Below are 72089 nucleotides of genomic sequence, written 5' to 3' on the forward strand. Positions count from 1 at the left end.
TTCGCAAGAGAACAGATGTCTCAGTTTTGGCCCAACATGTATTGGATGGATATCATTACACTATGATGTGGTAATACTGATAGTACTATGCCTCATGAATTAGTCTTTTGATCTCCGCAACAAACGGGAGCGGGGGGGGGGAATCAAGAGTCAATATCATGCTGAAGTTATTAAACCACACTCATTCATTTAAACATTGTAGTAAATGTGTTAAGTTCTACCTCATTTATGATTCCGGGAACATCTTCAATCAGTTCTAATATCAAATACATCTTTCATAAACACATCATCCCCACTTGAACCCTCCTGAGCACAAACTGATGTTACAACACCATGTTACCCCCTCGACTGCCCTCAGGTATGCAGCAGCATTTTCAACAGCTGGGAGCAGTTCAAGAACCACCTGGTGAGCCACACGGGGGTGAAACCCAACCACTGCACCATGTGCGACCTGTGGTTCACGCACCCCAAGGAGCTGCAGGCGCACCTCCAAGACATCCACGGCATCGCCGACAGCAAGCTGCTGGCCGCCGACGCAGCCGCTGACCTCGCAGCGGCGACGCAGTCCCTGGAGGGCGAGGAGGAGACGGTGCTGCTGGACGACGACATCCAGGTGGAGCACGTGACAGTGGAGCCCGTGGACGTGATGGAGATGGGCGAGACGACGACGACCACGGTGGTGGTGGACGAGGAGATGTGTGAGGAGGACATGGAGAGACTGAAGCAGGCTGGCGTGGAGATCCAGGTGGTGCACGTGACCACGTCAGACGCCGTGGAGAGCCATCAGGAGGTGGAGGTGGAGATAGACGAGGGGGAGGTGGTGAGAATTGAGGAAGCGGAGCAAGCCGTGGAAGTATGAGACGAGCAACTGGCTTAAACAAATGAAAAAGACTCGTGCTGTCGTAGAGACAGCCAGCCAGGGATGGCAGCTCGCACATAGTGAAGCATTTCAACAACTGGGTAATGTTAAGTATGACACGCATATAAAAAGGATGCTACTGTGCAATTGTCCAAACTCTCAGTCTTAAGTGGTTTGCGGTGATGCTGATGTTTTATTCTCCTCTCGGAACACTGCATGTGGAATACATTATTTCACTTCAGAATGTCTTGCTGTCGACCATCACACTGAAAGGCTTACATGTACGCCCAGTTTGTGCTTCGTCTTGCGACGTCACTTCCTGTAAATAATAGATTTTCAATGCAGATTGTGTGAATATCTGTTATTCATACCATGGTGTATAAGTTAGGCTTTATTGCGCAACCCATCTCCCACTATGGAGTCTGGGTTAAATTATATATTTTTTGCACACGGTTTCCTCAGTTCGTTTTTAGATTTATTTCTGGCATTTTTGAGCTTTACTTCCTAAACATGGTTCAGTTTAGATTAGATTTGGCTTCATCTATCTGTGAAAGAGATGTTGAGTTCATTCTAATGACTTGCTCATATTTTTCCCCCTGAAACAAAAGTGTCTTCCTGTGTTAATTATTATAATGAATTTATTACAATGTATAATGTTTGTTTTCACTAAATAGGCTTCGGAAGAACTGGACTCGGTTTTGTTTTTATAGGTTTATGTAACGTTCAAGATGCTGATCTTGTATTTGTACAGAACAATGAATAAAATACTATTATAATAATTGTGTGTGCATTAAGCGTCTCCATTCTCTTTTCCATATAGCCTACAGTATGCAACTGCGGGGGGTTTGTTATTTGGTACTGTCATATGGATTGTATTAATATTACAGGTCTACTTTACAGCTTTGTATAAAACTTTTAAGATATTATTGGGGGCTTTTTGCCTTTTATTGATATATTAACAGTAGTGTAATATAAAACTAAACCTTAAGGTACATACGTTTATTGAACATATGCCTAGGCTACATTGACTGTTTAATGTGGACATGCTACCAGGGGAGCGAAATCACCGCCTAGCAACTTGGATAGCTCCTGTGGTGCTGAAAATAATGATTTTATTAGACCTCACCCTTCGATCTTTAATCCCTTCCGCTCATTGGATAATCAAAGACGGTTCACACCGCCGGTCGATGCCTATTGGTCGCTGCGTCTGCTGATCAAGAGATTTGCTTTCACAGGCTTTATCACGGCAGCAACACTGTTCAATGTCACCGTGCAACAGTGAGGCAGCGACGATCAACGCAGTAAAGGTAAGATTAATCAATTTGTATAGACTTTGTTCTGTTGTGGGGAAATAGTTGGGACTCTTCGGAGCAAATGGGATTAATTTAGAAATAAACGCTGCCCAGTGAAGAAATGGCCTGCTATTGAGATATCGGAACTGATAACTGTCAATTAATTATTTAATTTAATTCATCAACATAAAGCTACATAATGGAAGGTCTAGGTTACTGTTTAGGCACCGAGTCCCCGTCGTGTGTCAAACTGCCTTCCGCAAGCAATGGCCAATTGGACTTGGTAAACTGCCAAATATCTAATAGCCCGTGAATTCAATTCAGTTCTAAAGATTAAACATTTGCCGGCTAGGAGTCGGTATATCTATTACTATCTATTTCCTGTCAATCCATATTAAAGTATTTTGATTCGGTGATGATCCACTAACTTGGCTGCAATGCATTCGGCTATTCTGGATTAGAAAGCCAAATCCCTGGCAGTCTGGGCACAGGGGAGGGATGTAAAGATGAGCAATGCGAAGTCATTTTTATTGAGGGTTGTCTTTTTCTATGTAGGTGGAGAACTGTTAAAACATTGGAATGTAGCTTTGTTTCAGTTTTGATATTTTGTACGGACATGGTAGGCTACATGATAAGAATAGCCTAAGTGGCACCTGCATTCTCTAATGTCTACTTTAGTTGACCCTGGTCCAGTCCAGGGATGGCATACGTGTGTCATTAATCTCGTTTTCGACTATTTAGCTGTCATCCCACCATCAGAACCAAGGCAGAGCTGTTCATTAATACAATTATCATCCAGGCAATCAGAGTTTGCACTATACAGTGAGTAATTGACAAAAGTGCAGTTAAGAAAGTTTTAGGCTATACTAATTAACCACTGTCTTAAACCCTCTATTCATAGTGAACGAACTGAGTTGCAACTGCTTTTGTTTCCTTCCACTGAAATAAACAGATGTTGTGAGCTTATACATGTAGATCTATCTATTCTTGACAAATGTTCTCCCCAGAATAGTGGGTGTTGCTGTTGGGGTCAAGTGAGGGGTCAATAAGTAAATTCTAGCAAGGCATAAATGTCCTGCAAGGTTAGCAAATCCCAAACTACAAAAAAACATTATGTCATTATGGTGTAGCAGTGGCAGGCTATGGAGAGACATCTTTGAACAGTGAACACATTGAAACCAAATAGTGTGGCTTTACATGGTAGGCCTATAACAGTTCAATACATAGTATTAGTTCAGACAGCATGCACAATGGAAACAAAAGCCTCAGAATGTAAAGACAGCAGGCGGCCCTCATATTTGTCATTTAAGTTTCCACTATAATTCCAGAACATTGCTGGGTAAAAACAGAACAAAAAACAAATTGAATTGCAGCATAGGCGGTGGGAGAGTCTAAAATGTACCTACTGAATGGATAGATAGACCCTTAAAAAGCTTTTGATAATTTTTCAAGATTATATAACAATGGAAAGGCACCCAGATTTTTATGAACAGAGCCTTGCCAGTATATTCATGGGTCGGTCAATGGTTAAACACAGTATTATATTCTCCCCACATAGTTGTTCAAAGATTAAATCACCTTTTATGGTCAACAGATGATCTGATAGAAACTTTCTAAGGTACTGAGCAAGGACAATTATCATTTTGTTGAATGTACAGCATGATATTAAACTATTACCACCAGTAAGACGCCCTGAGGGCGAGAAGCAACCTCGTCCTAAAGGGTGAGATTGCGTGCATGCATCCGCCTGGGTGACGGCAGACTACTGGGCGAGTGCTGGCGCTTTGGGATGGGGTGTCAGATCAACATATGGAATGAATTCTGTACTGGCCATATATGGAGTGTACAGGGTTTGATGAGGTTAGATCAACATATGGAATGTCAGAACAGGTCAGATCCATATATGAAGATCGAAGGGTGGCAGCGGGGGCAGTGTCTTGAGTGTACAGGGTTTGATCAGGTCTGGCCATATATGGAGCGTGTCTTGAGTGTACAGGGTTTGAATGATGAGGTCAGATCAACATATAGAATGTCAGAACAGGTCAGCTCCATATGGAGCAGTGGTGGCAGTGTCTTGAGTGTACAGGGTTTGATGAGGGTCCAGGTAGGGCCGGGCCTTAATTTTCGTGCCTGTTGAGAACTCTACTACTAACTTTGGGGTGGGCCCGTCTAGAGTTTGAATGGACAGGTATCAGTCAAAAGGGAGACATCGAAGAGGAAGAACGGGTGGGGATGGATCAACATTGGATTGTCAGAACAGGTCAGCTCCATATATGGAAATCTAAGGGTTTGAGTTCAGATGTAGAGTTGCTGGCTGGTTCCATACAGTATATGCAGATCTAGGTGATGATCCAGTCTTCTCCATGTAGGGTTTGATGAGGTCAGTGTCGTGAACTTCATATATGGAGACGGTCATATATGGCGTGACGTTTCACGAGGCGTGATGTCATGAGGCGTGACCATATATGGAGGCATGACACGAGGTGTGACACTGACTGACTGACAGACGAGAAATGCTGATTTTCATAGTAAACTGCGACCTAACTAATATATTAAAGATATATTTTGGACCTATACGCCATAATGAAACACAATCATGAAGTAGTATGGTACTTTTGCTAGCAAACTGAGATGCAGAAACACATCGGCAAAATAGCTTTCATCCTCCAACATTTAAAAATAACATTCCGTACAGAAAATGTATCCTAAATATATTCTTATTGCGACGGTAGGTCACATTTACTATGAAAACCTACATCTGCCGTCCGGCATCCGGACAATTATTTGGTCAAAATGTTGTTATATTTTTTTATTTTGTCATAGATACATTACATGTTTATACAAAATGTTTATCACTTAGTTGTGAATGATACTGTTTTTCTGAATTTGAAGACAATAGACTTCACAATAGACAATAGAATAAATGTTTCGTAGTCTTCCCACTGCTTGTTATTGTCTTTGATTCTCATTCAGCGGTACACATGAAACATTTTCTTTCACTTCATCCTTCTTTGATGAAGGCCTGTTTGAAATGCTGAAACTGATTACGAGGAAAACGGAAATGGGTCTTTAAATTTGCAGTGTCGCAAATTTGAGACAAAAACAGTAGATCTCACTTTTATTAGCTATGCAAAATGATCCCCAGCATTGCACTGCCATGTTTGTGCATGTGGTTGAAGATGTATCATAAATGTATCAGAGCAGATAGCAAAGATAAATCAGAGACAAAAAGGTTATTTAATTGTAATACATGTTCATTATACAGTATAGGTGCAAAGTAGGGGTGGAACAGTTAAGTGAACTAATTGATTTAATCGATGATTAAAAACTAAACAAAAATTAATGAGATAAACTTTTGGGAGAAAACAATGACATTTATGATGATAAAACGAGCTTCAAGATAAATCAAATAAGTTATCAATAGAATAATAACTAGAAAATAATTGATAGTTTCACCCCTAATGCAAAGTCAATATTAATGCTAAAAAGGCAATTGTCTACTATGAGCTCAATTGCATGACCCAAGAAATCATTATGAAATTAATGAATCTCATTTAGCTAATGTGAAACTCTATTTGCCTATTTCAGTTGAGACTTTATCAAATTCAATTTCTGTAACTGTCCATTCACAGTAATTATATTAGTCATCATAGCCTTGTAGGGGAGATAAGTGGCGACATAACCTGTTTTTTTTCCTGTTTTCTTTAGATCTTTTAAGATCTTAATGGATCTAGACTTTGGAAGACACCAGATATTGTTCCTTTCTGTTGCAATTAAAAATGGCAAAACAAATCCACCCAAAGTATTTAGTACCGGTAGCTATAAAGGGAACTATAGACATGACATGCACATTTTCCTGCAGTTTTTGTCCCGAAACAGAGCCGAGATGTGCTTGAATCTGAATAATAACCATTTAAATTACTTCCTTGGGTCAAAATGATTAAATGAAAAATGTGTTCATTTGTGTCTGTATGTTTTAAAATGTTACTGTTTTTTTAACATTCTCTTCAACAACATTGTAGTATAGAACAGTCAGCGCATGAACAAGTAAACGTGTTACGCAGTGAGACAATGTCTGTGTGTGTGTGTGTGTGTGTGTGTGTGTGTGTGTGTGTGTGTGTGTGTGTGTGTGCGTGTGCGTGTGCGTGTGTGTGTGCGCAAACAGAATTGTAAACACAGCTCTCGCTCTCCACTTCCTGCAATCAGTGTTGTGGTAACTTTGTCGAGGCCTCAGAGACATCTCATTGATCTCAAGCTCTCTCTCTCTCTCTCTCTCTCTCTCTCTCTCTCTCTCTTCTAATAATTTAGAAGATGATGTGACATTAAATAAAGCAATCTATACCAAGATCATATGCTTGAACATACACTACTGTTTTCTCTCTTTTAGTTTTTTCTTTCTTTTGTCTCCACCCGGCCGAAGGCCTGTCTGTCCCTCCGTCCATCCATCCGTCCGTCCATGTGTCCGTCTGTAGGGATCGCAGCAAAACTGTGCACACTTCCTGAATGCCAGAGCAGAACCTCTGCCCTGAATATTTCATACCGGCCTCTTATAGCACCACCAGAAGGCAGTGTCCAAACATCACGCAAATCGGTACACTACTTCTATAGTCATTAAATCAAACAAGTCTTTGGAATTTGAACATTGCTGGCCCACAATAATCTACCTGATCCTGGCAGAGACCTGTGCTCCCTGTCTGAAGGAAGCCGAACAAATAAGTTTTACTCTTATGTACCTGTAGGCTACACAAGATGTAATATAAAGTACAACAGTAACATCATAAAATACAAATGTATTCTAACAAGTTACAATATAAATAATGGCAAGGCATGCATGTGTGATGTGCATGCACACACATACATTTTGCAATTGGTGATGGCAGCAAAGGGTTTGGGGGGCCAGTCATTTTACGCAGAAATGTGAAATATTTGCTCCATAGATTCCAGAGGAGTCTGTCCCTCTGTTCCTATATGTTCTACATTCTCCATTGTCCTGCCGCCCTTTCACTGGTCCGCTCTTTAGTTTAGACCACTCAACCCTGTGTCTCAATTAACACACTGGGAGGCTTCGCATGGGGTGTGTGTGTGTGTGTGTGTGTGTGTGTGTGTGTGTGTGTGTGTGTGTGTGTGTGTGTGTGTGTGTGTGTGTGTGTGTGTGTGTGTGTGTGTGTGTGTGTGTGTGTGTGTGTGTGTGTGTGTGTGTGTGTGTGTGTCTGTGTGTGTGTGTGTGCGTGTGCATGACTGAACACAACAGTGTGAGAGGAAGAGAATGAGAAGCACAGGCAGAATGCCAATGGCAGTGTAGTGAGGAGGAAAATGGGAGAGAATGTTTGAGAATTGGGGACTCTGGGGTTCCGGTAAAAAAGGGGGAAAAAAGACAGAAAGAGGAGTGGCTACAGGCAGTCAGACACATAAACATTTTACAGACAGGCTGGATGTCTGCAGCTGGTGATGTACCATGTCCGAACCTCAGGCAAACGGACAGCCAGTATCTGGACGGAGTGACTTGTAAAGACGTGGACAGTGGGAGGAATTGTTGACCGTAGCTATGGATAAGCTCTCATGTGTTTGCTGTCTTTTCAGTGAGTGAAGAAGTTGCTGACGCTATAGCAGTGTGATCCATGGCACAGGCTGCACCAGGCAGACCTTCCTTCCTCCTCAGTGACATGACTGTCTGCTCGTCTACCTGTCTGTCTGCCTTCAGCCTCGGCGGCTGGTAAGTAAGGCGTGATTTATACTCCGTCCTCTGATGTGAGCATGTGGCATGTGACACCGTCGTACGACAAAATAGGTTTAAAGACCCTAAAACAGATAGTATGTACTGACGTATTGATGCTTGCTTACAAATTCACGGTGCCTTTGGAATTGAAAATCAAAATCAGTGTGTGTGCGCGCGAGTGTGTGTGTGTGTGTGTGTGTGTGTGTGTGTGTGTGTACTCAAATACTCCAAATAGTTTTGTTAAAATGTATATGATTGTATATTGTGCAGTCAGGGTAAAGTTTACAAAGATAATAAAAAAATAAAAAAAGTTTAACAGAATAAACTGAACTTAGGTATAGGTGACTGAGCATGCTCTCTACTGGGTAATCATTTCAGGCCTATCATATGCATTAATGAAACCGTAGGAACCCAATGCTACTGGCAAAGATGCTCTGGGACACATCATCAGTGATGATGCTGAGAACATATATATATATTTTTAAGATATTTCTTTGCGGCTTACGCCTTTTATTGGTTTTTTGAAGGGACAGACAGTAGGCTGACAGGAAACGGGAGAGAGATGGGGGGATGACATGCAGTAAAGGCCGTGTCGGGCTCGGGAGTCGAACCCGCGGCACACTGCGACTGGATTACCAGTCGGGTGCCCAGACAGTTACGCTACCGCCTGTGAGTCCCAGCAGCGTCGGCCCACTGGTCAGTGGTCACTCCTTCTCACATTTAGAGGGGCAGGTGCTCAAGTTGCCTTAATAGTGTGAGAGTTATAGATTTTGGGGCATTAATAATATATTAGAAGCTTTTTTTAATCAAGAATTGATCAATGTCACCATGGTGCACATACTGTAGGCTACACTGTACGAGAAAAGGGCACATTGCTGTCCAGAGGGCAAGGGCAGGTGGTGCTCTAGCACCGCCTAGTGTCTATCTGAGCACGCCACTGCGCTGCAGCCTCCGTGATGCCAAGTAGCATGTAGACCTTGTCACCTTGCGCAGTGAGCTGCCAGCTCCTCCATATGATCCTGCTAGGGAACTGTCAATTCTTTGAGTAGCTCAACATCTGGCCTCAAGTAAGATGTTGTGACGTGATCCGGAAACTTGCGTTGCATTCCCACGTCGCAGCTCCCAGTCCGACACTGAGGTGAGAAGGCCGGCTGCTAGCTTTGGCTGTGACTGCGGCTGCTCTCCTGCCCTGACAACGGCTATGTTGCTCTTAACACATTCACAGTTGCTTATTGTCTCCACCAGGCCGAAGGCATGGGGGGAGAGTATGTTTTGCACTCCGTCCGTCCTTGTGTCCGTCCGTCCGTGTGTGTGTGTGTCCGTGAGCAGCTAATCTCCGGCACCGTTAACCCGGTCGATGCCAAATTTTGCACACACACTCCCTGGATGCCAACGATGAACCTCTGCCCCAAAATGTCCAGAACGGCCTGTTATAGCGCGACCAGGAGGCCGCTTTGTGCAAAACAAGTTTTTGCACAGTACACCTACAGATTTTGTCCAAACATCGTGCAAATTGGTACAAAGTCTCTCTAGAGCCATTCAACGAAACGGGTCTTTCAGATTTCTCACACTCCATCCTGATTGGTTAACATTGGCTTCCAACGTTCACAGGAGTGCTCAGTTTCAAACAAAATGCTGCAAATCATGAACACATCGCGTGATTTCCGTGAAATTGTGCATGCACATTCCCACTAGGCCGAGGAAGAACAATTTCAACTCAGCCTCAAGGTGGCGCTATAACTGGCCCAAAAGTGTTTTTATCTCTAACTGCACGGATCTGTGGATAACTTTGTATGCCAACTCCCTAGAGGCCAAGGAAGAACCTTTGCCTGGAATTGTTTACTTTTGTTGCCCTTTTATCCAACCACCAGATGAAGGCAAGCTACATTCCTATCCTGGTGGAGACCTGTGCCCAGAAGGGCACTTTTTCTAGTTGTTGCTGTTCTTGGCCACTGCTTTGGAGAAGGCTTTGTTTACTGCCTGTCAATTGATCACCTATTCATTCTGCCAACAGCAGTGGGCCTCCCGCAGGGTTACCAGGCAGCTTCTTTGGATATGTTCTACTAGAGAGAACTTTTTCTGGGGCACAGATAACATGTTGGAGAGTCACTCTTGGGATATAAAGGACATCAAACAACTTGAACCATGACCATGATTTGCTGGTGTTCTGCCTGCCACATGTCAGACCAGGACATCTTCCTGCTCAGCACACCCTCCCACCTTGTCCATGCTCCCTACTGGTCTGTTACTCCTCAATACCTGCCCGCACCTCCATCATGACTAGCTGATTTTTGTCCTTCCATGTGCCTGCGATGTACCCTGCTCGCCCTGTTGCCACCGTGCCCACCAAATTAAGCCATATGTCTCAGCCGAGGATGCTGGGGTTTGTTGGTCTTCACATCGTGTTGCATTGCATGGGCTGATCTTCCTTTACGGATTGTTGTCTCCACCAGGCCGAAGGCATGGGGGGAGAGTATGTTTTGCACTCCGTCCGTCCGTGTGTCCGTGTGTCCGTCCGTCCGTGTGTGTGTCCGTGTGTGTGTCCGTGAGCAGCTAATCTCGGCCACCGTTAACCCGGTCGATGCCAAATTTTGCACACACACTCCCTGGATGCCAACGATGAACCTCTGCCCCAAAGTTCACAGGAGTGCTCAGTTTCAAACAAAATGCTGCAAATCATGAACACATCGCGTGATTTCCGTGAAATTGTGCACCCACATTCCCACTAGGCCGAGGACGAAATGCCACATGAACAATTTCAACTCAGCCTCAAGGTGGCGCTATAACTGGCCGAAAAGTGTTTTTACCTCTAACTGCACGGATCTGTGGATAACTTTGTATGCCAACTCCCTAGAGGCCAAGGAAAAACCTTTGCCTGGAATTTTTCACATCTGCTCATCCAGGTGGAGACCTGTGCCCAGAAGGGCACTTTTTCTTTGTTGCATTTTCACAAATTAATGAATGAATGGTTTCACAACTTTACAAAGCATTTTTCCACATCCATATGCAGATGTTTAAGAGACAAGAGGACGTTTGGATGTCAAACTTTTTTTCCCTCATTACATTGACAACAAAGGAATCCCAAGGTTCTTATGGGTTTTTAATGACACCAACTTATGATAATCTAAAATTATTTGTACTCGCTTTTCATTTATGATTCAATAGTATGTGAAGGGATATGAAAAAATACTGTGTCTGATAGCATCTGATAATACATCTGGTGGAATTTGTTAGTTCGTATGAATCGTATCCATTGATGCATTTTCAAACATTTTTACAAAGATATTCATAAATGAGAGCCATTGAGAGCGTCGGGGGCCTGCCGGGCTGTATCAAAGTCGTTTGTTTTTGTGAGTCCTCTGCTGTTCCAACATCCTTCAAACACCTTCATAGCTTCCTGTTCCTTTCTGCCATGAATATCTAAGCATTGATCACAGGGGAAAGGATTTGCTAGAGACCTCCACTATAGCACAAAGATACACAGCTCTGCGCATTAGTCTTTTATGTGAGTGCATGAAAAGAGTAAAGGACAGTATATGTGATGATGAGTGCATAGGTTATGAGACACAGGCTTTGACTTTAAGTGGTATTATATTAAGTTATATACTTGGTAACCTACTCAATATAAATGAAACCTTTCTTTGATGTAACCATTAGCAGCGGGTTTTGGTTTGTTGGGTAGCTGTTTAGTGTTTTTTTTTTTAGCTTTTTGCAAATTCATGCTATGTCAATGTTTTTGTGTTTTTCTACTGATCAAAATGCATACAACCTGCATTTTGTTTCCATAACATTGGTCACACGATTTAGAGACACTCTCAGCTTGGACTTTGCATTCATTTGTATTTTTAGCCTTGTATTTTCTCATCCTCCACAGACGACAGTGATACGTGCTGGCATATATTACAACCTCGTACAGGAACTCTGTCAGTCTGGATGAAGCTTAAAAAGCTTTCTTCAGACTTCAGGTCTTTTTGAAGACCTGGAGGGCTGGGAACACACAATGTGTCATCATTTGTCGGCTGATAAAAAGTGACCATGCACATTTCTTTAAAAAGTTCTGTTCGTACAGTACAAAAGTACAAAAATATATATTAATGAAAAGAACACACTGACCTGTGCCTTTTAAAAGTGGACACATTTTGTACTATGCATTCACCCTTGTAAAATGGCATTTTTTTTTAAAAGAGGGCAGTCAGTGTGAACTGTGTGACTGTGAATAAACACTACAGGGCTATATCTTGCGCCACCACTAATTACCACTAATTTGCCATGTTTTACTATTTTAAAAAACCTTTTAAAATAGATCAAATAGTCGATCTACAAGGTCACAATGTCTCGATGTAGATCGGCTATAGTTTAACTATTATAATGTGTTTTTCAAAATAGTAAAAAATGGCAAATACGTTTAGGGATAAGGGATAAGGGTAGTGCAAGAAGGAGCCCTAAATGTATTTCAAATATTATTATACTGTAGCCTACCCACCCTATTAAATAGTGTGATCAGCAAAGCTAGACATTGATCACTGGATAAACAGGGGCTTAGCGTATCTCTAGGGTGGGCCTATAGAATTGTCAATTCTCCTGATAGGTTTATGTTTAGGATCCGCTGGCTTAACATTCCACCTGGTTGCTTGGTGATGGACACTGAACAAGCATGTTTGTGTGCCTTTATTCTAGTTGAGGATTACGTATTAACAATGACAATGAGTGTAGCGAGAGAGCACAGTGGTATTATGCTCAGTTAGTGCTTTATCAATCTGGGAACCCAATTGGTTAAAAATAAATCACACCTGTGTGAAATGAGGGGTGCTCTTGTCATCGTACATCATCATGCATCATGATGGAGAATGGAGAAATTACGTCATGTGTCTGAGCAAATCGGTATTGTCCCACACAAATTAACAATGAAGCAATAGACAATTAGAGAAAATAGACATGTCACGTCATGATGATAAGAGCGCCCCTCACTTCACACAGGTGTGATTTTATATGTAGAAACAGGAACTCAGTTTGGCTCCTCCCCTTTCTTAGTCCACTTCCTCCTGGGTGCTTCTGTGTTTATTCCTACTAACAATAACACTACATATTTAGGGCAGTGGTGCTGACAGTTTCTGCTGATCTTTCTTGAGAGATTAGTGTTTTTACTGCTTACTTATACCTGTACCTGTCAATTTATGCGCCTGAATTCAATATGCTGTAACATCTTCCAAAAAATCCATAAATCCCTTAGAAAAGTTTATGAATGTTTGCAATGATTACAGTATCGTCAGTGAAGCCAATACATATTTCAGTGAAATGCGGATTGACCTCACACTACAGTGCTGCTGAGTTATACATTGCAATAAGGTTAAAGCCTTTGTTCCTTGCTGAGGACATTGTTAGAAGAACTCTGTTCCTTGGCAGCATTCAATTGTCATAATTGCGAATGCAATGAGCACTAACTATGAGACCTTGCAGATCATGTCTGTGTGTCTGTCTGTCTGTCCCGCTGTGACACCACCCGCCCGCCACCAGAGGGCGCAGCTGTAGCACACACACACACACACACACACACACACACACACACACACACACACACACACACACACACACACACACACACAACCACACACACACACACACACACAAACACACACACACACACACACATACACACACACACACACACACACACACACACACAGTAGAAAAAAAAGTACGTAATTTATTCTAATTGTTGTTATTGCAATTTACGAGCTGCGTTCGCTTCCCACGTTTGCGCGTCTTACTTGTTATAGGTGTTAGCACCAGCATACACATGTACGCAGAGTACGCACGCACGCAAGCATCCGCAAACGCAATACTGTACACTTTTTTGAAAAACATCTTCCTCCTTATACAATAATAATACCTGATGATCATGCTAGAGCAGAAAATAGCATGGCACTCCATCTTTAAAGTGTAATTCAAGTATATTGCTGTGCAGGGTAGTGTGTGTGTTGTGTTGCATATGCCAGTGAATATTTGGAACTGATCTGATTTATGTAATATCAGATCTGAAACTTATAGGTCTGCTTCTTTGTGCTACTGCTACTTCAGTTTCTCACGCTTGATTAAATAACACATTTCATCTTGTGCTTTACCGTGTGCTTTTTTTCAGGCTGTCCCACTAAACGCCCCGTGGCTGCACCATAGCCACACTCCATCCGACCTCTTCCTCCTCCTGTCCCCACCCCCACCCCTTCCCTCTCAACCTGTGGCCTATTAATACCCCAGAGTCTCAAAGAGCCTATCAAAGCCCTGCAGAGCTCTGATGTGAGGGCTCAACAGATGACGCTGAGCCTCTCAGCATAGTAGCATACGTTTCCATCTCCTGGCTGTTCCCCTTTATGATGGTGGAAAGAATGACGTTGAAGCTGGCCGCGTTGCTTCCCAGGCATCAACGCTTCTGCTTCAATCATCAGACAACAAACTGCCCTTGACTTATATGGCAAGAAGGACACTGGGTAGTTTGGTTGGAGGTTCTCCCTCTTTGAAGTTTCCCTCTGTCTCTGTTTGGATTGGATCTATCAGTTGCTCATTCATTGACCTAAAGAGATATACAACTCGGAGGAGGAAAATGAATATTACAACTGACGGTAAGTCTGGCTGTCCATGTTGTACTTGTAAAAAGTTATAATAGTCGATGAGTACATTTGGGGAGATTAATAATCTCACAAGTGACACCTATGTGTTAAAGTTCTGTACATACATGCACAACATAATGTCTATATGAACAGAAACCCTAATGCTTCCATAATATTTTGTCACAGTTGAGTTGAGTACAATTGTAGTGCTAAAGCATGTATTAGCTTTGTTCATTTGTTATTTGCTTTGCCTTCGCTGTCAAGTAAACCTGTTCAAGGAAGCAGACTTGAAAGACCATGTCTAGAGCACATTCAGGCACATGCCAATCACTGTACACCAGAGAAGTCTGCGCAGTTCCAAAGATGATGAAATAAAATTCAAATAAACTTAATTTTTTTCCCTTCTTCTTTTTTTTCAATCCACTATTTGCAACATTTATATTCTTTCTATTTAAATAAATGCTTGGTATGTTGCTTACTTGTTACTTTTTAGAATATTACTTGTTGTCCTAGCACTGTAATTCCTCTGCAACGTGCCCTGCTGTTGTTGGCCAAGCTAGCCTACACCAGGCAATTTTGCCCGCGTGCGTATGCGTTTAATGCGCGCGTTTAATGCGCGCGTACAGTGCGTTTGGATAGGACCAATATATGTCAATGATACCAGCTACACCAGACGCACGGATACCGCGGGCCATCCTACGCGTGCTCTAAAAATAGGATTGGTCCTAAAAAATTTTACGTGCGTATGCCCCATACGTGCATATCTATATATCCTCTAGGTCCCGCACAAATCTGCCGCGCGCCACAGATCTGGTGTAGCCAGGGCATTTCGCACGCATACTTTGTGCGCGCAGTGTGCTTACGTCAAATGCACACATGCCCGGTGTAGCTTGGCCGTCATGTACACGGCACTTATTCCTTCCTAGAACACTCTGTATAGGGAGCCTTAAATTATAGCTGTTTCTGCAAATCCACAGGCGTTCCAGGGATCCCAGCCATGAGATAAGCCCTGTTCCACGCTGGGCATCCTGCGCAGGATGACTGCTGTCTGCCCCTCTGGAAGTATCCCTGCTGGGGTGGGGACAGCAGGCTCCAGGGGGTTAGTGGCAGCAGCAGCAGCAACAGCAGCAGGCATGACCGGTTCACAGTCAGTTTCAGGAGTGGGAACTGTGGATTCTGTCCGGTGTTCACTCGGAGGCACGGACGGGGGAACCGGTGGCCAGAGGTACAGCCGCTGGAGTCGCCACACACAAGAAAATGGCTGGGTCAAAATAACCCATCTTGGGTTATTTTTAACCCCCCTCCTGGGTTACAAAGGGACCTATTCCCCATGGGTTATTTTGACGCAACAAAATGGGTTATTCATTTTGGCCCATAACTTGGGTTATAACTTGGGTTATAAAAATAACCCATTCAGAGGGTCAACATAACCCAACTTCCAAGTTATTTTGACCCATAATGTTGGTTATGAATGAAGCATTATTGGTTCAATCAGTCAGTCAGTCAATCAATCAATCAATCAATTCCAACTCTCTGAGCCAACAATAAGGTTACTCTCAGAAAAATAACCCAGAAATCTTAACCCACTTTAAAAACCCATGAATTGGGTCCATATAACCCAGGAAATGGTTATGGCTCTGGAAAATAACCCAGAAATATAACTCAACGCAAGTAACCCAGGAATTGAGTTATAGAAATAACCCACATGCTTTTAGTGTGCAGGACAGTTCAGATATCAACTCAGACGATGAAGGAGCGTCGACCCGCCGCCTCACTCCACTGGAGAGGCTAAACCTGGACATGTGCCAGGACGAGAGGTGGGTGGAGCTACATCTTTGATCCATGTTTCACTCTGGGATTCCGACCTGTGTCTCCCACATGAGAGACGAAATTTCGCAAGTGCCCTTGTAATTGGGCATGCTTACTTCAGGGGAGATATTGTTCTATGAGCTTCAGGCAGCACTTGTTGTCCACCAGTAGGTGTCCTATAGCCTTCACTAGGGTCTACATTTCTCAATGGAAGAGTAGGGAGACCACCTCCAACCACTGCAGATGTGCTAGTTTTATGGTATTAACATACTCTACCATACAGCAACGAATCAATTAAAAGAAAATCTAATGATTGTTTCCCCTTATTGACTCGATTAGTCTGACTTATTACTTAACAGCTTAAATCCTCTATAGGCCTACTTAGTTCAGGGGTTCTCAACGTTTTTGGCCGGGGACCCTTTTCCTTTTAAAACAATGTGGGGACCCCCCCAAAATATTTTTTGGGGGTTGCGACCCACTGGTTGAGAACCCCTGACTTAGTTGATTGAGATCCCCCAGGACTACACCACGTTTCTTCGCTGACAATAGCTCATCGACAAGCTGTGGTCTTGCAGATCTACTATTTTCGGTGAATGGTTGCCCCCAGAACAGGAACACTAGTGTTCATGGGGTTAAGCTCTCTATTTTATACTTTGTCATCTACAAAGTGCAAAGTGCAAAATAGCAAAAAATATATATAATAGGCTATATATATATATATCAACTGTTTAGTTTGGTTGATATAAATGGGATATAATCAGAAATAGTGAACAAGAAGGGAATGTCCGCACACAACATACTGCCCGCCTGTGTTTTTATTTAACCAACCAATTATCATAACAATGCCTAACAATTACATTACAATTAAGAAAATGTCATGATTCATATTATTAAATGTATCTATTGAAATTAGCTTTACTGGCTTTCTACACATGGTATTTGTTTTATGCCGTTGACAGGGTGGTCCGTGAGCTAACGGTGGGCAGAAGAATCGGCTTCTACAAGGTGCGAGGGGAGATCGGCTGTGGCAACTTCTCCCATGTCAAACTGGGAATTCATGCACTCACCAAAGGCAAGAAACGACATGACATTACATTGATGAAATGTGTTTAACATCAGGACCACATGCTCAACTAAAAATTAAATATAATAAAATCTCTTTATATTTGCATGGGGATATTTAATATTGTTTTCCTGTTACAGTATGTGACTTTTTCCTTTGCTCCTTCTCTATTCTTTTGACTATATTTTGTAACTGCGAATCGGTGCACCTTGTAATGAAAATCATTTCACTTGTTTGTTCTATTCTTCATTTATGCAATTGGGAGACGTACGTTCTCAGTCTCTCCCAAAATCCCTGCTAATGTTTGGAATATGTAAAATATCCTGAACCGAGTTTGGCTTTGATTGCAGCCACTTTATCTGCAAGTGTCAACATACACAGTTGCCATTCTACCCTGACAAATTGAGTTAATTGAGCTGGTTGAATATGTTGCACAGTTGAGCTAGTAACTGCATATATACCATTCCTCGTTGTCGTCACTGAAATGTGCTGCGAGCTGTAACCTTTTTCTTATGAAATAAATCTGTACTGGTTCACGTAACTCAAATGATGGCGAGCAGTCTATCCATCTGATCTAACTTCAGTGTGTAAGGGAAGGCACAAAACATTTTTGAATAGTTAAAATGGCCAGTCTACAAGCTCACAACGTGTCAATGTAGATTGGCTAGTTGAACTATTCAAAAATGTTTTTCTAAATAGTAAAAAAGGCAAAGAAGTTTAGGGATAAGGGGTTTAGCGGTGACGGTCTTGTATCCTTCTCAAATAGACGAATGTTCGCCTGATTCTGGTTTACAATCATTGTGTAACTGACACTAGAGAAAAGGTGTCAATATGTGTGAGTTGGCATGACGATTATGCACGGCTATGAATATTTATAGCTCCCATTTCTCTGAGCGAAGACTTTATTATTATGAATCTCACAATGCACAAACATACACACCCATGTCCCACTGAGACGCATTGTTAGCTTGTAGATTTTTGCCAAATGTATGTATTAAAGTAATTTAATTTAATTTGAGTTTGACCGATGCACTCTTTTCATCAATGGGCAGTGCAAACAATTACTGTATGTCCTGACATAGCAGTGAGTGTAGTGTGGGCCTGGGCCAGGGGGCTCAAAGAGACAGATTGTCTACTGCCCTTGAACAGATGGATTGATTAGAGATCTCCGGTTTCCGTAGCGACGGCTAAAATTGCTGCATGCCTCATCAAAGGAGGAGAGCGAACGATATAGAATGAGAGAGAGAGAGTGAGAGAGGTGAGAGAGAGCTGTGTGTGTGTGTGTGTGTGTGTGTGTGTGTGTGTGTGTGTGTGTGTGTGTGTGTGTGCGTGCGTGCGTGTGTGCGCGCGCGCGCTTGCGTGCGTGTTATCCACATGCATCGATGCATGCATGCATATGTGTCCCCCTTCCCAGTATATGTCTGCGTTTACATGCATGCACACATCTTCGTGTATAGACACAGATCTACGGGCCTGTGCGCATGTGTGTTGTCTCGCTTGGCCTTCCATAAACAATATGAGCTCTGATGCATTTTGAATGCTGCCACTGAAAGCTGTGGTGGAGCTGAAAGGGAGCCTAATGCCCATGTTAATAATGCATGCAAGAGCACAATTAGATATCTCAACAGCTTTTACCTCTCAAGATCTTTTCTCTTTTATTCCTCTGTAGCAATCATTTAAAGCGATACGTTTTGAAACCAGTTTCATTGAATTGACATTCATAAGGTGTTTTGATCTACAAAGACTTTAAAGCATCTCGCTACCTGTCCTTTAAACTTTAAAGCAGTCACATCAAGGTCAGTCATGCATTTTAAAGTGGATGGGTTTACATTAATTCCAGGTGCCAAGCAACCCTTTTGTGTTCAGTCTTGATTCTCAATTTACCTACAATTTATTGTGCTCAGCCTTGAAATGATTACAATTTAACAACTTTACGCGAAAGCAATGTTCCAATTGAAATGCGAATAATACTGAGAATGGACCCTTTGAAAGAACATAATCAAGAAATTAGTTTCTGAGGACAGCTTATCCTCAATCAAATTATCCAGGCCGCAGTGTCAGGTCTGGTCGCCTCAGGGGCAATGATGTGTTTACTCCAGAGAACTGGATGAAGAAATTATTTTGAAGTGCTGAATAAATGAAAATGCTGCATGCCTCATGTCCTCAGTCCTGTTAAAGTTGTATAATGAAATATATGCAGCGAATAAAATTAATAAAAAACTAAATCAAACAAACTAAAGTATCAATTTACAATTTACAATTTAGGCATTTAGCAGATGCTCTTAATCCAGAGCGACTTACATTAAAGGAGAATTCCATGCTAGAATGCTTTCTTATCTTTTTTACCTTTCTTTGTAGTTGTTACGTCCCCACCAAAGAGGTCCAGGTGTTTTTTTGTGCAAAAACGTATTGGCTATTTTCCCTACCATAAGCGCACAATGAATTGCATTGCATTGAATGGGAATTGAATGGGGCTATGGGGTGTTGTGCTAATTAGCTTATTTCCATCAAAATAAGTAGTAAAGTGTGCCACTTGGGATATTATTTACATTATGAAGAGAGGATATATACAAAGAAATTATAATTTTGAGCGATGGAAATAAGCGAATTAGCACAACACCCCATAGCCCCATTTAATTCCCATTCAATTCAATGCAATTCATTTAGGGCTTATGGTAGGGAAATAGCCAATATGGAGCTTTTTCACAAAATAACACCTGGACCTCTTTGGTGGGGACGTAACAACTACAAAGAAAGGTAAGAAAGCCTTTTAGTATGGAATTCTCCTTTAAGCAAGAACAAAAAAGCATGGGAATACATCACATAAAAACATTTATCAAGAAACATGCGTAAGCTAAGAAAGTAACAGTGGAATATCTATATAATGAAGCTATACATATAAACTATACATCTATACTACTATGCTATACATATGTACTATGACGTGCTATGACTACATACAATGCAATTATAGTGCTGTCTACATAACATGCTATAAGTCTGTATCAAATGCTATCTAAGTCTACAGAAATGCTATCTAAGGGGGTGGGGTAAGTGCTATGGGCCATGATGGAGTCTGAAAAGGTGGGTTTTCAGACTTCGGCGGAAGATTGGGAGTGATGCTGCAGTTCTGACTGCAATGGGAAGTGCATTCCACAGTTTTGGAGCCAGAAGGGAGAAGAGTTTGGGACGTGTGGAGCGTTGTCCCGGCGTACATACAATCTGTGCATACAATCTGAATTTATTAATAATATTAAAACCCTTGCATTACTATTTTGGGGCAAATATTTCTAAATTGTTATTTATTCTGGGTGCCTGCCATGCAATGGCAGAAACACAGGTTGAAATCAGCAACACATACTTACTCATTATTATTTGTATTATTCAGTTGGGGTTTTTTTAAGCGAAACTTGCATCACAATCTTGTACACGAGCTTGTACACATTTTTCTAAATGTTCCTAAATTGTTTTGTTTTATTCTCCTAAAATAGCGAAAACAGGAGCTCAAGAAGCTCACAAAGCTTCTATATCTATTTCCATGTGCGGTACAACAAAAGGGCTTAAAGCTACACTATGTAACTTTCATGTCCCATCCAGATCCCGGATTAAAACCCTGGTCCCCTCTGCTAGGGGACCCGGGTTGAATTTTGACCTTCTGACCCTCAGTGAGTACCACCTGTCAACCAGTAATGGTTAAACCAGACCAAATGATATACAGATTGGTCAAAATAACATTAATTCACAAACAAAAGGCTTCAAGTGGGTACATTTTACCTGACAACGCTGTCTTGACTTTCGAGTCAACCTTGTGACTCAGTCCTATGGTAATTTGACGTTGCTATGTGTCCATGACCATTGACCTGTGTGTGTCCTCTCTCTCCGTCCCCAGATAAAGTGGCCATAAAGATCCTGGACAAGACCAAGCTGGATCAGAAGACCCAGAGGCTGCTGTCCAGAGAGATCTCCAGCATGGAGACACTGCACCATCCCAACATTATACGCCTCTATGAGGTTACACACACACACACACACACACACACACACACACACACACACACACACACACACACACACACACACACACACACACACACACACACACACACACACACACACACACACACACATTATTTGCATTCACATTTTACAAGACATTTCTTGAACACAAACAATAGTGGATGTGCAAACTTGAAAAAACTGCTTCAGGATACAGATCACGGGTACAGAAAGCATCGCCTTCTCCATATATGGCGACTGCCAATTATTGTAGACACTGAACAGAATTTTGCCGATGCCTTAGCTCTCGGCTTGGGCAGGCCCCTCACGACTGATTTGTGGACATTACCGAGGCTTCCAAATATGAACACAAGTAGTTTACATTTGTAGCCAAGCTGTATAATAGCATCCTTAAGACGCTGGTACTTAAGCACCTTGGTAACGAATGTCAAATGTACATGCCACTTCCAAAATGGTCACTTCTCTACTGTCCTCATCAACAACAACAATATCTGGTGTATTAGCTGTGACATCTGAAAAGGCATCATTTTCATTATTGTGCATGAACATGGCAGTTGAAACACGTGAGTGCTTATACATTTTGGCAGATGATGAAACATATGAACTTATGTCCTTAGCTAATAGGTCAACAATTCTGTCGTGCCTAGCAATGTACATTCCCTTATATACATAGCAGCCATTAAGAATATGTGACAGTGTTTCTGTAACTGGAGTGTGGTCATGGTGCAGACAATGTGGAGGAAACGTGTTAGGGTACCACAGAGAGAGATTGAGTCTGGTTGGAAGGACCTGTAATCTGGCTTTGACTGTAAAGGTGACTATATCCTCATCAACTGCATACTTCTTGAATATTGTATGAGATACGGTGTGGTCTGCATCGGGAAGGCAAGCTAGCTTCCCCTGTAGTTTTAAACCAGTCCAGTGTTGTTGTTGTTTTTGCTGTTGTAACATTATAAGGTACCTCTGTGCATTGACTGGTGATACAAGGTGTTCCGTATCCAATTACAGTACTCCTTACTGAGATCAAACAGTTGGTAATAATGTCCTGCTACAGATTCAGAGTCAGGTCAAACCCAGCACAGAGATACTCCAGTTCTCACACAGAGGTCATTGAGGTCAGGCCAATCTGATGACACCCCAAACCCAGTAGCATGTGAGTCCATTTTAAGGTTGGGCTTTCTTCTAAACCCCAGGAAACTTGGCTCGCCCTCTGCTGCCAGTGGCACTTTACGCCGTTTCATATCTAGAAACAGAGAAGATCTAGCAAGTTTCCTGACAGTCGTGTCATCACTGTTTAGCTGCATGTTTATCAAGTGAGCCAGCCTTGTGGCGTTATATATCCACTCCACGTTCGGCACGCCAAACCCACCGTCCTGTTTGACTGGAAAATAATGTCTCTGGTGGTGTGGGTGTTAAGCCCGAACCACTTCCTCACAAAGTGAACTACATTATCATTTAGATCACTAAGTGTTTTACATGCTAGATGAACGTTGGAGAAGAGGTGTTGTACTCAACCTGCCTAATAGCCTCCAACTTCATCAGCAGTGGTAGTGGTGAAGCGTCAATCAGGTTCAGCCTATAGCTGTAAACTCAGATGTACTCAACCTGTTCTTTCCAATCCCCTGCAATAATAAATCCATGCCCTAGGTAGTTGTATGACTCATGTAGGTCATACACACGTATGGGCTGTGAGTTGATGGTGAACTCAGGGCTTTTGTCAGCCTTAGACTTATCACACAGACACACACACACACACACACACACACACACACACACACACACACACACACACACACACACACACACACACACACACACACACACACACACACACACACACATTAATAGGCACAGAGAAAAACATACACAGGTTACACACACACAGCCCAAATTCAGCTGATGTTATGTTATGTGTGAAGTTTATGTGTTGTCAGGGCTTTCATAATGATCTTGTATCACTTAATGGTTGATTCTGATATTCCGATCATTAAACATGTTCCCTTGCTTCCTTCACAGGTGGTGGAAACACTGTCACGTTTACACCTGGTAATGGAATATGCAGGCGGTGGTGAGCTCTACACCAAGATCACTACAGAGGGGAAACTCTCTGACATTGACTGCAAGATCGTCTTCTCTCAGATCCTCTCTGCTGTCAAGCACATGGTCAGCTGCTGCGCCACATTTTGTTTCATCCATGTGTACTTTAAATCCCTAGAAAAAACGTATAATGTACAATGTACAAAAAAAACATCTATAAAGCAGCTAGATAAACCTAGTCCCCATATATGGGGAACACGGGGAGAGCAACGGACTTGAACTCATGCTTCCCACAGCTTCCTGACCTGAGCTTTGATATATTATTGCTCTACCTTTGTTTATTTATTATCCCAGGATCTATGAATAATGTATTATGTTTTATCCTCCAGAATGTAGGTGGTCTAATGCACATCCACAATTAACATCTGAATAGAAACACCAAACACACCATGCCGAAAACATGAAAAGCTATACACTTCCTCATTGACGTGACCCACATGAAGTGTCCAGCCTTCCCCTTGTTGCCAGGGTTATTGCATTGCGAGTGCCAGTCTTATATGTGGACAAATTTGACTTGGAATCTTCGTTTTCATTTCGGGAATCATAGCTTCAAATTGACATATTGGTCGTTCAGTTTGACCCACCCGTTTTGGAGATGTGGCTTATAGAGTAATTAATGTCTTGCCGAAAACAGTTGAGAAAACAGGCTTGAAAGGTTCACACTCTAACATTACACCTAGCTACATGTTTAAGCATTTATTTCATATTTACATCGTCGATTTCAGCTCTGATATTTATTTCAGGCATGCTCTAGTATTTATTTTTGGATCAAATATAAAGCCTGAGGAAGGTTGCAAGACCGAAACGTTGCTCTCTGCTCTTTAAAATAAATGCTCTTGAAGTGGTGGTGTGCGGGTGTCCCTCCTTTCTCCTACGTTGTATGCCTCGTCACCATCGCACCTGCTCCAAATTGTCTACCGGGTGTGTGGAAGTCATCTCTCTATATGGATAAAATATAAATAAATGCAGTTTTTCTCCTCTGGTGAAAAGCTGGAGGTTGCACGATGACAGGCTCTCAGTTAAATCTGGTCACATACTATATACAGGGGAATATCTCTGTGCCCCCCAGATGTGCAACTTGACTTTAAAATAGAAGATATCTATAGAATAAAAAAGCAAACAAGGAATGCATACAGTTAAGCTCCTTGACATGTTCATAACCTAGACCTCAATGTATACTGCCATTCATTCTGAATATCTGTTTCATCTGTTTCATGCCAGTTGTCTGATTGACCTGATAGTCACAAGAGGCTAAAGCTAAGACTGAAACCTGGATGTTTCTTATATTGCTCTTCCCCAGCATGACAACAACATCATCCACCGTGACCTGAAGGCAGAGAACGTCTTCTACACCTGCAGCACCTGCGTTAAGGTGGGAGACTTTGGCTTCAGCACACTCAGTCAGCGCGATGAGACGCTCAACACTTTCTGTGGCTCCCCGCCGTATGCAGCCCCAGAGCTCTTCCGAGACGAGCATTACCTGGGTATCTTTGTGGACATCTGGGCTCTGGGGGTGATGCTGTTCTTCATGGTGACCGGCACCATGCCCTTCCGGGCGGACACCGTGGCCAAGCTGAAGCGATGCATCCTGGAGGGGGCCTTCTTTCTGCCCTCCTGGGTGCCAGAGCCCTGCCAGCGGCTGATAAGGGGCATCCTCCAGCCGCAGCCATCAGAACGCTGCAGCGTGGAGCAGATGATGGGCTGCGATTGGCTGCTTCCCGTGGACTTTCCCAAAGCCATGGAGCCCTTTAAACTGGACCCTTCCTACCTGGCGGAGAGCTCTCTGGCCGAGTTGGAGGAGGACGAAATGGAGGTCAACTCAGCATTGCAGACGCTGGGCATCACGTCAGAACACATCCTCAACAACCAAGGTAAAGACTGTCGGAGCTCAATCACCGGAGTGTACAGGATCCTGATGCACCGCGCTCACAAGAGAAGGGCAGTAGAGAGCATGCCTGTGGTCACGCATGTGGTAGGGACAACTGTGACCACTAAAAAGGAACGTCTTTTATACCGTAGTTTGCGGCACACCTCGAAGCTCTGCGTCATTCTGTGACAAATGGCTAAAGCTGTCCCCTTTAGTTGAAAATATGTTTTGCAGTCCAAATGGCGGTTTCGCAGAAAGACCCATATTCCATTAATGACTAAATGCTTTTTAAATCTTTTGTGGTATGTGCAGTGTACAATGTATTTTACTATTAAATGAAAGCAGTCTCTGTGAGAATGCCGCTGCCCACAGTTAACTGTAGAATTGTCTCTGCGTTTGACATGGAGATGCACTTGCAATCCTTTTGATAGTCATGAAGTGTATACATTGAGCTGTTGTGTCCATTAGATGACTCAGGCAAAGCATGTAAACCATAACTTGTGTTATACTCTAACACCAAGAGATCCTAAGAAGCAACAATGTAGCTTTTTAAAAGCATTACAAGTCGAAGGAGTGGCTATAACTGGAGGTGTGACAAGTGCAACATGAAGTCAAGGCATGGCCTGACCTGTCCTTAATATGTTTAATTGCACTTTTCTGGGCTGCCTTAGTTTTCTTTTCTAATTCTAAAAGAAACACTGAATTCATCTCATGCTGAATGCATGTCATGATATTTATAGATGTGCCACAGTGGTCTTATATCATCTTATATCACATGTCTCTATGAGATGTTCCTTCTGTTAGACTGGTTGACCCTGTAAAAGCCAAGTACATCAAGACCAGCCACCAAAGTTACGTGTTGTGGATGTGGAGTATAGGTGTGGTTTTGTTATGAGCACTTACTGTAGCTCATACGACTCAGGAGATACTGTAATTGGGCTTATATTGTCATTTTATGCCAAATTCATGTTTGTGTAAAATACAAATTAAAATAAAGTCAAATGAAATTTATGTGTGTGTGCGTGCGTGCGTGCGTGCGTGCGTGAGTGTGTGTTTCTCAAGTGTCATCAAGACTCACACCAATGTAGGTTTCTCTCATGATTAGCTGTTCAGTCTCACGGCTGGTTGATTTGGCCCATGAACACAATTGGTCTTGTCGGATGAGGAAGAGGAAAGAACTGTCCGCAATAACCCATGGTTGAGTGGACCTTGTCTGCAAACTGGAAACTGGCTGACCAATATACACGTAATGTGTTGTCTGTGTTTGTTTGTCTAGGGATAATCTTGCAAACCGCTAGATCAGACCATGCCAAATTTCTTGTGCATGCTTAGCCGAGTGCACACTGTACCTCCATGCATTGTTTTCCTCACGTTTCATATATATTTTTCAATATTTAACTGTGTCTATTAATTTCACGGAAGCTGTGTGTGTGTGTGTGTGTGTGTGTGTGTGTGTGTGGTGCATTTATAGATAGATTTGGCCAATCAAATCAAACCACTTAATTGTGGAGTCAAATGTGGAAGTGAACATGTCAGCATTTTATTGTATGCAGATTACATTATTTTAATGGCAGAGACAGAATCTGACCTACAAAGAATGCTGACATACAAGCAACTGGTGTAAAAAATTGAGACTTTCAATGAATGAAAAGAAAACTGAAATCATGCATTTAAAAAACGCACGGCACAAGTGACTTTCAATTTCATTTTGGAGGCTCAAAGTTAAATTATACAAAGTGCTATAAATATCTGGGCTTCTATTTGGATGAGCATACAGTATGCATTTCATAATATGAAATAAGCACTAGGGGGCGTCATAGCTAAAACAAAGAACCTGATGGATATTGGTTTCTCTACCTACTCCAAACTATACCAGGCTTGTGTGTCACCAGTGTTAGATTATGTAGCAGGAGTGTGTGGATTTAAACAATACCCTAAAAGTGAGACTGTGCTTGACCATTTGCAGAGTTGCAGACCATCTTGCCATCAGTTTGGAAGCACTCGTTTTCAGTAAAGCAACGTCCTCCTGCCTCCTGCATTATGTGCAAATTCAAAACAGGTGCTACCAGTTGAGTGATATCTATCACTTGATAATATCAAGATATCAAGTTGATATCTAGCACTTCCAAACTGCACCTGCAAGGAAGGAAAGTAGCTCATAACATGTCTACAGTGGATTTTTATGAAACAAACACTTTGCAGATAGAATGAATGAATGCCTTTATTGCAGACTCAGGGTCCATAGAGAAACATACAAAACACAAAATACAGTATACATCCAATAAAAAAGTCCAAATGTACATGTTAGACAGGCATTTGTGACAGTTATAAATAAAGGCTTTTAAGCCAATGTCTTCTAAGGCTAGAGGAGTACTATCTAGTGCAACTTTTGACAGGGTTATTTATACTGACAATGATGCTAGTCACAGACTCATCCAAGCAACACATGAATGTATGCATTAAGTTCCGGAGAACACCTTGAAAAGTATTGACTCTTGCAGCCACAAACATTTCACTTGCACTGCACCATCTAGGCTTCTCATGGCATAATTATACGCTACTTGAAGTTTCTGAATACTTGCTTTTTTGTAGCTTGACCACAAGTGGGCAGTGTAGAGTGGTGTACAGTAAGCTCTAAATAGAGTAATCATAACTGCTTCTGAACACATACTGAACTTGCGACTTGCGTGTGAGGGTGTTCGCCTGTGCATACATCCTACGACACTGTCTGTGTATATCATCATCATCATCATCTGTTCTGTTCTGTAATACTGTAATACTGTTCTGTAATACAATGTCCAATATATTTGACTTTATTACAGACACCGAGTGTTAAAAGATAGTTTAAAATCAGGAAATGTTTAACTTTTGTCCTCCTTTTGTTTTACAAATAAGAACAACACTCTTACTGGCATTATATTTGATATCATTTTGAATGCCATACTCAGTACATAATTATGTCGAGCAGCTGCTGTAGTCCAGCGCTACTTGGGCTCAGTATGACTAAATCATCTGCATACATCAAATGATTGACAAGATCATTACTCAGCATACAACCAGTGTTACAAGCATTCAACTGTTTCGACAGATCATCCATATATAAATTAAAAAGAATAGGCAACAAAATTCCTCCCTGTCTGACCCCATTGGTGACCCCAAATGGGCCTGATTCACTATTGCCCCACTTGACTCTCATGGTTTGGTTGGCATACCAAGATCCTAACTATGCCCCCAGGCACCCCTCTTTTTTTTAATATATATATTTTTTTTATCCCACGATTTTGTAACCCATTTTTCACCCCTGTGTCAATCATCTAATGTGATCCTGGGCTCTACACACCCTCCACCAACCTAGTCCCCATATATGGGGGACAAGGGGAGAGCAACGGACTTGCACTCATGCTTCCTTCATGCCTGAGTGTCCAAGTTGCTCCTTTACACCTGACAGGGGGGAGTTTCCCTGGGTGGAAGGAACACGTTATTCCAACCAGTTCCTTTCCCCTCCATCAGGCGCCCCGGCTGGCCAGGGGGAGGCAGTTTAGTGACCAGGATTACTGCATGTTTTTTGTGAGGGTACCTACCCTAGGGGACACGGGGAGAACATGCAAACTCCACACAGAAAGGCCCTTTCGCCAACCCCGCCTTCGGGTATGGGCACTGATGACGCAGAGGAGGAAACACGCCGCCAGCACCCCTCTTAGGCTTAGTTTAATGAAAAGCTTTCTATGATTAATATAATCAAAGGCTCTCGACGCATCAATAAAAGACATAAGGACTGTTGATATTTGTTTACAATTTCCTTCAAAGCATATATACACAGATCAGTGCCATGCTTGGGTTTGAATCCAAACTGGTTGTCTGTGGAGTCAATGTACTAATTTATCTTGTCCAACAGAATCCTTTCCAATACTTTAGACAGTATGCTGGCTAAAGCTATAGGCCTGTCAACGCTACTAACTTTACCAGCCTTGTCCTTTGAGCATGGAATCACCATGAATCATAAAACCAGTCAAACACAATCCAAGGAGAGGAGATAATTTTACACTGGCATATTTAAGATGCTCAGCAGCAATGCCATCTAGGCCACTAGCCTTAGAGAGATTATTCATTGCTTTATAATAAACCTGTCCCAGGTTTTATAAGCTGCCCTTGTCTAGGCCTACCGGCCCTGTCCCAGGTTTTATAAGCTTCCCGGGCTTCTGCATGATGATTAGCCACGACCTCATTCCAACCAGGTCTGATGTTATATACACTATTTTTTTAATGCTTGTGATATGGTCTACTGCTTTCATGCAGAGCACCCACTATACATTCATACATAAGACACAGGGTTCACCTATGCTCCTCCTCTTTACAATTAGCATCCTTGCACAGCATAGCGTCTTTGCATATTTCTACATTATTTCAATTTTGTAATAGCATACAACTTTATAAAAACCACCTCTGTTGTGCCCATCATCACATGATAAACCAGGTAGCTGTTCAACATTAATTGACATACAAAATGGAATATGATCAGTTGTTGCTGTTCCATACATAATATCCATACATGATAGTGAAGCATGTGCATCGGCAGTGCTAATGCAGTGGTCCAGCCATGATGTGCTATGCCAGGCCTCACTGATGTATAACTATCTGAGGGCAGACACTCTTTGCTTGACAATATAAGATTATTATCCTTACAAAATTGGTTCATATATCCTGCAAACAACGACCTGCTGTCTGAAATATCTGCATTCAGATCCCCAATTACATAAATGTTAGAGGAAGAATTATCTTGAATGAAGGAATTAATAAATGCAAGCCTATGCAAATACTCATCCTCATTTTCTCGACACTATAGGGTGTATACACATTCAGAATGACAAATTGACACATTTTTGATACAATGTATTGCAATACACCAATCTACACCAAGCCTGATCACATTAATAACAGAGTCAAGCTTCTTGTTCCATAGAATGGCAACACCCCCAGGTATTCTCCCTCTGACTATTCCCATAGAGAGGTCTGTAGTGGACTCTCAGCCCCATGAAAGTTATCATTAAAACAGTTTAATTTAAGGTCTTGTTTGGCGAGAAATGTTTCTTGCATACAAAGTATGTCGCACTAATTCAAGCTTTTCATACAGCTGCAATGTTAGTGAGTTTGACGTTGTTTAATACAATCAGATAAGACTTTTGTGTTTGGATGAATGGGCTGTCAATGTGAAATTGCACCTTGGTACATCTGTGGAATAGAATACTGGGGTGGAATTGTAAGAAAGATCCTTGAGTGGGAGGGACATCTTGATCAAGGGTGCATGGGCTATGGACATGTATGACATTCTTCCGAGAGCTGGTTATGAAGAACATTATTATAATAAAAACTTGAGATTAAGGTAATGTCTATATAGTCCAGAAAACGATGTACTGTATAATCTGTCAAAAAAGAAACGATCCTTATGTGCCCAAATCAGGGCTGGCATACTACAAGTAAGGCCAGCTGGTATTTGGCCCTCAATGAGGTTGGCCATTTACCTGTAAAATGGAATTGTCTTGTTTTCATTTTTAATTATTATATGTCAAGGGGCAACCCGTGCCCTATATATAAAACTGCTCTCTATAACATGAAAGGACTAATGTTTTTAACTCTGGTTTGCTAATTGTCTCTCCTGCACTGCTGGTGGCATTTCCCTTGATTAGGAAGGGGCCAAGTGCTGTGCAGGGGAGGGGTGTTCTTCTTATGCTTTGAGTAATGGTCATTGAGTTGTCATGCTTATTTATATTTGTTTAACTGTAACACATCTTTAGTATGTTTAAGTTACTTTTATACAAGTAATTATTTATGGAAGTATTTATTTAAAAATACCGTAGTTATTGAGAAGGAAGGTTATTTTGATTCTGTCCGGTGGTAGGATCCACTCCTATTTAAGGGAGGCTGCAGAGACAGATACTATAGTCAGTTGGTTGTGGGCTTGAACAAGGGTAACAGTCCTGAGGGAGAGCTACAGGGCCTTGTGTGACCAAGGTTTAACCTGAAGTAAGAGAGTCATCCTATTTGATCTTGTTCAGTTGTGGATGCCTAAGTATTTATTTCATTGGTCTGTTTCTGGCCAGTGTGTCATTTTGAACTGTCATGTGAATTATTGTCTTTGCACTGAAGAAAACTGTCTGGACGTTGGAAGAGTTTTGGGAGAATAAAAACCCTTAACCTACATGTTCTGACTGTTCTTGGAGCCTTGGTCGTTCGGGCAACTTTACACTGTACGTATATTTATTTCTGTTGTGAATGTAATGAGGCAAGATGTAATATGAACAGGAAGGACTGTAATGTCAGTAGTTTTCCATGTTAAATGTGTCCTATATATAATCCCATATGGGATGGGCCAAAGTGGCATGACACGAAAATAAAAATGTCATTCATTCATTCAGTGCTTAATTGGCTGTAGAAGTAGAAAGCAAAACCAAAGGAAAATAATAAAAAATAAACTCAGTTGTACAAAGCACATTTTAATGTAGGTTTAGTCCTAAAAAGAGAAGGAAAAAAATGTAAATGTCATCTGAAAGGTTTTTGTGTTAGTCTGGGTTTAGTTTTAGTCGATTAAACGGGTTGATTTTGTTGTATATTTTTTACGGTGCTTTGACACCCTAAACTGATTTTATACTTTGTTGCATGCTGAAAATAGCCGATGCGTTGTGAGCTTGTAGATCTGCTATTTTCAGAGTGCAACACCCGAGACCTGAGTGCAATCAATGATAAAATGACTTGTCTGTCATGGTCTGGCCACGCAACACTTGGGCTTCCATGCCCAAGTGGCAAAAACCCCAAAAAGCTGCTCTACTCGTGAAATACCTTACTTTTTGGAAATTATACTGCAAAAAGGGTTTTTGCCACTGTTTCTGGATGGCTCAACCCCCTTTGTACCGATGCAGGGATACCTCTATATGGAAACATTTTCTTCTAAGAGCGTAGAGTGAGGTTCCAAACGGGTCTACCATCAGCCATCATCTGATCAGTATTGCTTTCATCGTTTGACTACTGCCTGCTACTTTGTTTGACTCTTTCTGTGACTACATACTTCAAAAACTATTCCGTTTGTTGTGGCGCATGCATTTTGGGATCAATTCACTCTGCATCCATAACATTGTCTTTTAGTTCTGGATCTCCTCTCCACTAGTTCCTCCCTAACATTTTAGTCTAGTTTCCATTTGTCAACAAATTGTCAATATATTTAGTCTTTTAGTTTCATTTAGTTTGTCAGTGAAAAAGGTTAGCTGTCATTTTTCGTCATGGTTTTAGTCAACAAAATCAACACTGTAATACTTATTATTATTATTTAGTGTGGTTTGCCCTTTGAGCTTGGCCACTGTGATTGGCTGAGCGTTGCATAATGCTTGTAGCAGCTAATTGGCTGTAGTTGGTTACGTAACCAATCTATGTTTTACGATCGTTTTACAATCGTTTATAATTATAGTCTGATTGCCCTGAAAACCAGAAAATTAATAGAATCTCGTGTTTCTCGTGTTTGGCACACTGTGGTAAAGCTCTAAACAGGAGATATCTCGTGAATGGCACAGAATTTACGTGGGATAAGGTCTACATTATGTGGTAAATGCGTCGAGAATTTGTGGGATAAGGTCTACATTACGTGGTAAATGCGTCAAGTTGTTATTGGTTACTATTACTATTGTTATTATTTATCCCCAGTACCATTTATTCAGATTGTGAAAGACCTGGTAGCCTTTGTTCATTTTCAGATGCTGACATGATCTACAAACTTGATCACTGACGAAGAAGCACTTATGGACCTTGTACCTCTCTCTCCACTTAAAGTACTGCATGTATTCTGTGTGGTTGTTGTCGAGGTAGATCAGTCTCTCTGCCAGCTCCTTGGGGCTGGCGAAGTCATCTACGTGAATGAAAGAGTCTCCTGGAAACAACAAACTTTTTTTAAAGAGGTTTCGTTAACTGAAATAAATAAAAACTATAATAATTTAAAATAAAACGATAAACTAATTGAAACTGTATTGTGTTTACAAAACTAACTAAAACGGGCCGGGTAGGACGTAAAATATGTGCTAATTAGTAAGACCAGGCGGGGCCTCGGCCAGCCCAGTTAGGGCCCAGTTAGGGCCCAGGTAGGGCTGAATGGACGGGTATCAGTCAGTTAGGGTCCAGTTAGGGCCCAGGTAGGGCTGAATGGACGGGTATCAGTCAGTTAGGGTCCAGTTAGGGCCCAGGTAGGGCTGAATGGACGGGTATCAGTCAGTTGGGGTCCAGTTAGGGCCCAGGTAGGGCTGAATGGACGGGTATCAGTCAGTTAGGGTCCAGTTAGGGCCCAGGTAGGGCTGAATGGACGGGTATCAGTCAGTTAGGGTCCAGTTAGGGCCCAGGTAGGGCTGAATGGACGGGTATCAGTCAGTTGGGGTCCAGTTAGGGCCCAGGTAGGGCTGAATGGACGGGTATCAGTCAGTTAGGGTCCAGTTAGGGCCCAGGTAGGGCTGAATGGACGGGTATCAGTCAGTTAGGGCCCAGGTAGGGCTGAATGGACGGGTATCAGTCAGTTAGGGTCCAGTTAGGGCCCAGGTAGGGCTGAATGGACGGGTATCAGTCAGTTAGGGCCCAGGTAGGGCTGAATGGACGGGTATCAGTCAGTTAGGGCCCAGGTAGGGCTGAATGGACGGGTATCAGTCAGTTAGGGCCCAGGTAGGGCTGAATGGACGGGTATCAGTCAGTTAGGGCCCAGGTAGGGCTGAATGGACGGGTATCAGTCAGTTAGGGCCCAGGTAGGGCTGAATGGACGGGTATCAGTCAGTTAGGGCCCAGGTAGGGCTGAATGGACGGGTATCAGTCAAAAGGGAACTATATTAAAATACGCACATCACTTCGTGGAGTTGCTGGGTTCAAAAGGGAGACATCGAAGAGGAAGGACGGGTGGGCAAAACAACATAAAATTAAACTAAAATGAAAAAAATCCGAAACTATTATAAACTTGCCTGGAACATGGTTCTCGTAGTTCCTTCTGGACGGACCCAGAACCACAGGCACAGTCCCAAATCTCATAGGATCGTACAGCTTATCGGACAGGTAGTCTCTATCGATGGAGTTTTCCCAGGACAGGTAGAACTTGCAGCTAGGCATCAACTGGAGATAATCTTCATAGGTCAAGTAACGATTGAAGGCCCTCCCATAAAGCTCTATCTTCATGTGGCCTTTCATCTCCTCGTAGACCTGGACTCTTTTAAACTGTGGGTTCCAGTTGCTCACGACCCAGCACACCAGCTTGTCCTTCTGTGGCAGCTTGAAGGTCTCGTCCTATATGGGACGATATGAAAATATCACGATTATTGTTATTGTTTAATACTTAAAAAAATGTTAACCACTTAACTCCCAGCATCCCTTTTCTCAGAGGGGATGTTTGCCGATCTACAAGCTTAAAGTGCCTACAAACTGGGATCATAACAATACAGTTGGTATAAACTACTTTTTGAATTTTGGCATGGTGTTCGGTATAGGCATAAGGTTTACAAAAACAGTGGCGCTTACTGTATATACCCCTGTAGTGGAGGGGCTGCGTACTACATCATGAATACATGACTGAATAGACCTGAATGCAATTAATTTATTCTGGAGTCTAGGCTAGAGTTTTTTAACACCATGCCAGAATAGTCATCAGGCCGGAACCCCCAAACCAGAAGTACTCAAAATAATTCCCTACGGCCCGCGATCATAATTTTAGGGCATACCCAATAAAATCCTTGATGCACAGTAGTTTTGCTGATTTTTAAAATACAAAATAAATATAAATGTGAGGGGCTATTTAGAGTCTGTATAACATTTGTTATTCCACCGGAAAATTCTATTTTTTTGGGTAGCCATAAGATTAATACCTTCCCCACGGGCCGTGATCATACATTTAGGGTATGATCACGGCCCGTGGGGAAGGTATTAATCTTATGGTTCGAGGGAATGGAAGTTCTGATTTGAGGGTTTCCGGCCTGATAACTACAAATCAGTGACTACAACATGAATTAAGATATCATCCGCTCTTGAGTCCTGACCGGATCATAAACCCGAAAAGGAATGCTGCCCAGACTATAGGCTGCCTACAGCTAGAGTATACCTTGCGCTCCACCGGGGTGAGGTACCCGTAGGGCACCGGGATGTGAGAGTCCAGCCGATAGCTGCTGGTCAAATTGAACAGGTCGTTGAGTGCAGGATTGCGGGCCGAGTTGGCGGGCGACTCCCAGTTGAACCAGATCCACTTCTGGAACCAGGGCCGTGGTTCTGGCGGCATGTTGTCCAGCCCGCCGTGGATGTCTCTGTGGTGGAACAAGACGGCGTGTGCTTTGTGGTAAACACTCCGGTCGTCCGTCAGCCGACATCCCACCATGTCGAACTCGCTGCACCTGAGGTGAGGACATGACCAGACACTTAAAGGGATATTTCACTTTAAAAAAAACTTTTAAAGTGTCCTTTTATCTTATACTCAGACTTATGTGAACACCCCAGACAGTTTTTAAGTTACTCGATTCATATTTAGACATTACTTGCGCAAGCAGAGCGTGCAAGTAATGTTATCAGGTGCTACGATGCGTATGTCCCTTAGCAGCATATGATATGACGTCATATGCTGGCACATACGGAAGCAGACCGTGCAGGTATGTTTTTCGTCATGCTACGAAGCATATGTCCCATGACGTGATGAAGATGTGTACCAATGCCAGGGTATAATTGGTTTACGATGGTGACGTAGAATATATATATTCTATCATTTGCCATAACGTTTGAACAGTTTGTCGTACAGAGTCACGAGTCGCCTCACTGGACTCAGTTGAAAATCCTTGTCCTTCAGAAGTTCTTTTCTTTTCTTTTTTATAACTTTTTATCCCACGATTTTGCAACCCATTTTTTTCCACCCAGTGTCAATGATCTAATGCAGGGGTGCCCACACCTTTTTAAATAGTTTAAAAATCTACCTGTGGGGGCTTTGGAGTGTGTGAGTGTGTCAGTGTGCGTGCATGAGTGCATCTTTGTGTGTGTACCTTAGACAGGCCCGAGTGCATGTCAAATATGAACAAAAAAATTGGTGTCCCCAAGCTTTTATGCTTGGGGTTAGGTTTAACATTAGACATCTATCCATTAGGTTAGTTAGTTATAGTGTGAGTGTGTGCATGCATGCATTAATTGCATGATACACCCTTTTTGAATATGCCACTCACTTTGAATAAAGATTTGAATAACGTTCGTCTGCAAGACTGGAATGCTGTGTTATTCTGAATGATGCATATTTGCATAGTTGCACTTCATGTGTCCTTCATTTCCTTCAATGCCGGTTTCTTGTTCTTCCATTTTGAATGACTGGTAGATGAATGTTGGTTTTTGCCGAATGTTCCCCTATTTTTAAGACATGCCGACAAAGATGCAAGGCTGCTGCAGTTAAACTAACAATCCAGATTTTGTGGTGGTATACACTTTCAGCAGGTGGCGTTCGTAATTTGTCGAAAACAAAGTATTGCATTGTGGGTTTGAGGCAGGCCCCTTTTGATGTAAATCAATCAAGTCACCTTAATTCAAGTGGCATATGCCAAAAATAGTTTGTATTTCATTTAAATTATTTATATTTTAGGCCAGGGGCATGTCATGTGGTCTACCTGCACAGCCTTTGTGATCTACTGATCTACCTTTTGGGCACCCCTGGGTCGCCAAATGTTTTTTGGGGGGTCCCCAAATTATATAATAAAAAATAAAATAAATTTGCAACTGAATGGCTGGAAAATGGAAATGAAGAGTTTACATAGTGCATGCATTAACTTTGCTTAATTATTATATCTGGTTTCAGTATATCTTTTCTCTATTATTATTAAGGTTATTTTTGCAGTCAGTTTGTATTGGGGGTGGGGAGGGGGTCGCGAGACATGGCCAAAGCATTTCCGGAGGTCCCTAGCCAAAAAGGTTGAGAACCCCTGCTCTAGGGAACACAGAGAGGAGAACATGCAAACTCCACACAGAAAGGCCCTTTCGCCAACCCCGCCTCGGGTATGGGCACTGATGACACAGAGGAGAAAACACGCCCCCAGCGCCAAGCATCCCCAGCGGGAATCGTCCTTGCTTCGTAGAAAGAATGCCATTTTATCATGATTATTAGTGAGGACCTATTATATGAAGATATGTTGAAAAAGTGGTCCTTTAAGTAAAATTCCGGAATTCAAAACTTACTTGAGAAAAAGTACTGAAGCATTAGTATTAAAATGTACTTAAAAGTACCAAAAGTAGAACGTATACTCATTATGCAGAATGTTTCACAAGTTTTCAAATATAAAATGTTTGAAAGTCTTTTGAAAATAACTGATCTACAAGCTCACAAGATGCAACACATTGTGAGCTTCGAAATCTGCAAAGTAATTAGTAACTAATAGTTTTCTAATAATTGTAGTGGAGTCTTCGATGTTAGTGGACTTGAAGTAAAAGTACTGAAAATTACACCCACCAACCTGACATTACCCTTTTGACCAAACGGCCAGAACCACAACAGTATGATGACGTCGTCCTCTGTGCGAGTGGACTGCGGACAGTTTGGGTTCTGCACCACCTGAAGGGACGCGTTTGGGTTCTGGACCACCTGAAGAGACACGTTCATTTTTTTAGTTTTTTTTTAGTTGACAAAAATAGACAATAATCTACAGTTGATTTTGCTGACCAAAATGTATTTTGGCAGGCGTTGATGGCATTGTAATGCCTGATTTTACACTTGGTTGCATGCTGAAAATAGCGGATCTACAAGCTCACAACGTGGTGCACTGCGACGCGTTGTAAGCTTGTATATCCACTATTGTCAGAGCACCACATTCTAATGAGATTGACATTCAAAAGAGTACATTTGGGTTTCGCCTCCATGCCCTCAGCACACCTGCGTCTGATTAAATACCTAGAAACACACAGTCTCAAAACTAGATGAACAACAAGGATCTGGTACCACCCACTTTTAAAACAAACATGGGTACATTCTCCTTCTACAGCACTGCATGCCCCCACTGACCCGCTGGTGTGGAATGAAGATCTGCATTTTGCATCTACACAAGATTAGAAGGAACATTTACCCATTGTTTGTTTTAAAGGTGGGTGGACTCCTTTAAAACAGGCCTGAAAAACCACCTTTCAGTAGGCAGTCGATCATTTTATATTATATATTTTGTGATGATATAGAATTTTGTATGTTATTTGTCATGTTGTGTTTATGAATTGAATAAGTCGGAGCCCGATGGAAACAAGACAGCAAGGACTTTTTATTGGTGCTATCCTTTGTGTTTGACTGCACTCTGTTGCTGTTTACATTTCTGTCATTCAACAACATTCAATCAAACCTTTTTGCAGATGCTGAAAGAGGTGAGATTGATGTCTAGGTTGGAGTACATGAGATAAGACAGCAGACACAGCAATGCAATGACGCCCATGTACAGGTGCTGTCGACTGCACTGTAATGATGACATCATGGTTAGCTCTGAGAGAGAGAGAGAGAGAGAGAGAGAGAGAGAGAGTCACTTCATCATTGCACAATCGATACATTACTTACAATTAATTCATATCCACAGCATAAGAATAATAAAATAAATTACTATCCACAGTATAGTAAAAATCACACCCGTGTGAAGTGAGGGGCGCTCTTATCATCGTACATCATCATAACATAATAAAATGTCTATTTGCTCAGACACTATGATGTAAAATGCATCCATTCATTGTCAATAGGAATTTAATGTTTGTTTTAGATGAAGTTTGTGGATGGTAACTAAAAGCTGGGTATACAGTATAGAAACATGATACCAGTTTGGGTGTATTTATCATGTATTTACCATGTATTTTAACACAAAATATTAAAAGGAGCCCTCAAATTTGTACATTTTAAGTATTTGAAAAACTAAAAGATCTGCTATTTTTGGTGAAGAGAGTCTAGATGGAAAAAGAGTGCACAGAGCATCTCAAGTATAGCCCAAGACAAGTTCATTATGTGGTTAAACTGAAGTGATTTTGATGAATTCCTGTTACGGACCATGGTCCTTCTGAGTATTTGTTATTGATGTTGTGATGGTTAATTGTTATGATGATAATTAGTTGAGCTGTGAATAATATTTATAGTATGTATTTATAGTATTTATAGGTCTTCTGTGGATGGCTTGTATTATAATTTGTTTCTTTCTGTGTTTCATGTAAGGTATTGAATGGAGCTGAATGGAGTATGTTGGAGAGTGAGACAGGCTGATGGCTGGCAGTGAATGATTGAATGCAGACTTGGCTGTGAGAGTGACAGGTCCATGTTCGGACCTGCCCCTCCTTCCTGATTGGGTGTCTTCGCCCACACCCTAATCCCAGTTGGCTGTGCCTAGTTGGCTGTTGCCTATAAAAGCTCAGTTGAACTTTTTCTCTGGAGAGGACGACAGCAGTGTGCAGCAGAGACTCGGTTCCGCTGTCCTTTGCCTGCCCTTTTGTTTGTTTTAGTTTCTTTGACTTCGATTCCGTTCTGTTCTGTAAGTTTTGCCTTAGCTCCTTTTGTAATCTGTTTGTTCCCTTTAAGAGTAAAACCCTAGTTTGTTATTATTATTATTCTTTGTTTCTGTCCTTTTGTAAGGGTGTTAGGCATAGACTGTAAAAAAATATGGACAAAGCGTTCCCCGGGTCTAACATGGACGTAAAATGAAGCCTGTTATTCCTGCACTGTAAGTCGCCATCTTTCTAGATCCGTTTGGGCCCAGCTGGCCATTGGCTGGCTCCGTTTGGGCCCAGCTGGCCATTGGCTGCCCAGACAACGAGGCGGGACTTCCCCCCTTCTTCTCCGTTGGTTTTTATTATAGTGGGTCGGGACTCCCGATCATAGACTGTAACGGTAGCCACGCCCCTCAGAACATACGCAACTTTATGGTAATTTATTTTATAAATGGGACCATAATTTTCCAAAAATAATATTATGACATTAGAAATGAGACTTTAAACTAGTGACTGGAAGCAGAAAGTATTCATGACCATGTTTATTAAGGTAATACAGTCTAGGTGAAGTTGGGCCCAAATACATGGACTTCTATGGGGCTATGGGTTTTTTTGGGTCCAGTGACAGCGCCACAACAGGCCATTATATGAACTTTCAGGAGTTTCAGGCTTCACAAAATATCTGTCTGACTGCCCCCCTGGTGTTGGGTCCCTTTTTGTTTTTCTCCTTATTGTAATTCTGTTAGTTAGGGTTTAGTATTGTATTTTTGTTCTTGGTTAGGGATTGAGTTAGGGGTAAACCTTTATTTTCTAGATAGATACTTTTGCTATGTAAACCACACTCTGAAGCCAATACTTATTTGTGAACTGAAAAGCTGACAAGCACAATTAATTTGAATCCATTGTCTCTGTGGACAAAGAAAAGAGCTACAACAATAAACTAAAGTTCTTTTTCAACCCTGTCTCCTCTCACATTGTGTTGTTTACCTTCACCCTAGACGAAGGTGCGTAACATAATTGGGGGCTCGTAAAAGTAGGTAGGACATTGTTTGATAGCAGTTATTAATTCTGAAATTATTTTTTGAAAAAAATAAATAAGTCAAATTCCAAAAAAGAAAATCCCCCCAAAGAAAGAAGGATTTGGTAATTTGTTTCGGTTAAGGTTACCCCTTTTTAACTAGGTCTGTTTGTAATCATTATTATAGAGTTTTTTTGGCTTCTTTTGATACTTGAGTATTTGTTTTGAGTATTTGAGTATTTTTGTTGGCTTCGTTTGTTTTGTTTGAAAGGCAGCATCGGGTAGGAGTTTGGTCATTCGGTTTTGTTTGGTCTGGTGAGTAGTCAATTTAGTAGTGTTTTTCTGTTCTCCCTGTTTTGGCAGTTTTTAGTAGGGTCTTGAGTTGTGAGTAAATGTTTTCTGATTGGGTAGAACATAGCAGTGGTTCTCCTTCTGTGAATATAGAGGAGGTGGTAGATTCAGCTCCAGTTTTTCCCACTTTTGAGTAAAAAAACGTTACAAATTTAGAATGAAGCCTGGTTGTTTAAAGTTGTAATATTCCAGGTTCCGTCAGGGAACCTGGTAAGGCTGAGTTGAAACAGTGTGTTGTTGAGAAACTTGCAGAGAGGGTTTCATGCAGAGTGTGACACCAGCGAAAGTGAACACGTCCGTGCGGCCGGCTGGGAGTGTGAGGACAGCCTCATATTCCCCGGCGTACTCTGATCGGAGAGATGGGGGGTCCTCCTCCTCTCCTCTGGATGATGTCCAGCACCATTGCTGGGGGGGGGGGGGGGTCTCCAAGTGGAGACACTACAACGTTGTACCAGGGCTGCAGAGCTCGAGAGACGTTCCACCCCCCCAGCCCAGCTTACTGCAGTCGGCAGGAGTTGGAGAGTCATCTACCACCACCCAGGGTGCAACGAACCGAGTGCAGTACTTTCATCCGACGGAGCATTGGTCCGAACGACAACCTACCTCCTCCCTCACCCTAACCCTAACCTCCCCCGGGGCAGACACCTAAACCTAACCGCAACCCTCTCCCGACCCGCAGCGCACCTCGGAGCAATGCTCTGTCGGATGATAGTATGCCTCCCCAACGAACCTTCAAAGTCAGTAAGCACACTTTCTTTGGTTTCTCTTCTCAAAGAAACAGAGGTTGATTCGTATTTAGATATTTTTGAAGGCATTGCTACCACTGTAATTTGGCCTATAAACAGGTGGTTTTCGTTGTTGCAATGCAAACTGGTGGGAAATACTGTTGAGGTTTGTGCAGCCTTTTCTATTGACTGTGGGTTAGAGTAGGATGTTTGTAAAACACAAAAACATACTACGTGCTTGAGTGCCGGAGGCTTATACTGCCAAAGGTTATGTTTTTTTTCTGTACAGAAAAACTGTGGTTGTGTTTGGCTCAGTGAGCAAAATGTTGACTATTCATCAGATCCGTGAGTTGATTTCGTTAAGGAAATTTTAAATCCTGCCTATTTGATCGTAGTCTACTCATGAGCAGAGTAGTTACGGTAATTAATGCGGCGTCCTGCGCTAATGAATTTATTTTGGCACATCGATCTGTGTTCTTCGCTCCCTCTGTCCGCTGTGACCCTATGGTGGCAGAGTGGGGAAAATTCGAAATTTGCTGTGTTAGTTTTCATTCTGTTACTGTCTCCTTGGATTACCATTATTATCATTTTGAGGGTCACCTCATTTCGATGTGTCCCGCTCTGCAGCACAAAGATGATCAGAAAAAAAGAAACTGTTGGGTTGCCCCTTCCTTCTGAAAGGCACTGTCTCTCTGTCAGGTTAGGTTGCTGATCACAATCCTATGCCACACGGGAGTCATAATGATGTGTTGCCTATTTCAGAGAAGTAATTTTTTTTGTGGTTTTGATGCTCTAGTGTTAGGAGTGGAAATGTGTTTGTTAACGCTCTGTTGCATTTCTGTGGTTTACGTTCGCCCTGGTCTCTGTGTTGTGCTGGTGGGTACTCGTGTGTGTGTGTTTACCAGATGGCAGCGTTATGTTTGATTTTCGGCAATGATCTAGCTGGGGTGAGATTGTTGGAAAATACTGTGATAAATTTGGATCAGTCGCTGAGTATGGGTGCCACGGTTATTCTCTGCTTGCGCTTTGACCCATGCCATGGGTAGGGAAAGGCTGTGGTGAAATGACCTTGAGTAATACATTCATGTGTTATGGTCAATCAGTAAATCCTTCTGCCACCGAGCCTAGACAAAAAGTTACTGATGTGCTGCCCATATAGTTCTGATTTTGTGTGTGTGATGTGATGTTTGATAAAGAGGCTTTTTGGTTCGCACCCGCTGTTGGTAATCTCGGGTGAAGTTCGGTCCAGCAGGTTGTGGTACCTCAATTTTGTTTTTCGTTGTGAAGTTCTGTGTTTTGATACTTTGTCTGGCCATTTAGGCATTCATAAATTGTATTGTCACATTTTAGTTATGGGTAAACCTAACCAGGTTATCCCTCTGACTCCGTTGTTAACTATCCCAGTCATGATAGGTCCATTTGAACATAACATTATGTCACGGTGTGTCAGGTGAGGACCCAGAAGCAGAACCAGGCAGGCAAACTGATGCAGTCCAATATATTTATTAACATGAAACTCAGTATAACAAGTGTAGCAGGACATACACAGTAACAATGATTTATAATCTGACAAGGGAACACTGAACACAGGGAGGTTTATAAAGACTAGACACAGGTGCAACAGAACAACAATCAACACTGGGATTGGCTGGGAGACTAACAGGACACAGGTGGAGAAAACTAGTAATCACAGGGAGGTGAGACAAGACAGGCAGAACAGTAACTAGGGAAAACAGAAAACACTAGGACAAGATTACATAATAAAAGTGTACAACAGACTGATATCGTGACAGTACCTCCCCCCAAGGAATGGATCCTACAACAACAAAACTCACAGAATACTTGGTGGGTGGAGGGGAGTCGGAAGGAGGGTTCAGGGGCTACGGAAAATACTTGGGCACAGAACAGCACTGGTAGGACAAAAACAAAAAGTTACACAGAAAGGCAGGTGGGGAGACACGCAGACAAGCACACAGACAAACAGACAGGCACAAACTGACAAACCAAGAGACAAACAAATAAACTGACAAACGGACAGACAGGCAGACAAACATGCAGTCAGACACAACAGGTGGGTAAACAGATTAGGGGGACTAAAACACTGGGGAGCAGACAAACGCACAAGCATACTGGCAGACAGACACGCAGACATACAAACCGGGACACAGGTAGACAGAACGACAGGTAGAGTGGCCAAAGGACTATCTGGCGGACCAAAAGAACCACTCAAAGGATTACATTGTTCAGAGCGGGGTTGAGGGGGCTGTGGACCCAAAGCTGCTGAAGCCCCTGGCAGAAAGTTAACGGGGAGCAGCGGCGGAGCCTCAGTGGAGGCGAACTTCAGCGGTGGGGCCTCAGTGGAGGCGAACTGCAGCGTTGGGGCCTCAGTGGAGGCGAGCTGCAGCGGCGGGGCCTCAGTGGAGGCGAGCTGCAGCGGCGGGGCCTCAGTGGAGGCGAGCTGCAGCGGCGGGGCCTCAGTGGAGGCGAACTGCAGCGGCGGGGCCTCAGTGGAGGCGAGCTGCAGCGGCGGGGCCTCAGTGGAGGCGAGCTCTGGCAGTGTGTCGCTGTGTGCCAGCGACGGCATCTGGTGCGGCGGAGGCCATGACTCGGCGTTGCTGGGCGGCGGTGGCCGCGACTGGGCGTCGCTGGGTGGCGGTGGCCGCGACTGGGCGTCGCTGGGAGGCGGTGGCCGCGTCTCGGAGACGCTGGGCAGTGAGGAGTGTTGACGTCGTCGAGAGCCATGGCGACCACGCCCCCTCACCCGGTTCCCCCTGAAGATGGCCAGGCGAGTCCCAATGAATGGATCCAAAGCTGAAGCTGTCTCAGCATCGGTTGGCTCAGGGAACACAGGGTCAACAGGGGCAGGTTCAGGACAGACAGGCTGGAGGCCTACAGACCCCAGCCTGATTGACTGGATTGCAGGCTGGTGAGCAGGTAGCGAAGCAGACTGAGGATCAGGTTGGAAAGCAGACTGATGAGCAGGCTGATGAGCAGGCTGATTTCAAGGCCAACCTGAGAGCCATCTTTTGCTGCTGAACAAAAGTCGTCTCTTTAACCGCATTGACATAGCTGTCGATAATTTGCAAGTCCTCATCGATCTGCTGGAGTTCTGCTGGGTCCATGTTGGTCAGATTATACTGTCACGGTGTGTCAGGTGAGGACCCAGAAGCAGAACCAGGCAGGCAAACTGATGCAGTCCAATATATTTATTAACATGAAACTCAGTATAACAAGTGTAGCAGGACATACACAGTAACAATGATTTATAATCTGACAAGGGAACACTGAACACAGGGAGGTTTATAAAGACTAGACACAGGTGCAACAGAACAACAATCAACACTGGGATTGGCTGGGAGACTAACAGGACACAGGTGGAGAAAACTAGTAATCACAGGGAGGTGAGACAAGACAGGCAGAACAGTAACTAGGGAAAACAGGAAACACTAGGACAAGATTACATAATAAAAGTGTACAACAGACTGATATCGTGACACATTATTGTGTTGCCTTCCAGGCTAGTGTTGGTGCAGGCTTTATTTTCTGTAGTGTATTAATGTGTGCCTATTAAGCGACCCTAGGTTAAAGTGACCCAAGCCTGCTTGATTGTACCTGATTGTCACACACTGCTGCATTGAGGGGTAATCAGTACAATGAGAGTCCATGTGAGTGAGGGAGAGCAGGCAGAACAATGTTTGCTGTGAAGAGAGAGGTTAGCTGTGCTGTTTGAGACTACAGAAAGAGCATTGTTTGTAAGTTTAATGTTTATTTCCATTTAATGCAAGGAATGTAACACATATTTGGATTTAGACAGGATTGTTATGATTTTGGTTTGATTATTTAAATGCCAATTGTTTAACTGCTTTTTGATGACTTACATGCTGTAGAGTTTTGTAGCAGTTTGATAGACTATTTGCAAAGGTCTGTATTATTTCATGTGACTCTTAACAGTCAATTGTATTTGTACATTTTACTGTGTTACAGTTTCACTCCTGACAAAGATCAGTAAAAAAGGGAGCAAGACGCCTCATTCCTGACTCCTGTCTCTTTTTTTAATGGAGTTTGGCTGGCTGCCTAATGTCGTTACAACAACTCAGTGGGGGGCAGTACAATAATTTTTGTCTGTGTTGGCCCACTTCTCAAATTGAAGTCTGTTTGATTGTTGTTTTGGTCCCCTTTTCTTCACTCGAAATACCCTTGACCCCTTTTTTCCACTTGACATGTCCTTATAGTGATCTCCTCTTCTTTTCATATTTTTGTACATTTGTGTTAAATGCTTAAACTTTGCCTTAAATTCTAGTAATTAATTCATAAATGTGAAAGGGTATTTGGCATATCCCCACGTACTGTTGAATTTTGGTTACTTTGGTGGTTGATCTGTTTTGAGTATTTTCTCACACATGTAATTTGTCCGTTGTGAATATGAAGAGCCGATACTGTGATAGCCAATACTGTGATTAAGTGAGTAATTAATTAAGTGACTGAAGTGTGACTAATTTATTTCTCTGTTTTCGCCTTTCTGTTCTTTTTGCAGTTGTACGGAGGTGCTAATTTCAATTAGATACCTGCTCCTGTGGTGTTCTTCGTGTCTGTTGTATTTTGTTCCCCAGAAAGTGGTTGCTGCATTCTAAGCTCTTGTGGCTCTAGCTTGCATGATTCTGAGTCTTTGAAAATTCTGTATTTGTTCTTTTGCAGCACCGGATTCCTTGGCCCAATAAGCAGACATGATTAGTTTGATTAGAAATAATGTCATTTTATTTTCAGATATATCTCACACCATTGTCCTCTCCCTTGATGTGGACGTGGGTGTGAATTCTGCTTTTGGGTGATGTGTTTTTATGGCATATTTTGTTTAAAAGTGACTAATTTGTTCGTTAGAAAGTGGTCTGGTCGCCTTGTCTGCTGGTGCCAGAATCTAATGGCAGTGAGTGTTTGCACAGGTTTCGAAGATGTGATAATGTCACTAAACCTGTATCTTGTGATTTGCCTCTTAGGGAGGATGGTGTAAAGTGTGTTGCTGCAAAAATGTGGTTTGTTGAAATTTGTTAAACTTTGTCTGCTCTAGATTGATAACTGGTATTGGCAGGTCCCTTTATCACCTGTGTGTCGGAGATTTCTGCTTTTGTGATTTTTGTTTCTGTTTTCCTGTGATTTTTGTTTCTGTTTCTTGGTGACTTTTGTGATTTGTACCATACATAATACTGGGTTTTGTTTTGTTTGTAGTCCTGTGAAGTTCTCCTGTGTAGCTTGCCTGTCCAGACGCCAGACTAGTTCGAGGCGGATGTCAGTGGCGGTTGGGCCACAGCTGTACTATTACCGAGAATAATGTGGAAACTTGGACCCAGAACTTATGTGGTGGTATACTGTGTGGGATTTCAGCTCGGAAATTTGAAGGAAAAGAAAGGAGTTGATTATGTCTGGGCAGTTGCCCTTTCTCATGTTTGTCCCCCTGACAGGCTGAACTTCTTCGTTTGGGGGAGGAAGTTCGTGTTACGGACCATGGTCCTTCTGAGTATTTGTTATTGATGTTGTGATGGTTAATTGTTATGATGATAATTACTTGAGCTGTGAATAATATTTATAGTATGGAAATGTTGGTCTTCTGTGGATGGCTTGTATTATAATTTGTTTCTTTCTGTGTTTCATGTAAGGTATTGAATGGAGCTGAATGGAGTATGTTGGAGAGTGAGAAAGGCTGATGGCTGGCAGTGAATGATTGAATGCAGACTTGGCTGTGAGAGTGACAGGTCCATGTTCGGACCTGCCCCTCCTTCCTGATTGGGTGTCTTCACCCACACCCTAATCCCAGTTGGCTGTGCCTAGTTGGCTGTTGCCTATAAAAGCTCAGTTGAACTTTTGCTCTGGAGAGGACGACAGCAGTGTGCAGCAGAGACTCGGTTCCTCTGTCCTTTGCCTGCCCTTTTGTTTGTTTTAGTTTCTTTGACTTCGATTCGATTCTGTTCTGTAAGTTTTGCCTTAGCTCCTTTTGTAATCTGTTTGTTCCCTTTAAGAGTAAAACCCTAGTTTGTTATTATTATTATTCTATCTTTGTTTCTGTCCTTTTGTAAGGGTGTTCGGTCCCTTTTTGTTTTTCTCCTTATTGTAATTCTGTTAGTTGGGTTAGTTAGGGTTTAGTATTGTATTTTTGTTCTTGGTTAGGGATTGAGTTAGGGCTAAACCTTTATTTTCTAGATAGATACTTTTGCTATGTAAACCGCACCCTGAAGCCAATACTTATTTGTGAACTGAAAAGCTGACAAGCACAATTAATTTGAATCCATTGTCTCTGGACAAAAGAGCTACAACAATAAACTAAAGTTCTTTTTCAACCCTGTCTCCTCTCACATTGTTGTTTACCTTCACCCTAGACGAAGGTGCGTAACAATTCCAAATAGTATCAAAGTATTCCGTGGCACCCCTGGACCTGTGTCATGGCACCCTAGGGTGCCATCAAGGACTGTCTGAAGTGGTACTTGCCCAAATTTGTGCATGTACAACTTCCTGGTCTCAACTGCACATGTTTCTTTCCTTCCATGGAGCAACATGGCGTCGCCCGTACGGTCTTCACGTCTCGTCCTCTTTAGACAGTCCTTGGGTGCCATGGCACTGACTTGGACTTTCTTGTAACACTCGGAAGGGTGTCACATGCATGATCCAAAATTAGGGCCCATGTTGAAAACATTAAAAATCACACCCTTGTGAACTGAGTGGTGCAACTCCCCTCTCTCTCCCCCCGCCTCTCTCTCTCATTAGCAGGCAACAGTGCAGCACTATCTCTCTCTCTCTGTTTCTGGCACAACAGCGCCCCTACTGGTACTTATAGTCACATAGTCACATTAACGTCACATAGGTTAACACGGACATTGCTGTTCCTTGGAGTGGTTGCACCACTCAAAAATGTGTAAATGAATCCCTGTGCCTCAAATATAACAGAGTTTCCCTATAGAGCTATAAGGACAATTAAAAACCATTCACGGAATAACATGGTTCTTAATCTTTTAAAGAACCATTGTTTTTTTCCCCGTGCGTAACATGAGAAATGAATCAAACATGAATAGCCTAATAATAAATTAACTAAATGCTGCATCATAAAAGTGCATTTGCAATCAATGATATTTGCAAAGTATCAAAGCTACTGTCATTAGTACTTTTTGCTCAATGACGAATTAAGTAAATTAAAGCTATGGTTTGATTATAACAAATTATTTTTAAATGTGAGCAAGACAAAGTTTATGCTATTTGGAAATCACAGGATAAACACAGGTTCATATAAATATTAATGGGAATGCTATTGATCGGGTCCATGAAAATACATTTCTGGGTGTGACAATAGATGACAAGCTTAACTGGAAACCACATATTACTAACGTCAAGTACAAAGCTAGAAGTATAGCACTGCAGTCATAAATAAAGCAAAGCAGGTTCTCGATCCTAAAGTCACTTCACACTCTCTACTGTTCATTAGTCTTGCCATATTTTCATTATTGTGCTGAAGTTTGGGGAAATAACTATAAAAATGTATTTCAGTCACTAGTCATTCTAAAAAAAAGAGCAATAAGAACCATTCACAAGGTCGGCCCATAGCACTTACCCCACCCCCTTAGATAGCATTTCTGTAGACTTAGATAGCATTTGATACAGACTTATAACATGTTATGTAGACAGCACTATAATTGCATTGTATGTAGTCATAGCACGTCATAGTAAATATGTATAGCATAGTAGTATAGATGTATAGTTTATATGTATAGCTTCATTATATAGATATTCCACTGTTACTTTCTTAGCTTACGCAGGTTTCTTGATAAATGTTTTTATGTGATGTATTCCCATGCTTTTTTGTTCTTTCTTAATGTAAATCGCTCTGGATTAAGAGCGTCTGCTAAATGCCTAAATTGTAAATTGTCGGCTATATCTATCTGGAACATACTAATTCTCTATTTTTTACAGTCAAAACAGCTCAAATTCACTGACATAGTAGCTTAACAAACAGCAATAATAATGTACAAGGCTAAGAACCATAATTTACCAGCAAATATTCAGAATTTGTTTCAGGATAGGGAGGGGGGTTATAATTTGAGGGGAATTTTTTATTTTAAAACGTTAAACAGAAATACCACAATGAAAACTTTTGTGTTTCGATGAGGGGTGTAACACTGTGGAACAATTTGAGGGATGAGCAAAAACAATGTTCTAGCATCAGTCTGATTAAAGTAATGTATAAAATTAAAAATATGATTAAATATGAAGGAGAGAAATATGATACCTGATAATTCAGGTGTTTATGTGTTTAAAATGGATATTGTATGATGTATGATATGGATATATGTGTATTGAATTTATATATGTTTATACTATTTATATGTGTTACATATTCTCATATGCGTTTTTAACTCGATACAATTGAGATTAATTTTGATAATGAGTAGTTTAAGTTGAGAAGTCAGCGAGTAATTATTTAATTACAGAGGTGTGGGAGTATATACGTTTTTTATTATTATTATTACCATTATTATTATTATTATTATTATTCTCACCTGGATATGAACACTGCTGAAAACACCGGCAGACACACAGGACAGTGCTTGTGTCTAAAGGACTATTCAAATATAATGCAGTGATCTATGGCAGTTCAGGGCAGGCAGATGAGGGTTACCCGAGGTGCCCAGCCCACATGGACTTATAGGACACACCTTGCTCAAACATAACCAAAAAAAAAGATCAAAAAGACAAAAAGATCTTCAAGGGACCATAACTGATCAGATCAGAAGGCTGGGTTCAGGCAGAGGGTCTGTTTCCCAAAAAGTGTGTCGGGCTCGGGACCGAGTCACAGACCGATGTTTGTGGGTCACAAGTAAATACCTACCCCCCTTTTCTTTTTTTTCTTCTTTCAAAAGATTATACATTAGATTCATACATTAAATATATAAATGCAATTTTTTTTTCAAATGAATTTAAATCAAAAATGAAAATATTATAAATTCCATAAGTTACTTTTAAGTGGAAGTGGAAAAATAAACCTACTATTTACCGGGAGACATCAAATGTCTCTTTTGGGGCACGTGCTAAAAGGTTTTGTAACCCAAGCAACATCCTCACTGTTCATGCATCCTTTTGTAACTCTCTCTGACAGTGTAGACATGGAACTAAATGGGTTGTACATCAGCTGTCATACTCTGACATGCTTGATAGATAGCCCACTGAACTTTCATTCGGTTCAACTACTAAACCACAGTTTCATTTCATTTAACAGATATTTACACTGAAAGGAAAGCCAGACCGGTTGCAGTGACGCACGTGCCTGGCTTGCTGGCTTGATCCGTTGCATATTATGTTTGCAATTTGCATAGCAGTTTTCATAGTAGCACCGGCGTCATCTACGGGGGTGCAGAAGAGCAGCTGCACCCACTGGCATTCTGTTTTAATAGCAGAATATGCACCCACTGTCGTGACTGTCCTGAATGAAATGTCACGTAGTCACATACCTTGTGCGTCAGGCGCGGGCCAGATAGGTGTTGGGCCGCCGCCCATGGGCATTCAAATGCTAATAAGGTGGCTTTTGTTCTGCTGCCAGGTACTAGGTAGAGAGTATAAATGTCCATACATTACAGTACAGGATTCATTTCCATTTGACTACGAATCTACGATGATGAAGCCACCTCCAGCCAAGAAGAGATTTCTCCAGTCCATCCTACAATTCGGCGCCGCCGCTGCCGCCTCAAAGACCCGGCTGCTCCCACCAGAGCCCGCTGCCACATCGACTCCAGTGCCACTGCCCGGCGCTCCTGCGCCTGCCGCCGCCAAGACCCGTCTCCCAGTCTGGCGGGATCTGGGAGTCCCAGAGGAGCTCGCTGTCGCCACACCGACTCTACAAGTAGCTGCCGAGGCTGACAGCACTATCAGCGCCAACACAACGGCTCTTTTAAGAGCTAATAGCAGCCAGCCGCCGAGCAAAAGCCGCAAATATGCCCGAAAATATCAACCCTACTGGAAAGAGACATTTACCTGGATCACGTACGACTCTACTAAAGACAAAGTGTTTTGTAGCATTTGCTCTGAAGCTGTGGAGCTGGGTATTCCACTACTATCCAAATCAACACGCGAACAATTTAATGTTATAGCTGTAATGTAAGAACTCTGGGGGGGGGGGGGGGGGAGGGCGGGGGGGGCACCCACCGCCGTTATAGGAACTTGACGCGGCTGCATAGTAGGCTATGGATTTGTTTTGGCGTCCGGATATGCCGTGGATATGGCCGTTTAGCCCAAGGAGTGTTTCTTGTGCAAAACTAATGCTTGGAATGGATTCACAATCATGAAAACCCCCTAGTTTGATATGTCACATGCTACTTAAAGCATAATGAAATGTTGACATTTTTGCTAATGGTATGGCGGCTATGGCCACATATAAACCCCAATAAAAACATTGCTCAATACCAACAGCCGGTCAGCAAGTGGATTCATGAATGTATAAAGACAATATTTTAGGCCAATAAAAAAATACCAAATTTCCTACTCCAGGTCGAAATGCCATGTTATTTAAATAAAGGTCGGTTTCAGCCGTGTCATTTCAATTCAATTAAATTGTCCATCAAATATTTGAATGAATAGCTAATAAAAAGATTGAAATTAAATCATGACGACTGGTCCAGTGGACCACTCGTTTCCCTTTTTTATAGAACCACTAATCTATTCCTATCCCACGGTTACTTTATCCAACCTTCCAGTAAACTAAAATTCACTGAAGATATGGGCACATTTCCTAATAATGCTGACTCAATCAGGCAAGCTTACCCTTCTTAAGATTCTATCTCCCTTTTCTGTGACAACGTTGACTCACTGACCCACGGAACAGGTTTAATGCACTGTTCCGTGGAAGAAAATACAAAATCTTCACTTTGCATTACATACATTACATACTGTACATTACTACGACAAATGATGATGGATGAGCTCCTTTGTTCTTTAACACAAAGAAACACGACAAGGAATGGAACCATACACTCCCTATCTACATATGACTATACATATGACAAAGCGGAGCTAAAGGGCAGAAACTTCATTCATCAACTCCCACAGTAGCCTACATATAATCCAAAAATGTACTGTGCATTATCAATCATATGTACAGTGCATAATCCAAAAATGCATCTAGTGAGCGCCTACTAGGGATGGAGCTCGTACATTTGTATTGATAACGATCACCTTATCGAGCAGGCTTATCGAGCCGGGTCCTTATCGAGCCCACTATCGAGCATTTGCTATTATTTTGTGGAAAGCTGGTAGACAATACATTCTGTAAAAAAGAGAAAAAGGCCGCACACTCGTAGCCACGATGCTGTATATTTATTAGTGTCCAACGTTTCGGCCTTTCTGCCTTCTTCAGGGAATACACAAGCCATATGACAAACACACACTTATAAGGCTCAGGCACATCTTCGCGCACAGCCGCATCAGAAGAACCTGATGCCCGACGTCAACCCCGGCTTTTTAGACAGCTGGTGGATGGAAAAGAAGCTCCACCTCCGCCAGATTGGTAGGGCACCTGAGGGTCTGTTATATTATAGACCATACTTATTACAATTCAAGTGGCAAAAAGATACATTTCAATATCATAAATAGAACCCATATTTTGTACAGAGTCAACAAAAATTATATTTGCAGTAAACACTGGAGGACACAGCTGGGAATGGGTTTGAAAAAAAGGTTTGCAAACATTAAGCTCTACCAACTGTCACAGGAAAACTGTTAAGGCTGTTAGGGACAAGGGTGTTGAGGGTTGATATCCAGTAGGATTCTCTCTTCAGCAGTGCTTTGTCATGATCACCCCCTCTTCTGTTGGCAGGGAACTTTTCGATGCCTATGTAACGGAGAGCAGAGATATGATGGCCAGCCTCTAAAAAGTGTGTAGCAATAGGAGAAGTAAGATTTTTACATCTAATGGCACTGTGGTGCTCACTAATACGGGTCTTAAGGGCGGGTGTGGTTTTGCCCACATAGTATTTGCCACAAGGACAATAGATTATGTATATCACCCCTTGTGTAGTACATGTGATAATTTAATTTTAATGGGAATGCTTTTACCTGAATGTGGGTGCTTGAAACTTGTGCATTTTACAGTGCTGTTGCACTGGGCACAGGCACCACATTTGTAGTTTCCCTGTGGGATGGGGGTCAAAGTACGCTGAGACACTACTTTAGGAGGGGGGAGATCTGAATGGACAAGTGAGTCCCTCAGATTTCTGCCTCGTTTGAACACAACTCGAGGGGGGTCAGTGAAAACATTACACAACTGTGGATCCGTTTGTAGGATGTGCCAATGCCTGTAAAGGATAAGCTTAATTGATTCGGCAGTTCTGGAGTACTTGGTAATAAAAAGGGGAATCGCATTATTATTTTTATTTTTAGGGGCAGTTGTGAAGAGGTCAGCTCTAGATCTATTACTGATCTTGTCAATAGCCGAATTCAATCGCCGTTCAGTATTCCCATGCGCTTTGAACCTTTGGGTCATAGTTTTCACATGTTGCTTGAAATTAGTCTCATTTTTGCAAATGCGTTTCTCCTCTAAACAGGCAGAAAATATCATCGACATATCGTTTGTAAACCAATAAATTGGAAATTTGCATCATTAAGACAATACATTCTGAACAGAACCTTATTTTTATTGGCCACTCCGTTGGCAAGCAGCACTCCAGCTTTGCCTCGCACAACCAGAGGCCCCATTCAGGAGCGGCCTATACCAGCTCCACGTAGCCGCGCTACAGCCATGGTCTCCTCCCAGGCGGCCGCAGACAGGGCCACCGAAGCCCGCTACGACGCCTGCGGAGCTAGACCAAAAGCGGCGCCAAGGGCGCCTAGGCCTCCAGAAAGCACTCGCCCTTTGATACCTCGTCAGGTGAACCCCGAGGCTCCACGCAGCCCAGTAGCTAGGCCTCGCCGTGAGATCCCAGCTATTGTGGAGGAGCACTCCGCCAGGCCAATAGCGAGGCCCTGTCTGCGCACCACGGCCTCTAACCTGGCAGCCTGCCTGGACCCCTCTCCACCACACAGCACAGCTCCCATTGCGGACTGGGCTGACAGAAATCGACTGACGAACTCCCTTCTTTCCAGGAGAGAAACTACGATGAGTACGACGTCATAGACGAGGGCTACTATCGAGAGGACGAGGAGCAGGACTACACCAAAGAGATTCTATATAAAGAGGCGACACTCTCATTAATAGTGGAGGATATTAAGTCAATATTTCATGAGAATCGTTCACTTTATGGTACAAGCACCAAAATTGGCACACGAGTGCTTCGGAACCTACTCTCTCAGAAAGGTACGTTGTCCACTTGAAAAAACTAAATGGCCACCATTTTTCAAGATGGCCGCCAAATGAAAATGGCCTTTTGTGGCGGTTCTGGACAACCGTGGGTCCGACCGACTCGAGACCGGGCACTGCACTCCCTGTGGGTGTGTGGAACGTGTGTGTCGAATTTGAAGTCGGTGGGGCGAACGGTTCTCGAGTTACGTGGATTACAGACGTACACACACACAGAATTTGTGCAATTAGCAGATCATTGGAACGGTTGTTCACTTGGTGATACAAGCGTGACATTTGCCGTGAACATTCCTTTGGTCAACTCTTTAACTTTTTAAACCGAGCAATCCAAAAATCCAATATGGCGGTGATATTTCAAGATGGCCACCAATTTTTTTTGCATTTCAGTATATATTTGGCTATACCTTTGTGATGTACTGTACCATACTACTGTATAATACTGTACGGCACTGTAGGGCATACTGTACAGTACAGTACAGTACAGTACAGTACAGTACAGTACAGTACAGTACAGTACAGTACAGTACCGTACCGTACCGTACTGTACCGTACCGTACCGTACTGCATGGTACCATACTGTACCGTACTGTACCATACTGTACCGTACCTTACTGTATGGTATCATACTGTACCATACTGTACCATACTGTACCGTACTGTACTGTACTGTACTGTACCATACTGTACCGTACTTTTGGAAATTAATTATGTTTTGTTGTGTTGTAAAGCGCTTTGGGTTTCTTGAAAGGCGCTATAGAAATGCAAGTTATTATTATTATTATTACTGTACCGTACTGTACCATACAGTACCGTGTGTGTGTGTGTGTGTGTGTGTGTGTGTGTGTGTGTGCGCATGTGCAGGGAAAAGGGGACGGGTCGGTTAATGTGGAAATTGTAATGTAATTTGTGTCACAGTGAAATGTTGTGCAATAACAATTATGTCATACAAAAGCAATATTTGTACAGTAAATATGACATGGATGCAATGTAGTGCAGATGGATTTCTGTGGCATGTATCATTTTTTGTGCATAGAGAGATGTGTGCTAACGGAGTGATTTGGTAGGAGAAGTCGGACGGATAAACGGACATATTGCTTTGCATCCCCTATAGTAGTAGGATCTAGGATGAGCATCAAAACTATATATTTTAAATACTTTTCATTAGCACATGCTTGAATTTTACATTCCATAGGGCTGGACCACACATGGACCCCATTTGGTTTTGTTTTCTGCATCTTCCTCTGTGACCTGCCACCTTCATGTCATCTCTCACAGCATCCTTAAACCTCGTCTTTGGCCATCCTCTTACCTGGCAGCTACATCTTCAGCATCCTTCTCCCAATGTACCCTCATCCCTCCTTTTCACATGTCTAAACCATCTCAACCTCACCTCTCTTGCTTTATCCCCAAACCATCTAACCTGGGCTGATCCTCTAATTCAGTAATTTCTGATAATGTCCTTCCTTTTCACTCCTAATGAGAACCATAGCATCCTTAATTCTGCCACCTCCAGCTGTGCCTACTTTTCATCAGTGCCACCGTTTCCAACCGTACGGCATGGCTGGTCTCACTACCATCGTATACATCTTCCCTCTCACTGGTAGCCTTCTGTCACAAATATTTCCTGACCCATACTATGTCCCATATTCTCAATACATTGGCTTCTCTTGCTAGAACATTTCCATCTCTATACTCACCTTAACCTGTTACACTACTGTCTACTGTCTGGTCAATTGGTACAAATACTTTTCTCCCTCCCTCACCATCTCTCTTTGCACTTACTGTACATCTCAAATAGCCCTGACCACTTCTTAGCCCACACCACCTGACATCACATCTCTCTCTTCTTCTAAAAAAACCCCCAATGGGCATTGCCCATTGACATATATTCAAGTCTGTGTGTGTGTCTGTACATCTGTAATCCACATAACCCGGGAACCGTTCGCCCCACCGACTTCATTCAATTCAATTCGACACACACGTTCCACACACCCACAGGGAGTGCAGTGCCCGGTCTCGAGTCGGTCGGACCCACGGTTGTCCAGAACCGCCACAAAAGGCCCTTTTCATTTGGCGGCCATCTTGAAAAATGGTGGCCATTTAGTTTGTTCAAGTGGACAACGTACTTTTCTGAGAGAGTAGGTTCTGAAGCACTTGTGTACCAAATTTGGTGCTTGTACCATAAAGTGAACGATCGTGTCATTAATATCCTCCACTATTAAACCCCATAGTAACAACCAGCGCCCAGTGCCTCCGCCATATTGGTGTGATGACGCAACTTCCGGTTGCTCTAAAAAACATGGGTGCGTTCGCAAATGCTCACCGGGAGCTCACTCTCGTATTAGTTTGCATTGCACAGTGCGCTCCAAAAAGCGTCCAAAAAGAGTCTTTGAAGTCATTCTATTGTTACGATGTAGAATGATTTGAACCCAAATGCAAGAGCAGAGTAGTTTCAGTAAATAAAGTATTTATTATATCCAAGGTAGCAAGGGACACAAACAGAAAATATAGCTGAATGCTAGCTCAGGCAATAATCCAAACTAAATCAAAAGTACAAGGAAAAATCTAGGAAATGCAAAAACGGCAAAAACCAGGGAGTCCAAGAACGTCAAACATAAATCCAAAAATCAAACCTCAGAGAACCACGGAACACGGAACCAGGAACACACAGGGGACATCGACAACACCAAACTATGAACTGACCAACATGTTTGTAACGAGTCCAGTCTTATAGGGGGAGGGTTGATTGATGAATTGTTCACAGGTGGAATGAAATGTGACTGTAGAGTGGAAAGGGGAAGTGAGTGTTGCCAGGTCTGACAGTCTGTGGAGAGGTTGCCAGGTCTGGCAAGGTAAGCGGAGGGACAGATCCTAACAGTACCCCCCCCTCAAGGGACGGATACCAGACGTCCAACAAACATCACGAGGAACGCGCAGGGTGGGTGGAGGGGGCCTGGAGGAGGGAAAACTGAGGCAGAGCTGGAGACTTCAGGGGGACGTCCGGGGGGCTGGGACGAGGCAGCAGAGGTGTCGTCTGGGGGGCGGCCTGGAGGCCGGGACGAGGCTGCGGAGGTGCCGTCAGGAGGGCGGCCTGGAGGCCGGGACGAGGCTGCGGAGGTGCCGTCCGGAGGGCGGCCTGGAGGCCGGGACGAGGCTGCGGAGGTGCCGTCCGGAGGGCGGCCTGGAGGCTGAGACGAGGCGGAGGACCGTGGAAGCGGAGCCGGGTATGCTGCAGGCGCTGGACATGATGCTGCAGGAGACGCCAGGGGTGCTGCAGGCGGAGCCACAGGAGAAGCTGCCGGCTCTGGAGCTGAAGCTGCAGGAGACGCCAGGGGTGCTGCAGGCGGAGCCACAGGAGATGCTGCAGGCTCTGGAGCTGAAGCTGCAGACGACGCTGCAGACTTAGGAGACGGGACCCCAGAGGCAAGCTGCAGCGGCGGGGCCTCGGAGGCGAGCTGCGGCGGCGGGGCCTCGGAGGCAAGCTGCAGGGCCTCAGAGGCGAGCTGCAGCGGCGGGGCCTCGGAGACGAGCTGCAGGGCCTCAGAGGCGAGCTGCAGTGGCGGGGCCTCAGAGGCAAGCTGCAGCGGCGGGGCTTCAGAAAACGCTGCAGACGGGACCGCAGAGGATGCTGCTGGCAGAGGCGACGCCGGAGTTGCTGCAGGCAGAGGCGACGCCGGAGGTGCTGCAGGCAGAGGCGACGCCGGAGGTGCTGCAGGCAGAGGCGACGCCGGAGGTGCTGCAGGCAGAGGCGACGCCGGAGATGCTGCCGGCAGGACTGCAGGCGGAGCTGCAGGCGGGACTGCAGGCGGAGCTGCAGGCGGGACTGCAGGCGGAGCTGCAGGCGGGATTGCAGGTGGAACTGCAGGCAGAGCTGCAGGCGGGACTGCAGGCGGAGCTGCAGGCAGAGCTGCAGGCGGGACTGCAGGCGGAGCTGCAGGCGGGACTGCAGGCGGAGGAGGCAGAGCTGCAGGCGGAACTGCAGGCGGAGGAGGCAGAGCTGCAGGTGGAACTGCAGGCGGAGAAGGCGGTGCTGCAGGCAGAGCTGCAGGCGGAGGAGGCGGAGCTGCAGGTGGAACTGCAGGCGGAGGAGGCAGAGCTGCAGGCGGGACTGCAGGCGGAGAACAGGAGGAGGATGCTGCAGGCTCTGGAGACGGGACCCCAGAGGACGCTGCACACCCAGGAGGCGAAGAGGATGCTGCAGACTCTGGAGACGGGACCCCAGAGGACGCTGCACACCCAGGAGGCGAGGAGGATGCTGGGACCCCAGAGAATACTGCACACCCAGGGGATGAGGAGGGTGCTGCAGGCTCTGGAGATGGAGAGCGGAGCGGCAGAAAACGGAACGGAGACAAAGTCCTTGGGAGCGAGGAGGATGCTGCAGGCTCTGGAGACGGGACCCCAGCAGACGCTGCACACCCAGGAAAAACACCCCTGGGGTCCCGCTGCCGTAGTGCTGGCCCGTGACGGGGCTGCACCGCTGCAGGCGGGAGTGCATCAGGACGGGAAGGGGCTGCAGGCGGAACTGCAGCTGGACATGACAGGCTGGGTGGCGGTGGTTCCTGGCGGTGTAGGCGGCCATGCCTCTTTCTAGCAGGCCCCCGGTTTCCCACACTGTCAGGACAGGCTGGTCGGGTGGGCTTGGTGACTGGGAGACCCAGTGAGACACCCCCCCGCCTGTTGGCACAACGGGGACCCCCCCGAGCCAGACGGGTGCCATAAAAAGGATCTTGTTCATTGGAAAAAACTGGAACATAGTCACGGGAAAGGGGAAAAAAATCCATAGGCTGGGTAACATCCAGGCTAGCGGGACGCAGGCTCATCACTCCTACCCTAACAAAGTGAGGAGCCGGCTGGGAAACATGTGGTTGAGAGCTGGTCTCAAAGTCCTTTAGCCTCCCACGGACCACATCCAAATGGGGGACAAAATGACTCACCCATGGTCTCTCTTTAAACCAAAGCTGCTGGCTAGAAATCTGTCTCTGCAATCCAGCACGCCGGTTAGGAGGAGAGGCCTTGAGCTGATCAACTACATGTTCAAACTCCCCCACTTTACAGTGGAAAAGTCTGAGCTCTGCTGGGTTCATCTTTGGTCAGTTCATACTGTTACGATGTAGAATGATTTGAACCCAAATGCAAGAGCAGAGTAGTTTCAGTAAATAAAGTATTTATTATATCCAAGGTAGCAAGGGACACAAACAGAAAATATAGCTGAATGCTAGCTCAGGCAATAATCCAAACTAAATCAAAAGTACAAGGAAAAATCTAGGAAATGCAAAAACGGCAAAAACCAGGGAGTCCAAGAACGTCAAACATAAATCCAAAAATCAAACCTCAGAGAACCACGGAACACGGAACCAGGAACACACAGGGGACATCGACAACACCAAACTATGAACTGACCAACATGTTTGTAACGAGTCCAGTCTTATAGGGGGAGGGTTGATTGATGAATTGTTCACAGGTGGAATGAAATGTGACTGTAGAGTGGAAAGGGGAAGTGAGTGTTGCCAGGTCTGACAGTCTGTGGAGAGGTTGCCAGGTCTGGCAAGGTAAGCGGAGGGACAGATCCTAACATCTATTCCACTTCTAATATTATCCTTCTAGAGAACTGGTCTGTGTTGAACAGCGAAAAGGTATGAATATGCATGCATAGCCTACTACTTTAATTATTTACTATATCATATTTACAAATGGATCAAAGCTGAAATTACTTTAGTAACATATTCATTCAGAAGTATGTGCTTTGATTGATTGATTGATTGAAATATTTATTAACAGTTTGTAGTACATTTCAAGCACAAACTCAATACAAAGACTGTTAACTGTGAGTGGACGACCCAATTAAGCATTACACTTGTTTACAACAGGGTCCACATTGTTCAATTCATCAAAACATTTAGAGACATACAAATAGACACTTCTATGTAGTGCGCGTGAACGTGCGTCCAAAATTGAATTCAGATTTTAGTTCAATGGAAAGGAAAATATATAAACTACAATTACAAATAATGTTACCAAAGAGAAATTAACGTCCACATTGATGATGGTTTTGGCATATATTTATAGTCTACTGATACTGCCCTGTATAGCCTACATGCTTTTTAATTTATTTGACTTGACAATGACAAACGACTCGCTTGCATCAATGTAGGCTTGCTAATGTTTAAAATAAATGAGCCAACAACTTATTGAAAACACTTTCAAGTGTAATTCTTCAGAATTTGCAGTTAACAAAATGGTTCAAGAAACAGGAATACCAAATGAATATCCATAGGCCTAAGGCTAAAAGCAAAAAAAAATATATATATACATTGTGATAGTATGCGGTAAATCCCAATCACCAGCTACAGACAAAATGTACAAATAAAATAAGCCATCAGGCTAACTAATAGGCTACTGACATGATGGGTGATCTTCAGTAACTTGCGATTGCGCTTTTGATTTGGCTGTGAGAGTTTTTGATTTTGCATGCGCAAGATGTGGTGAATGCGGAGACGAATATATAGTTTGATCATGTACACAAGAGATGTTTTGCACATTTCTTTGTCACATGCCACTCCATAGCCACTGCACTCACCAACAATTGCCATAGAACTAGTGAATAGCCTTTTCATCAGATCCGTAGTGTGGATAACCTGTCTAATCTTTGTCCTAAAGTGCAATTCTATGGCTGTGATCAGATTCACCAGTTGGATGGTAGGCACTTTTAGACCCTTCTCTCCCAAATTCAAATCGGTGTACCGTTTGGCTTTGAGGAAATCATACTGTGAATCAGCGGGGACAACTGAGGTCACAATTTCACAGTCCTTACAGGGATTGTTTACAAATCTCCTCACAGCCTTGCTGCCCACATACCCAGCCAGGTAAACTAATACACTCCCATCAGATCCAGATGTTCCTGAAACTGGTGGCGTCATGTCACTCAGCAGGCCCATGACTCGTTTTGGTAAGACACTCTCACGCTCAGGCAAAACATCACTGCCCTGGAAAAACAAAATACAGACAAATATTAACCATAATCTCTACCATGTCATATAACAGTTTACTTATTATGCTAAATAAAAACCTAATCATCTTATGTTATCTTCTGCTCCTGCAGTGTCTGGAACAGTGGCTATCTCAGCTATACGATCAGTACTCAATGTGTCACTTCTCTGCCTAGCCAAGTTTATTACTTACTGTAGCATAGCTGTGTTCCTCCATAGAATGTTCAGCCGAGACCTGCTTGGTGCCGGTGATGACCTGGGGCTGGGGATCACGCTGAAAGGAGCAGATGTAAAGCAAGCATGAGTTAAATCATTTCACATGCAACCATGAAGATCCACTTGTCACTTAAATAGCATGCTGAAACAATCGAGCAGGTTTACCTGGGTATGCTCCTCTGAAGCATAGTCATGCTCAGCCCATATCTGCCTGGTGTCTGTGATGACCTGTGGATCAAGGTGAAATGAGCAGATATTAAAACATATATCACATATAGCCTATGCAGATCCACATACACTGTATATCTGAATTTGAATAAACAAAATATATTTTGCAGGTTTACCTGGGTATGCTCCTGTGAAGCATAGTCATGCTCAGCCAATATCTGCCTGGTGTCTGTGATGACCTGTGGATCAAGGTGAAATGAGCAGATATTTAAAGAAAAAATCACATATAGCCTATGCACATCCACATGTATCTGAATTTGAATAAACAAGAATATTTTGCAGGATTACCTGGGGACTCCCCTGGGACACACATGTATTAAACTGCAGCAAGAAACTGTCAAGGTCTTGTTCACAGTTAGTCTTCTCCGAGTTTTTAAAGATCATTCCAGCTGCCACAGCCCGGTATTCACACTCAAACTGGACAGAGTCAGGATTGTCACGGTTTCCACCACGAGCTAACACACAAAAAAAAAGTTACATAAAGAATAAAATACCTTGCAATGTACTGATATACTATATTTATTTTTACATACCCCTAATGCATGAGTAGGCATTCTCAAGGCAGTCTTGATTCAACCGATTTGTCAACAGGTAGGATACATTGTGACGTTGTTGGAGATCAAGCCAGATCATCTTCAAGCACACAATGTTGTGCTGCCACCCCACTACACAGGGGAGCTGCATGGTTCCAGGGCGAGCACCTTCAACCCTCAGGCGGGGCAACCACTCCATGCAGTTTTCCAGGAATGGAAAATGTGCAGAGGCATCAGAGAGAGCACATTTAAGCTGGTGAGGATCCTTAAGCAGCTTGGAATTGAAGCAGTTGAAGAGCCCATCAAAGTTCTCACAGAATTTGGCAGCTGCCATGTAGTTTTTCTGTGTCTGACCTGTGAGCTGCTTGATCTGTGACAGGGTCTGTATCCCCACAGCAACTGAGTGGCTCAGGACTTGAGTTGCATACTTGACCCTCATCGAAGCAAATGGAGGGAGGTACACATGCTTCTTACTGAGACGGCAACACATTCGGATCTCTTGTTTGGAGTCAAAGTTGTATAGATCCTCCAGAATAGCCCAATATATGTGGTTGCCGTCCAGTGTGAACCCGTTGTTGCGCCAGTTGTTCCTTATGTTTTTAATGAGATGTGGGGGATCCCACAGGCAGTAAATCCTGACAGCATCCACTTCAAAGTATGGCTTCTCCTTTGATACTCCAAGATGAGCAAGCATAGCACGGTTGCCAGCACCCTGGTCACAGATAAAGATTAAGCAGTCCATTCCAGCTTCTCTTACCACACGAACTGCATCTAGCAGCAAGGTCTGAAGCCGACCATGTGGTATGGGCCCACTGCTGAAGCAGTACCCAAAAAGCTGTTTCCATTTCCGGAACAGCTCTCTCACCATGAAGGAGGTTGCATAGCTGGCAACATATGGAGTGCGTTGTCCTAATCCGAAGTCCTCAAAGCCCTCCCCAAAACCTTGTCTGCAGATTCAGCAAAGTGGACTGCCTGTTTTAGGGACATTTCATCAGTGATGATGGCACAGACCCTATCCATTGGTTCAGTGGTCTCCATAGCCTTCTTCATGGTCCTGAGAATGCTGTCATTAAAGCCAGGTTTGATTATGATAGACTTCACAATTCTCTGCAGTGTGCGGACAGATGGCACAGAAAAGAGGTGTGACAGTAGCCTGTAACATTTTGGACTTGCATGTAGCAGACCCAAGAACATGGCTTTGTCCTGAATGGTCCACCTGAAACCATGAGCCTTGCGCCGAGACATTTTAAGTTGCGTTTTCACAAAAGCATAGCTTTTGGCTGGCAATAGTTTCTCCAACTGCTTTAGAACTGAAGTGATATTATGACCTGTATTATTGGCAGTTTTTTGCCGCTTTAGTTTGTTTTTTAGCTTATGCACTTGGGACTTCAGATTCCTGATCTGCTTCTTCAGTGCTTGTTCTTTTGGCATCAAAGGTTCTGTATGTGCAGCAAACGGTTGATCCACAGCAGACAGTGTGTCTGCTGTGCCTGTGGATGAGTGTGCGTTCGCAGCATCAGTTGAACCAGTTGATGTTGGATAGAGGTCTGCTGTGCCTGTGGATGAGTGTGTGTTCGCAGCATCAGTTGATGTTGGATAGAGGTCTGCTGTGGAGGTTGATGGAGGGACAGGATTGCTCGTCTCACACACACACACACACACACACACACACACACACACACACACACACACACACACACACACACACACACACACACACACACACACACACACACACACACACACACAGAATGCATTATAGTACGACACAAAATGCATTGATGTGATGGGCAGCCTAAAATAAATCTTTGACTTTCACAGATTGACTATCACTCTGAAAGAAGTGATAGCAGGAATCTCAGTATCCCTGTATATGTATACAATGACAAGCTTACTTTTATTTGGTAGATTTCCCCTTGACGAGTCGAGTGGGGGTGGTGGCCGGTGGGTTAGGGTCACTGACAATTGTGGGCACTGCATTCCAATTTAATCCTGCATGGCTACAAGGACAAAGATACATAGAATAGATACAGATGTAGATGTGTAAAATGTACTGTGTTGAACATTTAGTTCGTTTTTTTAATATAAAACATGTTTAATATGGCCGATATTTTCTCAGCATAGATACGTACACATTAGATGGCCTCTTGAACTGGCTAGGATGAAAATGCAGACTGCAGACTCTGTTGCTGTGATGGAGCCGCTCGGAGCTTATCTGCGTCAACTGTTCATTCTTTAGGTTCTGCACCCACCTGCTACATCTGAAAGGACAAGATTATTCATTTATATAGCTGGATCCAGGTATTTGGTCCAAGTCAAAGGTCAGTTTTAGGTGCAAATAATGAATTGAGTCTATCGACTATGATAACAGTTAGGTAAGTTAGTTAGGTTAGCCATGTGCCAACTTACTCTAATACGGTAAATCTAACAATTGCCAGATGAGGCATACTGTACAGGTAAGAATAAACTGGCTAATTTTTTTATTTACAGTTCAAGTACAAGACAGTAATTAGTAATTATACAGAAAGTGCACAGGATATATGGCTTCTGATGCAAAACTTGAGTACCATTAACTTTTAGCAATAGCCTACGGAATGATCTGATTTTCAAGGTCTAATCTTGAAGACAGAGGGGTCAGAGGCATACATTTTCAAAGCTTAATGCTTTTTTGTATTGATAAACATCCTACTCATAACAAAGTGGTGGGTACACCATAGCTTGACTTACAAAAACATAGATAAACATAGAAAGATAGATCACTCACAGCCTAATATAATTTGACCCCTAGCTGTATTGTATCAAGCCATTCTAAGTTTGTGGCATATCTAGCTTAATACAATTATGGCTTGTAGCGTCTAAAATGTATGAGCAGCAGAGCAGGTGACTGTGTGGTTGCATATAGTTCATTTGAAAATACTAATACATTTATAGTATACACTTTAATCAACAATTACCTGTCAGGGTCTTTGGGGAATCGATGAAAGGCAATGTTTGGAGAGTCCCTCTGATAATTTTTGCAGTTGATTGCAGAACATTTCATTCTGCTTCTCTCAATTTACAATTTACAATTTAGGCATTTAGCAGACGCTCTTAATCCAGAGCGACTTACATTTAAGCAAGAACAAAAGCATGGGAATACATCACATAAAAGCATTTATCATGAGACATGCGTAAGCTAAGAAGGTAACAGTGGAATATCTATATGATGAAACTATACATACACTATACATAATAAACTACATATTCACTACTATGCTATACATATGTACTATGACGTGCTATGACTATATACAATACAATTATAGTGCTGTCTACATAACATGCTATAAGTCTGTGTCAAATGCTATCTAAGCCAACAGAAATGCTATCTAAGGGGTTAGGGTAAGTGCTATGGGCCATGATGGAGTCTGAAAAGGTGGGTTTTCAGGCTACGGCGGAAGATTGGGAGTGATGCTGCAGTTCTGACTGCAATGGGAAGTGCATTCCACAGTTTTGGAGCCAGAAGGGAGAAGAGTTTGGGACGTGTGGAGCGTTGTCCCGGCGTTTTTAGTGAGGGTACTTCCAGTTTCCCTGCGTTGGCTGATCTGAGTGCGCGGGAGGGTTTGTAGGGTTCAATCATACTTGTAAGATATGGGGGAGCCATACCTTTGGTTGCTTTGAATGCCAGCATCAGAGTTTTGTATTCTGTGCGGGCAGCGACCGGGAGCCAGTGGAGGGAGCGGAGCAGGGGGGAGACATGTGAGAATTTTGGCTGGTTGAAGACCAAGCGAGCTGCTGCATTTTGGATCAGCTGGAGAGGCTTAAGTGCACATGCTGGTATGCCAGTAAGGAGGGAGTTACAATAGTCGAGTTTTGACAAGACTGTTGTCTGGATTAGGAGCTGGGCTGATTCCTGGGTGAGGAACGGTCTAATTCGTCGTATGTTATAGAGTGTGAACCTACATGATCGAGAAGCCATGTTTGAAAGGAACTAACTTTTTCAACAGTAGTGCTTTTATATTGGGATAATAAGGGAAACACAGGTGCCATCAATGGCACTAATGATCTAGCAGGTGATCAGATTGGGCTATACAACCATTATAAAGCCTTATTGTGTGATATAGCCTATGGAACCTTCCTCCCCAGAAAGTCAGAACATCAAGTCATCTTTATTCATGTAGCACATTTTTAAACAACAGTTAATCCAAAGTGCTTTCCAATGGGTCATGACCAAAATGATAGGCCTGTTATACTGTAGGCCTACATAATAGCACACAAAAGCCATAATGTGAAATAGATCAAATACAATATCATTAGCCTATATATTAGAACAATCCAAATTGTGATTATACTAATATTGACCTATTTATTATTATTGACAATTCTATGGGTTGTTTTGAGGGGCCCTCCTATATACAGGTTTAATGTTTGTTTTTACTTCAATGTTTGTTTTTACAGCATTGACAATGAAGGGAAAATTTACGCCATCTTGCCCCTAACACAAACATTAAATACCATTAACAATAAAGAGAATTTAATGTTTGTGTTGGCACCGTTTGTTTTACATCACCATTACATCACCTAATCAACATGAGTTGACTTTAGCACCCCTCACTTCACACGGGTGTGATTTCTTTGCCGTCTATGATAATATGTATAACAGCAATGGTGATTTTCACAGTGAAAATGTATTAATATTAAAATTAATATGCTATATGCTAAATTAATAAATTCCACTGTGTAGCATATTAATTGGGTCATCAAGCCAGGCCAGCCTAAACGGCTATATAAGTGATCATGTGCCCGAAGACGTTGCTCACCCGATTTAATTATGTTTTATTCATTTAGAGCAGACAGCAGAGCATAGTTATTTGCAGAGCTTTTCCAGTTATCACTGGAAAAGTAGCGTTCAGACTAGTCTTTGGAATCTCCACTAGATGGCGGGAGCGGCCATCTTGGTGTGATGACGTCAAAGTGCTACAGATGCGCAATCTAGTGGTGATTCCAAATATTTGAGAGTGTCGCCTCTTTATATAGAATCTCTTTGACTACACGTCGGAGGAGGACTCGTCGCCCTCGTCGCCCTTTCCATGACAGACGCCGAGATGGAGGATTTTCCTCCCCTCGTCGCCAAAAACATGTGGTTGAGGCACCGGACCCACCACCTCAGCCCCCCGCTGTTCTCCTCAAGGACGATTCAACCCTGATGGAGATATACAAGAGGGCCGCGATCCGCTGTGACCACATCTGGACCAAGGTAGCCAGCGAAAAGGTGCTGTGGGAGGGACGCTCTGAGGACAAACTCCCCCCTCCTGCACCAAAGAAGCAGAGCATTCCCCAGGCCACAAGCTTCGCGTCGACCATCACCAAGGCCTGGGTTTTCATCTTTCGCGCAGACGAAATGAAAGCCTGGGTATCGAGGCTAAGGCCTGGGTAAACCCCATGGCCAAGACGGAGGCCATCCACCGCCGTGGCAATCACTGAAGTGATGGGCATGGATAAGCTGAACCTGCTCAACATGCCCCCCATGGACAAACCATGGCCTCATACCTGGCCAATCCCCACGCCCCGACCGTCATCCCACAGGACAAAGAGACAGTTTTCTCCAGTACGCACGCACACACACACACACACACACACACACACACACACACACACACCTATCCCCTTAAAGAGCCCATGGTCAATTATGCTTACAATACATTATTTTTACAGGATCTATTTATCTTTGTCATCATCATGTTGAATGTCCTCCCTAATAGTGTTGACACAGTCTCCAGACTCTCCACCATAGCATTTGTGGAGGAGTGCAAGGCAGGTTATTGTTTGAGCAGCTGCACCCTCCCTTGCAACCTGCTTTGCAACCACATTTGATGAGCTCAAGTTCTGCCTTTGGAGCAGGGAGGGCAATACACCTGACTGGAACATACCCTCCACTCTCTGAATTCCTGAAGCTCAGGGCAATTTGTCAGGTATAACTTATCCCACATTGTGACGTAGTTGGCACGGAGGATATGTGGTAGCAGTGCAGCACGAGTTGAAGATAGCATCTCACCCTTCAAGTTCTTTAACCTAAAAATAGTTCCAATCTGAGTAATGGCAAGGTTGTTGGACCTTTTGGAATGTAAACACGGCATGCAAAATGCTCGAATGACTCCAATGGTGATGGAAGCTTGCCGTTAACAAGCTCAGGAGGAATGGAACCCTTGCCAAGGTCCTTGAAGCAGTTAATGGCAGGATCATCATCACCAAGCCTCAAGTAGGCATTGACCCATGTCTTTTTGGAGATTCCAACTAATTTTCCTCCCCAGTCAGCACCAGAAAAATTGTTTAGGCTCAGGAATCCTTAACATTTGTGACGTCCAAAAACTTGAACTCGTTCAAATATATATCTATTACCCTTTTATTTGTACCTTTGCCTGTTGAAAATCTCAGAGAAGTTGGAGCTGCAATGCATTCACAACACACCAAGTCAAGTAACAGCAGGAGAACATCAGTGTCGGTTGACCAAACATATGTCTCGCATTTTTAGAGCCCGACCGATGCCATATTTTTGGGTCCGATGCCGATTTTGGAGAGACCTACACCACCGATGCCGATACGATGCAGATGTTTTGGACCTTCTAAACTTCTAAATAATGTTTTTTTTTTTTTTATTAAATTAACAATAGAATACATTGAATACATTTAAATAAAATGTTTTGGCACATAAGGTATTTTTTTCAAAATGAAATGCACCCCTATATATGCCCTCCTATATTCAGCTATTAGTGTAGATGTCCGACTTGTCCGTCCTACAAAAAGATTACATTCTCATTGACAATTTATATTTAGTGTCATTTATCATAGTGTCTGAGGAAATAGACATGTTACATCATAATCATTACATCACCTAATCAACATGAGTTAGACTTTAATATATTAGCACCCCTCACTTCACATAGGTGTGATTTTTTTAGTTGTATGTAGGATAGGCTTCAAATAATAGAGCAGTCATTAATATTGTTTGTTGTGGCTGAAATACACAAGGCTGAAATACACAGCATATCTCTAAATAGCAAATAATAATAATTTAAATCCAATGAAGGGGTTTTTGTGGTTTAACCTGTAAACCTTATAGAAATGGTAACCTGTTAATACTATGGTTAATTATTATTATTATTATTATTATGCACCCCTAAAGTCAGTGATGTAAATAGGTTTTCAATGTTAAAAATAGATTATATATATATATATATAAAATAATCTGTAGTATTAGCATACCTCAATGTTGAGGATGTAAAATATAATAGTTGTCCCTGCTCCCTGTAGTCCCTCACTATAAGGAAGGATTAGCAGTCACACACTGGCTCACAGCCTCACAGCTGTCATTAATTAATGGTCTTGATTGCCTATGCGGTCAAGTTTTAGGGTGAAATGTACAGGCTCACCGTCTTAGCTGCTGCTTCCACGTGCCTGCTGGCAACCAATAATGCACATGACTACCAATCCATTTGGAACAAGGACACTCACCAGTGGCAAACCTGCATCTCCCATCAGTCAGTCAGTCCGTCCGTCAGTCACGCCTCGTGACACACTCCATGTGGAGCTTACTATATCATCACCTGGATCTCCATAATGAAGATCAAGACCTCTGATAGCTTTATGTTGTTTGTGAATGATATGTCATGTTCCATCCACTATAGTTCATGTCCTCATCTACTCTCTCTCTCTCTCTCTCTCTCTCTCTCTCTCGCTCTCTCTCTCTCTCTCTCTCTCTCTCTCTCTCAAAACAAAAGTAGTAACACTGCATTCCTCTCTAAATCCTGCCATGCCCTTCATTAATCACTCATCATACATAATTATCTGTTTTGACTCTCAGGTAAAAAACCAAGCATCATAGATTCATTCATTCTCATTCTACAGCACCGCATACCTTAATGGAACCACAACTTAAGCTATGTTGACAAACAAGAAAAATTGTTCTCAATAGTGTTCTCAAATATAACACTGTCATCTGAGAAGGCATCTATCTATATAGGCCTACTGTAATAACCTAATGTGTAGCTCTCAAGTATGCTACGCACCCATTCACCTAAGTGGCCCTTTTTCTCCTGCAACTGTACTGATATTAAAGACCCAATTATTGAAATCTCAAACATGGAATATATGTGGCATATAATGCCACATATCTTATGACATTTAGTCGACTAAAACTAGACTAACACTGAGACATTCCAGGTGACTAAGACTAAATGAAAACTAATCAAGAGACTACGACTAAAACTAAAATCAAAATTTGCTGCCAAAAACAACACTGCATGGCATGCCCCACATTTGGTCAGTGAGAAGCGTATGAACGAACAAGCAATTTTGATCTGGTGGCCGATTGAGGGCCGTCGTTGGGCAACGCTGCCACTGTCACCATGACTCCTCGCTTTTATTGATTGACACAACGATACTGTAGAAGATCTGATCTGCGATCAGTTTGTCATGATGCAACCGTCATTGTGAAAGAAGTATAGGGTATTTTCAGTTCCGTTTATTTGCATACATCGTCAACATTACATACAAGACATGCAAGGCCTGTCCGAACCACACTGACTTCTAATATAACATTTAAGTTGAATAGTTCAAACAATATTGTCCCGGAATCTAATATTTTCACCTTTATTGCTGCCTACTTAATTGATTTGTTCAATCATGCACAATTGAGGTAATTATATCAGACCTAAGGCCCCTGGGAAGGCCTTTAACAACTAAATAGTTACTATTAGGCGAATTACTTGATATATATACTGTTTAATGCTAAAGCTTGAAACTGTTATTCCAGTGTTTAAATAATCCAAACCAGTGTCTTTACATTATTTATTGGTCATTATTACACATAATTAAAGTACAGATTGGTAGGATTACAAATGGATTCAGTTTGCCTGTTGGCCTAATCTCTAGATTGCGAGAATAG

The 72089-nt window shown here is 42.9% G+C and overlaps 3 protein-coding genes and 1 long non-coding RNA gene across 6 annotated transcripts in view; 2 read left to right on the forward strand and 2 right to left on the reverse strand.

Annotated features, from left to right (window-relative positions):
• The window catches only part of znf131 (zinc finger protein 131), an 8645-nt gene extending 7016 nt beyond the window's left edge, over positions 1–1629 (forward strand). For all 3 annotated transcript variants that reach the window (XM_083783570.1, XM_083783572.1, XM_083783571.1), the window contains exon 9: positions 359–1629. In XM_083783570.1, coding sequence (XP_083639696.1) covers positions 359–859 — 501 coding nt within the window. In that variant the 3' untranslated portion in view covers positions 860–1629. The remainder of the gene's footprint in view (positions 1–358) is intronic.
• Positions 1630–7670: 6041 nt separating this feature from the next.
• nim1ka (NIM1 serine/threonine protein kinase a) lies at positions 7671–26258 on the forward strand. Its single transcript, XM_083783663.1, has 8 exons — positions 7671–7864; positions 14007–14484; positions 15450–15719; positions 16195–16289; positions 17241–17353; positions 21234–21355; positions 23378–23524; positions 24759–26258. Exons 3-8 carry the CDS (start codon positions 15510–15512, stop codon positions 25512–25514), a joined length of 1443 nt encoding a protein of 480 aa, XP_083639789.1. The 5' UTR covers positions 7671–7864; positions 14007–14484; positions 15450–15509; the 3' UTR covers positions 25515–26258.
• Positions 26259–32988: 6730 nt separating this feature from the next.
• LOC310872837 (4-galactosyl-N-acetylglucosaminide 3-alpha-L-fucosyltransferase 9-like) lies at positions 32989–35734 on the reverse strand. Its single transcript, XM_083785007.1, has 3 exons — positions 35431–35734; positions 34304–34622; positions 32989–33237 (listed from the first exon to the last, which is right to left on the reverse strand). The coding sequence occupies exons 1-3, from the start codon at positions 35698–35700 to the stop codon at positions 33005–33007; spliced, it is 822 nt and encodes a 273-aa protein (XP_083641133.1). The 5' UTR covers positions 35701–35734; the 3' UTR covers positions 32989–33004.
• Positions 35735–37627: 1893 nt separating this feature from the next.
• Positions 37628–50519, reverse strand: LOC310872164. The gene is made up of 3 exons (XR_014570352.1): positions 50420–50519; positions 38672–38808; positions 37628–37929 (listed from the first exon to the last, which is right to left on the reverse strand). It is a non-coding gene; the product is annotated as an uncharacterized lncRNA (long non-coding RNA).
• Between the last annotated feature and the right edge of the window lie 21570 nt (positions 50520–72089).

Source organism: Protomyctophum parallelum (genome assembly GCF_964188405.1).
Source record: "Protomyctophum parallelum genome assembly, chromosome: 15".
In the NCBI taxonomy this organism is placed as follows: Eukaryota; Metazoa; Chordata; class Actinopteri; order Myctophiformes; family Myctophidae; genus Protomyctophum; species Protomyctophum parallelum.

Excerpts from the sequence above, each read along its gene's own strand:
- nim1ka (XM_083783663.1), top strand. The coding sequence starts at position 15,510 with ATGACTGCTGTCTGCCCCTCTGGAAGTATCCCTGCTGGGGTGGGGACA. Across the intron at positions 15,720-16,194 it reads ACAGCCGCTGGAGTCGCCAC|GACAGTTCAGATATCAACTC; the intron begins ACACAAGAAAAT and ends TTTAGTGTGCAG. Across the intron at positions 16,290-17,240 it reads GACATGTGCCAGGACGAGAG|GGTGGTCCGTGAGCTAACGG; the intron begins GTGGGTGGAGCT and ends TGCCGTTGACAG.
- LOC310872837 (XM_083785007.1), bottom strand. The coding sequence starts at position 35,700 with ATGGTGGGATGTCGGCTGACGGACGACCGGAGTGTTTACCACAAAGCA. Across the intron at positions 34,623-35,430 it reads TCACCCCGGTGGAGCGCAAG|GACGAGACCTTCAAGCTGCC; the intron begins GTATACTCTAGC and ends CGTCCCATATAG. Across the intron at positions 33,238-34,303 it reads CTACGAGAACCATGTTCCAG|GAGACTCTTTCATTCACGTA; the intron begins GCAAGTTTATAA and ends TGTTGTTTCCAG.